This window comes from Scyliorhinus torazame, chromosome 6, assembly GCF_047496885.1.
Source record: "Scyliorhinus torazame isolate Kashiwa2021f chromosome 6, sScyTor2.1, whole genome shotgun sequence".
Lineage (NCBI taxonomy): Eukaryota > Metazoa > Chordata > Chondrichthyes > Carcharhiniformes > Scyliorhinidae > Scyliorhinus > Scyliorhinus torazame.
In genome coordinates, this window is record NC_092712.1 from 69,408,802 (window position 1) to 69,480,890 (window position 72,089).

Below are 72,089 nucleotides of genomic sequence, written 5' to 3' on the forward strand. Positions count from 1 at the left end.
CTTTCTCAGCCTGCCCTGGCACTTTCAATAATTTGTGCACATGAACCCCCAAATCTTTATTTTCTTGCACCCCTTTTAATATTATGCCCTTTATTTTATATTGTCTTTCCCCAACCTTCCAACGACCATGTATCACTTCACATAAAATTACCTCCTTCCATATTTAAATGTCAGTGATTTTGCAATAATTAATTACATATATTTATTAACTTCCTCAGTCGTCATGTTTTCATTGTTTGTTGAAGTGTTTCCTTGCTGTTTAAATAAAGACATTTACATTTACACCACGCAGTTTAATTTAAAAAAAAATTATTTTATGGGATGTGGGTGTCATTGGCTCAGCCAGCTTTAATTGTCCATCCCTAATTGTCTTGAGTATGAGCTGTAATCCATGTGGGATTGGTATACCCGCAGTGCTGGTGAAGATTTTCTGCAAAGCACATTATTCAGTTTCTACCAGTATACAATTTCTCTGACGGTTTCCATTTTGGAGGGGGAGGACGTGAAGAGTGAGGGAAACAACCTGTCCTTTAACCTGTCACTGACGGCATGCCAGCGTAACACCTCCCTGCGGGTACCACCTGCTGCCAGGCAATCACTTTCATTTGTGATGATAGGTTGGTCGGATCTGCAGACTTCCACATGATTGCCATCGATGGAGCTCTGAAACTTTCTGACAGGAAAATGCTTGTGGGGAGCAGTAATGATTGTCATTTCCCCGTGTGTCTGAGGTGAAGTGTCATTTAGAAGAACAGCACCTTCTGAGCAAATGATGAGAGCTACCTTTCCAGGTTATTAAGGAAGGTGGAGAGACAGACAACCCCCCGATTTAGAGTTTCTTCTACCATGCTGTTCAGGAAAAAGGAGCAGTTTGCAGGTATGACAACTGATATTTATTATTTACCTTGGTGCTTCCCAAACCTCTTCCCGTTGCGATCTTATTACAATGCCACAGACGTTGGGGCGGGGGAGAGTGTGTGTGTGGATGTGTGCGGGGGGGTTTAGCTCCTGGGTGGGAACAGGGAAGAACTTCAGCGTAATGGGAATTGTTGAAACTACAGAGTTTTGAAAAATGAATTTGCCAACCTTTCCACAAGCTTTTTGTGTCAGTAGCAAACGAGCCTCAAGGACCTGTCTGTAAGGCCATGGCCACCAGTAGAAGAAAAGGATTTAAAGGGGTCTCACAGGGTCTTAGCGTCAGCCATTGCTGCCGTGCCCATGACCTCAGAATCTTGTCTCACAACCCCGCTGAATGTCACCACACACAATTTTGGAACCCATTGTGTACATATTGAGGCACAACCCACATTTGTGGGTACCTCTTCGGAGGTTCCCAGATTTGGGTTTGCACGGCTAATGCCCAGAACTGCAAATTGCCCGGCACTGAGAACCACCTGAAAATGCAGTTTAAATCAATTCCGACTGGGTCACATAAATAATTACCCAGAAAATATTTAATGAATTAAGAACTTTTCTAACTTCTGGGTACCTATTGTAAAGATTCAAATTTCTCCAACACCCCCGAACCCCCAGGTGAAACGCCACCTGACAGGATTCTCCCAACAACCAACAAATCTGCGCTATTTGCCCCCCCCCCCCCCAAACGCCCCATGGGATTCAACTCAACCCGACTGGATCACCCTACCCACTACCCAATCGGACATCCCCCATAGAGGCCCAACCCAACCAGACACCTGCCCACACACTTCTGTAGGCCCGGCATCCACCCAACCCAACTAGAACCCCATAACCACAGGCCTGACTTCTCTCGAACCCGACGGTGCACCCCCCCCCCCCCCCCACCCAGAGATCCGACCCCAAGGCCCCATCCCTCAGGCTCCGCCACCCGACCCCTTCGAGGTCCGACCACACTCATGCATTCCCAAGATGTGACCCACACCAGCACTCTCCCAAAGTCCAAGGAGGTCTGACCGCCCACTGTAACCCACCCGCACCAAGACCCCACCCTCAAGATCACACTCTCCCCCAGCCCACCCCTTTACCCTGAGCTCCGTCCCCCCCAAACAGCCCCTTCCCCACAATTTGCAAGCTCCCACCTTCCTGATTTCCCACCCCCAATTATCCAGCCCCCAGACCTCCCACCACCACAGGCCTTCGATATCCCCCTGCTCACCGATCCCACTCTCTCTGACCTCTGATCCCTCGCACCCCCCAAATACTGTCCACTTGCCTGAGACATTTTGCCCTGGCCTGTCACTTTCAATAGGACCTTTAAACTTATCCGGTTCACGGTAGCTCCTGTTGTAAAAAGGGGGCATGTCCTCCTTCAATCCGATGGAGCTGGACTTGGACACTGGGCCTCGGGGGACAACTGCGCTGCCTACAACTTTCCCGGTCTGTGTTAGAAGGTTGGGTGATGCAGGCATAATTGACATACGTAATTGGGCATGAACTGGTAACGCAACACTTATTTCCATTCTAAGGAAATTATGGACTGTTGTTACATTTGCTGGCGATATACTTCTTATCCCAGCACTGAAGTTAGATTTCCGAAGATTACCCTAATGACACAATCGCAGGGAACTTCAACCCGGATGGAACCTGATCAAGGAATCTCAGTGGGGGGAAAGAGAAAATAGTGGAAATATTGAAAACCTATTTTCGTCATCCAAAGAACCTGTGAGGAGAAAATATTGCTCCACAAAAGAATATTTATGACTGAGGTGGTCTCAGAAATGCTTTTGCAAGAAGCATAGCCTAAGGATATTAGCCTTATTTGGGCTAAGTGAATTTAGATGACTATTTTTGTTTTTTGAGACACGGTGATCTAGTTGATACACCACTGCACTGATTGACAGATGCTTCTGATGTCACCCGTGATTAGCTTCGAAAAATGTTCACGGTTGTGATGACCTTGATTGCAACTGACAATGTGCTGGAGTCAGCTTTTAGCAGGTGGCAAAGCTCCATCTTTGCCTTTCTGGTGAATTGAGGTCGGGAAAGGCTGATATTCTCAGAAAATAATAATAATAATCTTTATTGTCACAAGTCGGCTTACATTTACACTGCAATGAAGTGACTGTGAAAAGCCCCTAGGCGCCACATTCTGGCGCCTGGTCGGGTACACAGAGGGAGAATTCAGAATGTCCAATTCACCTGATAGCACGTCTTTCGGGGCTTGTGGGAGGAAACCGGAGCACCCGGAGGAAACCCACGCAGACACGGGGCGAACGTGCAGACTCCATACAGACAGTGACCCAAGCCGGGAATTGAACCTGGGACCCTGGCACTGTGAAGCAACAGAGCTACCCACTGTGCTACCGTACTGCCCCCTCAAGTGTCTGAGTAGTTGGGCACAGTTGCATGGATGTGGAGATCCACTTCAGTTGCACGCAAAACTGCTGCGAACTTCTCATCCTCTTGCCAAGTAACACAAAGCAAGAGGAGCTTCACCAAAATTCTCAGAATCAATCTCCAGCACGCATCACCAACAAAAAAACAGAGTGCATCGTCCGCACTCCAAAATACAGTTCTTGGAAATATAGAGTCAGATTCCACATTAGGAAGCAATCATGGTGCAAAATCAGATGTGTCCCCCTTTCATGGAGTTACCTTCTTATCTGTCACCCCCCCCACCCCCCCCCCCCCCACCCCCGATTCCAGTCTGATCTTCGTTGCCCATTTTACTGAGGTAAACTGAGGTTACAGAGCACTGTGTGTTAGAAACTTGAAGAATCACTCGTCAGCTTATTGAACAGGCTTTAATAAACATAGCACCATTTACATGAAAGTCTTTCGTGCACAACACTTAAGGCCAGATGGAAGATGAACCATTGTGAAAACTGGGAAGATACCCAACAGTGGGGATCTTTTTCTGATTCATTTGCCTTCACTTGGTCTTTGCCACTGGCTCCACCAATCAAGAGGAACAGAAATTGTACTGAAGCTGGTCAATCACTTCTGGAAAAGGAAATCTTGCCAAAGTTACATTTCCTGTGTTTCTGACAGCACATAATAAGTTTTGATGATTTATTTATTTTATATACCCAGCTGTTTGACTAAAACTGCTGAGCTCATGGCTAAAAGGTACATGAAACAAAGTTGATGAGCTTTTCTAGGTTTCTTTTAGTTTCGGAACATGGGAGTAGGCGTTGATCCCTCGAGTCTCTGGTTCTGTGATCCTTTGGAATCTTCAAGCCATTAGGGAAAAATGTCATTGGTTCCTCTCAGTTTTTTGTCTTGTTTCCTGTCTATATTCCCTTGACAGGAGAAGGGAAGAGGCCACTTAAAATATGCAATCGGACATAAACATGATATTCTGAGAACCTTAAAGGGTAGCACGGTAGCCTTGTGGATAGCACAATTGCTTCACAGCTCCAGGGTCCCAAGTTCAATTCCGGCTTGGGTCACTGTCTGTGCGGAGTCTGCACATCCTCCCCGTGTGTGCGTGGGTTTCCTCCGGGTGCTCCGGTTTCCTCCCACAGTCCAAAGATGTGCAGGTTAGGTGGATTGGCCATGATAAATTGCCCTTAGTGTCCAAAATTGCCCTTAGTGTTGGGTGGGGTTACTGGGTTATGGGGATAGGGTGGCGGTGATGACCTTGGGTAGGGTGCTCTTTCCAAGAGCCGGTGCAGACTCGATGGGCCGAATGGCCTCCTTCTGCACTGTAAATTCTATGAAAAAAAATTCTATGAAAAATGTAAACAAAGGAAACTGTGAAGATATGAGGGGTGAGTTGTCTCCGATTGACTGGGGAACGTCATTAAAAGGCATGATGGCGGATAGGCAATGGTTGTACATTCCATTCTGGCGCAAAAGCAAAACAGGAAACGTGGCCCAACTATGGCTAATAAAACAAATTAAGAATAGTGTTAGATCCCAAGAGGAATTGTATAAATTTATTCGAAAAAGTAGCAAACCTGAAGATTGGGAGCAGTTTCGAATTTAGCAAATGGCCAGAGATTGAATAAGAGGGGGAGAATAGAGCATGAGAGTAAACTTGCAAGTAACATAAAAGTGGTCTGCAAAAGCTGCTATAAGTAAGTAAAATGAAAAACATTAGTGAAGACAATTGTAAATTACTTACAGTCTGAAACAGGAGAATGTATAATGGAGAACAAGAAAGTGGCAGGGCAATTAAGCTACTACTTTAGTTCTGTCTTCACGGAGGAAGACTAAAATAACTTCCCAGAAATACTAAGGAACCTAGTGAGAAAGAGGAATTGGAGGAAATTAGTATTACTAAAAATTAATGGACTGAAAGCTGCTAAATCTCCAGGGCCTGATAATCTACATCTCAGGGTACTAAAGGAGGTGATTATGGAAACAGCAAATGCATTGGTTGTCATCTTCTAAAATTTTGGAGATTCTGGAATAGTCCCGACAGTTTGGAGAGTGACAAATGAAATCCATGATGTTATAAATGCCTACAGAAGAGGTTAGTGTGCAAAATTAAAGCACATGTCATTGGGGATAATATATTGACATGGATTGAGAATTGGTTATAAAAAGGAAATAAAGAGTAGGAATAATGGGTCTTTTTTGGAGTGGCAGGTGGTGACTAGTGGGTTACCGCAGTGATCAGTGCTTGAGCCCAAGCTATTCACACTATACATCAATGATTTGGATGAGGGCACCAAATGTAATACTATGGTTCAGAAGACACAAAACTAGTGGGAATATGAGAGGTGAGGAGAATGTAAAGAGACTTCAAGGTGATTTAGACAAGTTGAGTGAGTGGGTAAATACATGGCAGATGCGGTAAATGTGAAGTTATCCACTTTGGTAGGAAAAGCAGAACGGAAGAGTATTGTCATATGAGGAGAGATTGAGTTGAAGGGTCTGTATTCACTGGGGATCAGAAGAATGAGAGGGGATCTAATTATAACGTTTAAGATTCTGACAGGGCTGGACAGACTGGATACAGGGATGATGTTCCCACTGGCTTGGGGGACGAGAACTAGGAACCATTCTCTTCCAGGAACCACAAAGATGTTGATGCAGATCCCAGTCTTGATGGCCTATGACTTGTTCCCATGTATCCGCGACACTTGTCCTTCTACATGGTGGAGAACGCAATTGATGTGAATGGTCATGTGATAAAGTGAGCCGGATGCAAGGTTAAATTTTCCAACAACAAACCTTCTGGTGCAGATTGTAAATGTAACCTGGCGGAATGCAATACTTCTTCCAATCTTTATATTTAGGTTTCACCCAGGTCCTGACAAACACTTACACCTTTCTGCAACATAGAAAATAGGCCACAATCTCAGGGTACAGGGCAAGATTATTGAGACTGAGATGAGGAATCTACCACAGAAGGCTGTGGAGGCCAAGTCACTGAATAGTGAGAAGGAAATAGATAGATTTCTAGATACTAAAGGTGTCAAGGGATACAGGGAGTGAGTGGGAGTAGAATCCATAGAATTCCTACAGTGCAGAAGGCAGCCATTTGGCCCATCGAGTCTGTACAGACCCTTTGAAAGAGCACCCTACCTGGCCCATTCCCCTGCCCGACCCCTGCAACCCCATAATCCCACCTAACCTGCACACTCCTGCACATTAAGGAGAAATTTAGCATGGCCAATCCATCTGACTTGCACATCTTTGGACGGTGGAGGAAACCCACACTGACACGGAAGAAAATACAAACTCCATACAGTCACCCTAGGCCAGAATTGAACCCAGCTCCCTGGCACTGTGAGACAACAGTGGTAACCACTGTGCCACCATGCCAGCCCCTGCATGGTGTTTAGAAACAGGATCAGCCATGATCATATTGAGCAGGATTGAGGGATGAAATGACACACTCCTGCTCTTATTTTCTATGTTGAAGCTCTGTTTGTCTCTCCACAGATGTGACCAGACTTGCTGAATATTTCCAGCCCTTTTTTGTTTTTATTTCAGAAAGTCCAAAGACAAGAGTGTCATCACAGGAAAACCAACAGAGGCAGGGATATAAAAGAGAGCGAGAAAGAGTGAGACTGAGAGTGGAGGGCTAGCTTAGAGTTTGGAGCTCCTGAGATGCCATCAGGATTCAATAGTGCCGAGGGGCAATTAGAAGCAGCTGATTGGGTGAGGATGCTCAGGGAAGTATTTACTACTTGATGCACGATCAATTTCACAAAGACTAAAGTTGGATACAACTGTGGCTTTATTACAGTCAGATGCGTGGCCTCCTGCTGCAGCTGGCAAAATGGCAGGGCACTGGTAGTCATGCATATTTATACAGTTCTCCGTGGGAGGAGCTAGCCGGCAGGAGCTGCCGCAAACCTGCAGTGCAGGTCCTACCTTACATCTCCTATTACAGTGGTTCACCACATTCACCCCCTGTTAAAAAAGAGTCCCGCGGGGGTGACGTGAAACTATATACAATTAGTGCAATTATGTACAGTGGTAGGGAAAGAAAAGTCCATGTTGACGGTCCGGAGTCCGTCAAAGGTTCAACCGGTCCGGTGCTTTGGTGCTTCGTTGGGAGCGGCGTAACGGTGGCGGCGAAGTCGGTGCTGGCGGTGGTGGAGGTGGCGCCGATGGTGGTGGTGGCGGTGCTGATGCTGGCCAGTCATTGGAGAACTCCAGGAGCATGCAGAAGTCCTCTTTGTCCTCTTGTGCGGAAAAGGGGAGGGGGGTGCTCTGGTGTGGTCAATATTGGCGGCGTGGTGGGAGGTGGCATTGATGGGGGTGTGTGTTGGGGTGGAACCTGACGGTGCCAGGTCCCTGAGTGAGACAGTATCTTGGCGGCCGTCGGGGAACTCAACGTAGGCGTATTGAGGGTTGGCGTGGAGCAGGTGAACCCTGTCCAGAAAGGGGTCCGCCTTGTGGAATCGGACGTGCCTACAGAGAAGGACCGGTCCTGGAGCAGCGAGCCAAGTCGGGAGCGACACCCCGGATGTGGACTTCCTGGGGAAGGTAAAAACACTTTCATGGGGTGTGTTATTAGTGGTGGTGCACAATAGTGACCGGATGGAGTGTAGAGCATCAGGGAGGACCTCCTGCCAGCGAGAGGCTGGGAGGTTCCTGGACCGTAGGGCCAGCTGGACGGCCCTCCAAACCGTCCCATTCTCCAGTTCTACTTGCCCCTTTCCCCGGGGGTTGTAGCTGGTCGTCCTGCTGGAGGCTATACCCCTGCTGAGCAGGCACTGATGCAGCTCATCGCTCGTGAATGAGGATCCCCTGTCACTGTGGATGTAGGCGGGGTAACCGAACAGAGCGAAGATGGTGCTGAGGGCCTTGATGACGGTGGCAGGCGTCATATCGGGGCATGGGATGGCGAAGGGGAATCTGGAGTACTCATTGACCACACTGAGAATGTACGTGTTACGGTCGGTGGAGGGGAGGGGCCCTTTGAAATCCACGCTGAGGCGATTAAAGGGGCGGGAAGCCTTCACCAGCGGCGCACGGTCTGGCCGGTAGAAGTGGGGCCTGCACTCCGCACAGACCTGGCAGTCCCTGGCGACGTTCCTTACTTCCTCGACGGAGTAGGGCAGATTGCGAGCTTTGACCAGATGGTACAATCGAGTGACCCCCGGGTGACAAAGGCTGTCTTGTAGGGCCCTGAGTTGGTCCACTTGTGCGCTGGCAAATGTACCTCGGGAGAGGGCATCTGGGGGCTCGTTGAGTTTACCAGGGCGATACAAGATCTCGTAATTATAGGTGGAGAGCTCGATTCTCCACCGCAAGATTTTATCATTTTTGATCTTGCCCCGCTGTGTGTTATTGAACATGAAGGCTACTGACCGTTGGTCCGTAAGGAGAGTGAATCTTATACCGGCAGGTAATGCCTCCAATGCTGCACAGCTTTAACGAAAGCTTGGGCCTCCTTTTCGCGGATGAGTGTCGAATTTCAGAGGCATGAAGGGTGCGGGAAAAGAATGCCACGGGTCTGCCTGCCTGGTTTAGAGTGGCGGCAAGGGCGACGTCTGAAGCGTCGCTTTCTACTTGGAAAGGCAGTGACTCGTCCACTGCGCGCATCCCGGCCTTGGCGATGTCTGCTCTGATACAGGCGAAAGCGTGTTGTGCCTTGGCCGCGAGGGGGAATTGGGTGGACTGAATGAATGGGCGGGCCTTGTCCGCATAGTTTGGGACCCACTGAGCGTAGTAGGAAAAGAACCTCAGGCAGCGTTTGAGGGCCTTGGGGCAGTGGGGGAGGGGAAGTCCCATGAGGGGGCACATTCAGTCGGGGTCGGGCCGGAGAAGTCCGTTTTGTACTATATAGCCGAGAATGGCTAACCGGGCCGTGCTGAACACACACTTCTCTTTGTTGTAGGTCAGGTTGTGAAGAGTGGGAGTGTGGAGGAATTTATCGAGGTTGGCATCGTGGTCCTGCTGGTCATGGCCGCAGATGGGGACATTATCTAAGTACGGAAAGGTGGCCCGCAAAGCGTACTGGTCGACCATTCGGTCCATCTCTCTTTGGAAGACCGAGACCCCGGGCGAAATTCTCCGTCCCGCCCCGCCACATTTCTGCCCCGACCGGCCGGCGGGAGTCTCCTTAACACCGGCCGGTCAATGGGGTTTCCCATTGTGGGGCGCCCCACGCCGTCGGCAAACCCCCGGGCACCGGCAAAACGGAGACTCCCGCCGGCGGAGAATGAGGCCCCCCATTTGTGACACCGAAAGGGACCCTAAGGAAGTGGTAGAGGCTATAGTCCGCCTCGAAGGCAGTGTATGGCCGGTCCGACTTCCGGATGGGGAGCTGGTGGTAGGCGGATTTCAGGTCAATTTTTGAGAAGACCCGGTACTGCGCAATCTGATTGACCATATCAGATATGCGTGGGAGGGTGTACGCGTCGAGCTGCGTGTACCGATTGATGGTCTGACTGTAGTCCACGACCATCCTGTGTTTCTCCCAGTTTTAACCACTGCCACTTGGGCTCTCCGGGGCTGTTGCTGGCCTCGATAATACCCTCCTTAAGCAGCCGCTGGACTTCGGACCTGATGAAGGTCTTGTCCTGGGTGCTGTACCGTCTGCTCCTAGTGGCAACGGGCTTGCAATCCACAGTTAGATTGGCAAAAAGGGAGGGGGGATCGACCTTGAGGGTCGTAAGGCCGCAAACGGTAAGGGGGGGGTGGGTATGGGCCTGCCGAATTTGAGCGTGAGGCTCGGGAGGTTGCACTGGAAGTCCAGGCCCAACAGGAGTGCCGCGCAGAGATTAGGAAGGACATAGAGGCGTAAGTTACTAAATCCTATGCCCTGGACCGTGAGGGTGACTGTACAAAAGCCTCGGATTGGGATGGAGTGGGATCCGGATGCTATGGAGATCCTTTGATTGGCAGGGTGGACCGCGAGGGAGCAGCGCCTTACCGTATCTGGGTGAACAAAGCTTTCGGTGCTCCTCATCCAGCAGGCACGAGGTCGCGTGGCCGTTGATTTTAACCGTCGTCGGCGCGGTGGCCTGGTTGTGCGGGCGCGATTGGTCCAGCGTCATCGAAGCGAGCTGTGGGTAGCCATCGGATGCTTCGGGTGGCGAGCGTGTGCGGTTCCGATTTCGGGATGTCCGGAGACCCTGTGGGGGACAAGATGGCAGTGCCCATGGTGCGCACATTGCGGGGTCGGGACAAGGTAGTGGCGCCCATGGTGCGCACATTGCAGGGTCGGGACAAGATGGCGGTGCCCATGGGGCGCACTTGGCCGAAGGGGGACAAGATGGCGGCGCCCATTGGTCGTACATGGACCCGGGAGGAGAAGATGGTGACTCCCATTGTGCGTCTGGCGTGGGGGAGGGGGCGATAGCGGGCATGATTGCACCAACTGCATGGGCCTGGCACACAGCCGCGAAGTGGCCCTTTTTACTGCAGGCTTTACAAGCTGCAGTGCGGGCCGGGCTGTGTTGGTGTCTGTGTCTGTGCTGACCGCAGAAGGTGCAGCGGGGACTCCCGGGATGCGCGGATCGATGTGCGGCGCAGGCGTATTGGGAAGGCAGGGCCCCGGCTGAGGAGGTCATCGGCGGGGTCCAGGAGGGGTAGGAAGGAGTAGAAGAGTGGGCAGCACGGCGGGAGGGGTACGATTGTACGTTATGGGATGCAACCGTCATGGCAAGCGCCAAGTGTTTCGTCTGCGCCAGTTCGAGCGTGGCCCCTTCCAGTAATCGTTCTCGGATGCGGTCCGACGCAATCCCCGTCACGAAGGCATTGCGCACGAGGAGATTTGCGTGTTCGGCGGCTGTAACGCCTTAACAGTCACAATCCCAGACGAGTGGAATTAGGGCCCGCCAGAAGTCTTCGATGGACTCACCAGGTAGTTGCGAGCGGGTGGCGAGTACATGCCTGGCGAAGAGCGTGTTCACCTTCTGCGCGTAGTGTTCCTTAAGGAGTTCCATTGCTTTTGTGTAATTCATGGCGTCTTGGATCAACGGGAACACGCTGGAGCTCATTCTGGAGTACAGGACATTTATCTTCTGCTCGGGGTCCGCTGCCTTGATGTAGGCCTCAAAACATGCTAGCCAATGAGTAAAGTCTTTTCTGGCGTCGGGCGAGTGCGGATCCAGCTGCAGGCAATCGGGCTTAATTCTGATATCCATTCTGTGGAAAATCTGACTGTAATAAATTGATGCACGATCAATTGCACAAAGACTAAAGTTGGGTACAACTGTGGTTTTATTACAGTCCGATGTGTGGCCTCCTGCTGCAGCTGGCGAAATGGCAGGGCACTGGAGGTCATGCATATTTATACAGTTCTCCGTGGGCGGAGCCAGCCGGCAGGAGCTATCGGCGAACCTGGAGTACAGGTCCTACCTTACATCTCCTATTACAGTGGTTCACCACACTACTTTTATCACTTATAGTTTGTCTGGTCTATATTTTGTGGTCTCCAATTTGTAAGGGTTATATTCTGTAGTAACAAGGGCCAGGAAAGAAGGGCCCAAAAGTAATTGATATAGGGCTAAATTCTCCGCCTCGCAATGCCGCGAACCATGATCAGGTAGAGAATCAGGCCCCCAGCAAAAATCAAGGGCTGTGTCCGGCGCCAATTCGGATGCCATGCCCATGTCACTTGCTGGTGACAAGATTTGGCCCCGGCGGGGACATGCAAAACAGGCATTTGTATTCATGTTAATGTGTAACGTGTTTGACACACTATGCTCCGGGCCTCAGCAATACTCTGCCCCTCTCAGGCGGAAGCCACGTGGGTGCGGTTTACTAGAGGCATTCACAAATGGGGACTGGGCGCCATGGCTGTTGAGGGAGAGAGATAAGATAAACAAAGTTTGAATAAATGTTTAAAATTATACCATTTGCTGGGGGGTGACTACCAGGGCTGGAGGGTGTAATGGGGAGCGACATGCTGACAGCTCCGTGGATTTGCGATGTCCCTCCTGCGACTGGGGGGGCCTGGCTCAGACCACCATTGCTGCAGGATTTGTCTTAAACGCACTCATTTGGTACAGGTTACAGGCCTCTGCCTGCTCACTCTGCTGACTGCTCACTGTGTCCTGTAAATGTTCACAGAGCCTCTGGTCATTTGGGAGCCCAGCCAGGCCACCTCTCTGGAAACCCCAGCTGACCCATCAATGGGATGGGCGTGGTCAAGCTCAATCAGTGGCACACCAGGTGTTACCGCTCCTCAGTGCACTCGTCAGAAACGCAGCCTTACTGCAGGGGAGGCTGGGGAATAGCAGAGCTCATCCCAAACAAAGGACACATGTACCAAGGTCTTTGGCACCCTCCCTGAGGGAATACTCATCTTGCAAACATTTCTCCTCTCTTTTCCCACTGCAGAGAATAAATCTCGAAGTACAGCCAGGAATGCTTGCTATCTACCTGGTCACAACTGCCATCATGGATGCACGGAGGCTGGAGGCACAGGGTCTGCTGAGGAAGGACCCTGCACAAGAGGAGCCTGCCCCAGAAGAGCAGGAGCCACCTGGTGAGGCTCCAGTACTGGCCATCAAACAGGCTGAGGAGGAGGTGTGAGGGAGACACCGCATGTAAATACTGTCAGTGCCTGTCCTTCAAAGAGATGCCGTGTGTGCCACCAAAGGCTTTGGCTAACCAGGGAGACCGTGCGCCACCTGTGCCGGGTGATGGAGCACCTGGCACTGCAGGGGTACAACGGCGGACACCTACTCTCGGTGGTGGTCAAGGTGACAGTCACCCAGAACTTTAATGCCTCTGGGTCTTTCCAGGTTCCAAGTGGAGACCTGCCTGGGATCTCTCAGACTTGAAAATGAAATGAAATGAAAATCACTTATTGTCACAAGTAGGCTTCAAATGAACTGTGAAATTACCTTGAAAAGCCCCTCGTCACCACTTGCGCATCGGCGCTGTGACAGCTGCCTATGTGCCCGGGCAGCGGACCATATAAGCTTCAGTCTGGTCCAAACCCACCAGGATACCCGGGCAGCAGGATGTGCCACCATCACTCGCATGCCCCAGGTCCAGGGGGTGATCGATGGCACACATGTCCCGGATCATGATATCTGCGCATGATATCCAGGCAGTGTGCACGACACATAGTCCACTCATCAGTTCCCAGCACCTTCGAGAGGTACCCTAGGGTGAGGATTGGCTCTTGGTGATGAGGGTTACCCCCTGAGGACTTGGCTAGTAATGCCTGTACGGAGGTCCCAGACCGACACAGAGAACAGCTATAACAACGCTCATGCAGGAATTAGGAATGTCATTGAGCATTGCATCGGCGTCTTAAAGATGTGCTTCCAATGCCTAGATCGCTCTGGTGGGGCATTCCAATATAGCCCCAAGAGGGTATCGAACAATGTGCTGACCTGTTGCATCCTGCACAATATCGTGCAGCAGAGTGGGGATATGCTGCACAAGGAGCAAGAACACCAGGCCTCATCTGATGAGGAGGATAGCCAGGAAGAACCAGGATTGGAGCCTGAGCTGGCAGGCGGCTCAACGTGTGCTCCAGGGCCACCACACCGGGACAACCTCATCACCTCCCGATTTACCAACTAAATAGTCTGGCCACTGGCAGTTCCACCACCCTGTCCCCGCTCTATACTCTCCCTTGCTCCCAACTCTTTCCAAGTGGTGTCCACTTCCCCATAGCCGCTCATATCCTGGTCCGGGTCACTGTCCGTGTGGAGTTTGCACATTCTCCCCGTGTCTGTGTGGATTTCACCCCCACAACCCAAAGATGTGCAGGTCAGGTGGATTGGCAACACTAAATTGCCCCTTAATTGGAAAAAAATTATTGGGTACTCTAAATTTAAAAGAAAACCTTAATCGCATTTTAAAAAGACACATGAGTATGCATTGTTTTTATTCATGGCATGTGTGCATTGTTGACAAAGTCGGCATTTGTTTCCCCAAATTGAGAAGGTGATGGTGAGTTGCCTTCTTGAAACGTTGCAGTCCATGTGGTGCAGGTACACCCTCAGTGCTGTTAGAAAGGGAGTTCCAGGACTTTGAGCCAGCAACAGTGAAGGAACAGCCATATAGTTCCAAATCAGCATGGTGTTTGAACAGATTCAGTGTTGGCCAAATGTTGTGTCTCTTCCTGAATATGCACATCTTGATCCAGTGTGATGTCTTACTGCAGCTGCACAATATAACCATGCCAAGCTTACATTAGTAAAAGAGAAAGTACTACATATGAATTGGCTTTCAGAATCTCAGAACATCCCAAAATGTTTCACAGCCAACAAAGTACTTTTGTAGACATTGTTGTAATGTAGGAAAATATAGTGACTAAATTGTACACAGCAAGGTTCACAAATAACAGTGATGATGGCCAGGTACTCTGCTTTTAGTGATATTGGTTGAGGGATAAATATTCGCCAGGACAGTGAGGAAAACCCCACTGCTCTTGTTTGAAATAGCGCCATGGGATTTTGAACATCTGTCAAGGAAGGCAGACATACCACAGAGTTTAATTTGATAATGCAACAATCCCTCTGTAATGCCAGCCGAGATTTTGTGCTCCAATCTCAGGACTTGAACCCACAATCTTTGTCTGTTTGATCGCTTGGAACTGGTGGTCGTGCACGGTGGCACAGTGGTTAGCACTGCTGCCTCACAGCACCAGGGACCTGGGTTCAATTCCAGCCTTGGGTGACCGTCTGTGTGGAGTTTGCACTTTCTCCCCGTGTCTGCTTTGGTTTCCTCCGGATGCTCCGGTTTCCTTCCACAGTCCAAAGACGTTCAGGTTAGGTGCATGGGCCATGCTAAAGTGCCCCTTAGTGTCCAAAGCTGTGCAGGTTAGGTGGGTTTATGGGGTTACGAGGCTGGGGCGGGGGAGTGGGCCTAGGTGCAGGGCTCTTTCAGAGGCTCAGTACAGACTCAATGGGCCAAATAGCCTCCTTCTACATTATTAGGAAGTCTATGGTATCAGACACAGGCTGCAAAACAACTCCACACAATATGCAGCCCTGTTTTAACTTAGGTTTTACAGATTTAAAGTAGTTTCTAGTTGCCTGTGGCACATACAAACATAGGGCTCAGGAGCAGAAGTCGGCCATTTGGCTCCTTCCAGATTGCTCCACCATTTAACAAAATCATGGCTGATATGACTGTGGCATGAACTCCATTTTCCTGCCTACCCCCATACCCTTTCACTCCCTTGTTAGTCAGTAATCTATCTACCTCTGCGTTCAAAATATTGAATGACCCTGCCTCCAGGGTTCTCTGGAGAAGACATTTCTCTTCATTTCTGTCTTACATGGGTGGCCCCTTACTTTTAAAATATGTCCCCTCATGCCACAAGGAAAACTGTAATGTTCTCTGTATGCACGGATGGCGATGTCTTTGTAGTTGAAGTGATCAGAGAACATATAGCTTTGGAAATGAACAAAACTGTTATGAACTAACTAAAACACTCAAGGGTTTCTATGATGCCTACTATGATTACAGTTGGATGCTATGGCTAAAAGCAAATAACTATGATTAACTAGTATGAATTACCATTGACTAAGGAACTACTCAATATGCGACTGGACTCTCCGCCTGCTAGCGACGATCTGCCTCCCATGTGTCTGTGTTCCAGTAACATTCTCCTGTCGCCCCGCCACCTGTGGTCGGATGCTAGAATTGTAATTTATACATACAAGCACAAAAGTTTATATACAGTTTGGTTATTATATTATATACACAGATGCTAGTTCACATATCATCACAGAAACATCCTTTCAGCATCCGTTTAATCCATCTAATCCTAATAGTTGAAGGGATCGAGCAACTTTGTCAACTTTTTTCGAAGACTAGAAATTGTATCTGCGGCCTGAGATTGGTGAGTGGTATTTCCAACATACAGTCATACTCCTGTTAAAAGCAAACTGTTCCCATTGCTGCAGTACAACTTGGATATTATTCTGTTAAAGGTGTACAGTTCTTTATAACACACACACTGTAAATGAACTACTGAAATGTGCCTGGTTGAAAAGGTTTATGATTAAGGCAATGCACATGAATCATTAAAATATTACAACAGAGTTTTTCCCCAGAGACCAGGGGCGGGATTCTCCAACACCCCGCCGGGTCGGAGAATCGCCGGGGGCTGGCGTGAATCCCGCCCCCGCCGGTTGCCAAATTCTCCGGCACCGGATATTCGGTGGGGGTGGGAATTGGCGGGCCCCCCCCCGGCGATTCTCCGGCCCGCAATGGGCCGAAGTCCCGCTGCTGGAATGCCTGTCCCGCCGGCGAGAATCAAACCACCTCTCTTACCGGCAGGACAAGGCGGCGCGGGTGGGCTCCGGGGTCCTGGGGGGGGGCGCGGGGCGATCTGGCCCCGGGGGGTGCCCCCACGGTGGCCTGGCCCGCGATCGGGTCCCACCGATCCGCGGGCAGGCCTGTGCCGTGGGGGCACTCTTTTCCTTCCGCCTTCGCCATGGTCTCCACTATGGCGGAGGCGGAAGAGACCCCCTCCACTGCGCATGCGCGGGGATGCCGTGAGCGGCCGTTGATGCTCCCGTGCATGCGTCGCACGGCAAAGTAATTTCCGCGCCAGCTGGCGGGGCACCAAAGGCCTTTCCCGCCAGCTGGCGGGGCGGAAATCAGTCCGGCGTGGGCCCAGCCCCTCAAGGTGAGGGCTCGGCCCCTCAAGATGCGGAGAATTCCGCACCTTCGGGGCGGCGCGATGCCAGACTGATTCGCGCCGTTTTTGGCGCCGGTCGGCGGACATCGCACCGATTGCAGAAAATCTCGCCCCAGGCCTGAGATTGATTGATTGGAGCTTGACAGTACCCGAACACGCTAGATGCCGATAGCCATTGAATACGGATGCTTCCATGGCAACCAAAATGTTTGGTTATCCAGCTGGCTGTCCTTAAAGTGCATGATAATCAATAGCAAGATTGGGTTTGGGGGGACGGGGGGGGGGGGGCGGGGAAGACATGAACAAATCATACGGAAAATTTAAAAGCCCTGGAATTTTTGAGTGGAAGCCAAACTAAAGATAAATGCGTTTTTCATCTCTACTTTAATTTGGAGTTGTGTCTTTAAACGATTAAAAAGCATAAAAGTTTACTTCTGATCACTCGCGTGCCAATCCTGACAAACAGCAGTTGCCCACTAGGGACATGTTGAGCTATTTTAAATGAATGAAAGACAGTCTCATACTATACCCACTGTGAGATGCCATGCATGGTTGCACAAGGAACAGTGTTTTGTTAGTTTAATGGCACCCGGCTTTATAGCTGTGAGTCTGCTGACAGATCCCAGCTGTCAGCCACATCGGCAGAATAGAAATCTTTGATACGATACCCACAGGAGTGCCACTTATGTGTCATTGTGATCTTCTCATCTCTCTTATTACCTTACTTCGATTTAAAAACCATACACGCAAGGATAGATTGGATGAGGTGTGTGAAGACATAAAAAGTTGATATGGGGATTCTTGATTTTATAAGTAGGGTATGAAATTCGATTTGACTCCTCCTGGGACATCAAATGGGTGGCACTGTAGCACAGTGGTTAGCACTGTCGCTTCACAGCGCCAGAGCCCCGGGTTCAATTTCCGGCTGTGCCACTGTCTGTGCGGAGTCTGCATGTTCTCCCCGTAACTGCGTGGGTACCCTCCGGGTGCTCCGGTATCCTCCCACAAGTCCCAAAAGATGTGCTGTTAGGTGAATTGGACATTCTGAATTCGCCCTCAGTGTACCTGAACAGGCGCCGGAATGTGGCGACCAGGGGCTTTTCACAGTAACTACATTGCAGTGCTAATGTCAGCCTACTTGTGACAATAATAAAGATTATTTATAAAAATGCTGTCTGGTTATGTATCTACCCCACCATCCCACTCTGTCAATGGCCCTGAATATTGGACAGGCTCAAGAGCAATCTAATCTCCACATCTGATGCCCCAGTTCCCAACAACACCATTACTCTCTCTCACCCTGGCCATTTTCTCCACTATGGGCTTCAAATCTACTCCCTTAAATGCAAGGGACAGAAATTTGAAAGGGTATGACAGTCAACTGGTATAGCCTCTCAGCTATGTGTTGGTGGCACAGAAGGCACTGTCATGTCTTGCTCTTGTCTGATAAAACTGCTCACTCTTCCAGAGTCATCCTGGAATGCAAAGGATGATCGGCCTGCTCAAAATGAGGTTCCATTGATAGGACCGGTCTGGGGGTCTCTTCAATGTGCACTGGATCAGATTTCCCTCACAGTTGCTATGTGCTGTGCCCTGCACAAACTGTCTCTCTCTTGGGGAAACCAGCTGGAGGAGGTGGACTGAGAGGAACAGCCAGCAACGTCCGATGATGATTTCAACACAGACTCCAAGGATGAACTTGAACAGCCACAAGGTCATGTTGAGGAGCCAACAGGGAGAATTGGGAGGCGGAGAGAGGAGGGAAGCTCTCATTCACAGGGAATTTGCAATAGGCTACCCATAGTCCTCATGCCATGTCATTAATAATCTGTAATTATGTCATTGCTCTGACCACAGGAAACTCTCAAGGCACCAACTTGATTGTTCCTCTTAAGAAAAATACAATGTTCATGCTCAATTACTTTCTGAGATTGAATTACAGGCGTCCAATCTTTCTGCCACTCATTACACAAGAAACAAGATGTAATGTGAAAGATCAATTTAATAAGGTGGTGTGGAACAGCATACCACAAGTTACACCACAAAATATGTCACCTGCGGTAGCCCTCCTGTGTTCAGTGTGATTTGTTAAAACCGTTTACGCGTACTTTGTCTTGGTTCTCCCCCATTGCCAGCAGCTGACCCAGCTGCCCCATTGGTCTGGATGGCCTCTGGTTGCCAGAGGCTGTGGGGCTCTAGCAGTGCAGGAGACTTCTACACGATGGCGGGACACTCCTCAGTCAACATGGAACCCTGAGACAATCCTGTCACTGGCAGAGGGGCACTGGAGTTAGTGTTACCAACAGGAATGTCCTTGAGAGCTGCCCTCCAGTTGCAGATAGCTGCCACTCTTCCGGCAGGTACCTCGCTGCTCACCATCGGTGGGCAAGGAGCGAACAGAGACACCGCGTGCTGCATCTCCCCCTCACATCGGTAATTCCCTGCTGAGGTCCCTGCTAGTGTGTGGACTTGCAGATCTGGAAGCAACACCAGAAACCCTTGATTAAGTTTCTGGCTCTCCATGAGAGACACTGATCTCTCAATGGATGATGCCATGTGTTCAAAGGAGAGGGCGGATGCAGCATTCATGCCTCAGATGGAACTCTTCCATTGTATAGACCAGGGCAAGCATACCCTCTGGAAGCTCGACCAGATCTCCATGTGCCTTCGCCGAACACCCGCCCTTGGATGGCTCCAAAGGCTCGCCAACTGCCTGGGGTTCAGCACCTTCCTGGTCTCCAACATTCCTCCGACTGCCAGAATGCTGGACAATTGTAGTTTCCAACAGCAGCACAGGAAATTGTGATGTGCTGCATTCAGTCTTTGCTACCAGCTGTATGGCTGTATGCATGCGCTCAACACCACTGTGATGGGAGTATCTGAGGTGGCGAAGATGTGACATGGCAGCACCTGAGGGTCCCGCCTCACCAGATGATAATGGGGGATCATCTGAGTCCGTGATTGGTCTGTATAATGAACTACCTGATGGTGGAAAACAGCAGTATCTGCCTTTTGTATTCATCCTCGCAGAGCGGAGAAGATCATTGAGCCACTTCCAATCATGCACCCAACTCCTACATACAACCCACGGCTGCTCACTACCAGCTCTGGCCAGGCTTTCATGGTTAGATATAGAGACTTCCACTTACCATCACCTGGCAACAGTATCTCCTGTTGATCACTGACTGCCTGTAGGGGGGACTGCAAACAGCTGGTGTTGGGCGAGAGTGGGCATTGCCTCTGCTCCCACCAATCTGACGTATAGACTCGGTGTAAATTACGACCATACATACTGTTCAGCAGAGGCCACTGTTAAGTCAGCAAGGAGCAGAAAGCTTGTTCATAAAAGAAAATGCTTGAAAAACTTAGCCGGTCTGGCAACATCTTTGGAGAGAGAAACAGTATCTCTGTTTCAAATCCATCTGACTTTTTGTATGATTCAGAGGAATCTTGTTCTTGTTCTGTGTGTCCATTGCAGAGATGCACAACATGGCTGAGATGTTGCAGGGTGCAGCTCAGTATCTTACTAAGGCCTCTCTAGCAGCACCTCTCAAACCCTGCTTCTACTCCCCTCCCCTCACTTCCAATACCTAGAAAGACAAGGGCAGAAAATGCACATAGAACATAGAACATAGAACAATACAGCGCAGTACAGGCCCTTCGGCCCACGATGTTGCACCGAAACAAAAGCCATCTAACCTACACTATGCCATTATCATCCATATGTTTATCCAATAAACTTTTAAATGCCCTCAATGTTGGCGAGTTCACTACTGTAGCAGGTAGGGCATTCCACGGCCTCACTACTCTTTGCGTAAAGAACCTACCTCTGACCTCTGTCCTATATCTATTACCCCTCAGTTTAAAGTTATGTCCCCTCGTGCCAGCCATTTCCATCTGCGGGAGAAGGCTCTCACTGTCCACCCTATCCAACCCCCTGATCATTTTGTATGCCTCTATTAAGTCTCCTCTTAACCTTCTTCTCTCCAACGAAAACAACCTCAAGTCCATCAGCCTTTCCTCATAAGATTTTCCCTCCATACCAGGCAACATCCTGGTAAATCTCCTCTGCACCCGCTCCAAAGCCTCCACGTCCTTCCTATAATGCGGTGACCAGAACTGTACGCAATACTCCAAATGCAGCCGTACCAGAGTTCTGTACAGCTGCAACATGACCTCCCGACTCTGGAACTCAATCCCTCTACCAATAAAGGCCAACACTCCATAGGCCTTCTTCACAACCCTATCAACCTGGGTGGCAACTTTCAGGGATCTATGTACATGGACACCTAGATCCCTCTGCTCATCCACACTTTCAAGAACTTTACCATTAGCCAAATATTCCGCATTCCTGTTATTCCTTCCAAAGTGAATCACCTCACACTTCTCTACATTAAACTCCATTTGCCACCTCTCAGCCCAGCTCTGCAGCTTATCTATATCCCTCTGTAACCTGCTACATCCTTCCACACTATCGACAACACCACCGACTTTAGTATCGTCTGCAAATTTACTCACCCACCCTTCTGCGCCTTCCTCTAGGTCATTGATAAAAATGACAAACAGCAACGGCCCCAGAACAGATCCTTGTGGTACTCCACTTGTGACTGTACTCCATTCTGAACATTTCCCATCAACCACCACCCTCTGTCTTCTTTCAGCTAGCCAATTTCTGATCCACATCTCTAAATCACCCTCAATCCCCAGCCTCCGTATTTTCTGCAATAGCCTACCGTGGGGAACCTTATCAAACGCTTTGCTGAAATCCATATACACCACATCAACTGCTCTACCCTCATCTACCTGTTCAGTCACCTTCTCAAAGAACTCAATAAGGTTTGTGAGGAATGACCTACCCTTCACAAAGCCATGCTGACTATCCCTGATCATATTATTCCTATCTGGATGATTATAAATCTTGTCTCTTATAATCCCCTCCAAGACTTTACCCACTACAGACGTGAGGCTCACCGGTCTATAGTTGCCGGGGTTGTCTCTGCTCCCCTTTTTGAACAAAGGGACCACATTTGCTGTCCTCCAGTCCTCTGGCACTATTCCTGTAGCCAATGATGACATAAAAATCAAAGCCAAAGGTCCAGCAATCTCTTCCCTGGCCTCCCAGAGAATCCTAGGATAAATCCCATCAGGTCCCGGGGACTTATCTATTTTCAGCTTGTCCAGAATTGCCAACACCTCTTCCCTACGTACCTCAATGCCATCTATTTTACTAGCCTGGGGCTCAGCATTCTCCTCCACAACATTATCTTTTTCCTGAGTGAATACTGACGAAAAATATTCATTTAGTATCTCGCCTATCTCTTCAGACTCCACACACAATTTCCCATCCCTGTCCTTGACTGGTCCTACTCTTTCCCTAGTCATTCGCTTATTCCTGACATACCTATAGAAAGCTTTTGGGTTTTCCTTGATCCTTCCAGCCAAATACTTCTCATGTCCCCTCCTTGCTCGTCTTAGCTCTCTCTTTAGATCCTTCCTCGCTACCTTGTAACTATCCATCGCCCCAACTGAAACTTCACACCTCATCTTCACATAGGCCCTCTTCTTCCTCTTAACAAGAGATTCCACTTCCTTGGTAAACCACGGTTCCCTCGCTCGACGCCTTCCTCCCTGCCTGACCGGTACATACTTATCAAGAACACGCAGTAGCTGATCCTTGAACAAGCCCCACTTATCCAGTGTGCCCAACACTTGCAGCCTACTTCTCCACCTTATCCCCCCCAAGTCACGTCTAATGGCATCATAATTGCCCTTCCCCCAGCTATAACTCTTGCCCTGCGGTGTATACTTATCCCTTTCCATCATTAACGTAAACGTCACCGAATTGTGGTCACTGTCCCCAAAGTGCGCTCCTACCTCCAAATCCAACACCTGGCCTTGTTCATTACCCAAAACCAAATCCAACGTGGCCTCGCCTCTTGTTGGCCTGTCAACATATTGTTTCAGGAAACCCTCCTGCACACACTGTACAAAAAACGACCCATCTATTGTCCTCGAACTATATCTTTTCCAGTCAATATTTGGAAAGTTAAAGTCTCCCATAATAACTACCCTGTTACTTTCGCTCTTATCCAGAATCATCTTCGCCATCCTTTCCTCTACATCCTTAGAACTATTAGGAGGCCTATAAAAAACTCCCAACAGGGAGTTCTCCTTTTCTGTTTCTAACTTCAGCCCATACTACCTCGGAAGAAGAGTCCCCATCTAGCATCCTCTCCGTCACCGTAATATTGCTCTTGACTAGCAGCGCCACACCTCCCCCTCTTTTGCCTCCTTCTCTGAGCTTACTAAAACACCTAAACCCTGGAACCTGCAACATCCATTCCTGTCCCTGCTCTATCCATGTCTCCGAAATGGCCACAACATCGAAGTCCCAGGTACCAACCCATGCTGGCAGTTCCCCTACCTTGTTTCGTATACTCCTGGCATTGAAGTAGACACACTTCAAACCACCTACCTGAACACTGGCCCCCTCCTGCGACGTCAAATCTGTGCTCCTGACCTCTATACTCTCATTCTCCCTTACCCTAAAACTACAATCCAGGTTCCCATGCCCCTGCTGCATTAGTTTAAACCCCCACAAAGAGCACTAACAAATCTCCCCCCCAGGATATTTGTGCCCCTCAGGTTCAGATGTAGACCATCCTGTCTGTAGAGGTCCCACCTTCCCCAGAAAGAGCCCCAGTTATCCAGAAATCTGAATCCCTCCCGCCTGCACCATCCCTGTAGCCACGTGTTTAAATGCTCTCTCTCCCTATTCCTCATCTCACTATCACGTGGCACGGGCAACAACCCAGAGATAACAACTCTGTTTGTTCTAGTTCTGAGCTTCCATCCTAGCTCCCTGAAAGCCTGCCTGACATCCTTGTCCCCTTTCACTACTATGTCGTTAGTGCCAATGTGGACCACGACTTGGGGCTGCTCCCCCTCCCCCCTAAGGGCCCGGAAAACACGATCCGAGACATCACGTACCCTTGCACCTGGGAGGCAACATACCAAACGTGAGTCTCTCACGCTCCCACAAAATCTCCTATCTGTGCCCCTGACTATAGAGTCCCCAATTACTAATGCTCTGCTCCTCTCCCCCCTTCCCTTCTGAGCAACAGGGACAGACTCCGTGCCAGAGGCCCGTACCCCATGGCTTACCCCTGGTAAGTCGTCCCCCCCACAAGTATCCAAAGCGGTATACTTGTTTCTCAGGGGAACGACCGCAGGGGATCCCTGCACTGCCTGCTTTTTCCCAGTCCCTCTTACAGTTACCCACCTATCTCCAATCTTTGGTGTAACTAATTCCCTGAAGCTGCTATCTATGACCCCGTCTGCCTCCCGAATGATCCGAAGTTCTTCCAACTCCAGCTCCAGTTCCCTAACTCGGTCTTGGAGGAGCTGGAGATGGCAGCACTTCCTGCAGGTAAAATCAGCAGGGACACTAACTGCATCCCTCACCTCAAACATCCTGCAGGAGGAACATTGCACTCCCTTCCCTGCCATTCCTCTAACTTTCTACCAAGATCTGGCTAACAACTAAATTAAATTTTTTATAAAAAATAATAATAATATAATAAAAAATAATAATAATATAATAAAAATATTGATCATCTCTCATTTCCTTAAGTGTTGACACTGGACTCTGCAGCTTGGGTAGGGATGTGGGTGTCTTAGATTCAACTTAAAGGTCATTGACACCCACATGAGTGTACGAATTATAGCACTTCCTATTGCACCCACCCCCCACCCCATATTTCAATGGGATCAGTGCTGAAAGTCTCCAGGAGATGCAATCCCAATGTAATGGTAGCATTAAGAGCTCAGTCAAAATGTCCAATTTTGAGGAAAAGAGAGACATGTTGTTGAAGCATTTTGTCTTACACTTATCAGAGCAGGTGAGTCTAGATGAGTGGTAGATGAAAAATTATGACAGCATATCTCTTCTTTCAGAAGTACTCATGTGCTGTGCTACCAAAGGTCCATTATTGATCCCGCAATGTTAGAAAGCGAACTGAATGGACTGTGGGGATTTCTTTGCTCTAGCAATTGCTACTTTCCTACAAAGTGTGGGGCAGGGGCAGAGGGGGATGGGGTGCAGGGACGTCAGGACACAGGGAGAACTCTACTGCATTTCTTCAAATAATGATTTTTGGCTCTTTTATGTTCACTGAAAGCATTTTGAATGAACATTTTATCGGAAACATGGCACCTCCAACAGTGCAGTGTTGCGAATTCACAATGGCCAACTTTGTGCTGCTGGCCACGATAAATGCCTTTCCCTGTGATAGATTTTACTTTTGATGACCAGTTAAATACCTTTGCTTAACCCACCATACTTATTTTAAATAAATACTTTATTTTAGATAAATAAACTGATACTCTGTATTCCTGTGAAATCAAATCTTTCAGATATTTTTTAATGTATTTGACGTTAAGAGAAAGAACTCTGCCGAAATAATTGCCTGTTCTCAGAACCAGGGAACCATATCTTTAAATAGATGTGGATTAATGAAGTAATAATGGACTTATGCACAAATGTATTATTGATTTCTGTTGTCTATTAAACTTAGAATGTGAATGTCTAATGAGATGTCTTTCGATGCTGGTAAATTATCAGTTTTATTGCATTTGTGTGTGTTTTTCTATATGCTCTCAATGAGTGACTTGTTCAGTAGTAATATAATAGCACTGGCAATTTTTCAATCACTCTGGATAACAGAGTGATTGAAAAATTATGGATGATTCAATTTGGGCACAAAAAGAGGTTATAGTTTACTGTTATCTAAAGTTGGCAGAATTAAAGCACTATGTATTAAAATAGTGCAGAACAGATCGCCAAGTGGTCTAGACATTAGCCACATTGGAGTCAGGCACATTGTTATGGGCCAGGGTTTAGAGAATCTCAAAGTGTATCATGGAGTTCACCTGACCCACAATAGATTGTGGTTTGGGGAGCACATGGCCCACTCTACAGGTGTGGTACAGCAGAAATGAAAAAGTATTTTTTAAAAGCAAAACAATGTTTATTCTATGAACTCAAGTTAATATTTTTAAAACATACAGTGAACATCTTAGCAACCATCAATTCAAATACAACCCCCAAAGAATACAACACTAAGTAATCCTTAATAACTTCCCAAACAACATCCAGACAAAAGAAACAGCTTTTAACAGAAGCACATTAGGTTTACATTCACTACTGAAAATATTTATAATTCTGAATTCACCAAACGATCAAGAGATAGTCTTTTGATGGCAGAGAGACCAGCAGTACACCTGCTTGCTCTGGCTTCAGCTCAAACACTGAAAACAAAACTAAAACACACCATGCAGCCTGCTCAAAAATGAAAGTAAAAAGCTGACAGACAGCCCAGCTCCACCCACTCTCTGACATCACTGCAGTAGTAAACACCCATTTCTTAAAGGTACACTCACTACAGATATTTATATACACACCCATTTAAAAACACCCATTTCTTAAAGGTACTCTCACATGACAACATGCAGATTATATTTTGGCATGGATTTACGTACGGACGTACAAAAAAGGACCAGGAGTAACCATCCGGTCCCTCCAACTTGCTCTTCCATTTATTAAGATCATTGCTGACGTGGTAGTAACCTCAAACCTGTATCTCGCCCACCCCCAGTAACCTTAAGTTGCTGACAGGACGATTCAAAATAATATGAGGGCCAAGAAAATGTCCAGTAAGTCAATAAAGTCTTTGAGAAGTTGGCAGGGTGAAGGAGCCCTAACATGGAGGACTTGCTGCAGTTCATATTCTGTCAGATTTAGGCTGATTTTCATTTCACGACAACAGCCAAAACAATTGTTTTGTGGTACGAAACTTGAGTACTGCTGATAAAGAGACATGCCACCAAAGCTTTTCACCTTGCACTCATTAGGACAATCGTAAGAATTTTCCATCAGTAACAGGGACCAACAATTTATACTACACAAGAGAAAAGTGCTGACTGGTTTATAATGGGCTCTGATTGGTAGAGGCATTGCCCTGTGGAATGGATCAGGGAATGTCTGTTCCCGAAGCTTTGATTTAGTTGAAAAAAGACTCAATGTGTGAACATGTTCCTTTTGCCTGCAAATGACAGGGCCCTGTATGTGAAATTTTGTGTATATTTTCAGCAAATGCAAAAACCTGCATTTATGGAGCAATTCACAGGAGCAATTCAACGTTTGAAAGCTCTGGTCTAGACAACAAAAGGCGTTGCTGCCTAAATGTAGGTGAAGGAATGAGGGACGTACAAGTGACCAGACTGGGAGAGGTGCAAAGTATTTTTGTGCTGGAACAGGTTACAGAAACAAAGAGGGGCATGGAGTGATTTGAAAACATAGAGGAGATCAAATCAATATGTTACTGATTCAGATGCTATAAGATCATAAGACATAGGAGCAGAATTAGGCCACTTGGCCCATCGAGTCTGCTCCGCCATTCAATCATGGCTGATGTTTTCTCATCCCCATTCTCCTGCCTTCTCCCCATAACCCTTGATCCCCTTCTTAATCAAGAACCTATCTGTCTCTTTTAAAGACACTCAGTGATTTGGCCTCCGCAACCTTCTGTGGCAACGAGTTCCACAGATTCACCACCCTCTGGCTGAAGAAATTCCTCTCTCAGTAACAGTTCTTAAACATCTCCTTGTCCAAGCCAAACAACCCACACTCGACCATATACTTCCAATTCTGCAAATTGTAACAGTTAACTTGATTTCTGGAATAACATATTATGCTCTTCCCATCTGGACTAGAGCAATGAACCATGCCTAAAATTGTATTTAAAAAGGTAATTTAGTGTGTTCCCTCACTAAGTGCCACAATAAGATGTAGATTTTTATTGTTAAAACCACTACAGCCTATTGAAAATCCTGCAATAATTTTAGTACTGATGCTCAATGAAGGAGTATCACATGGGAATTATTATCTGGAATTGCTACTGTACAAAACATTAAACCAGTGATGGACAACCTAGACGAGTGAGTGAGTCAGACGAGTGACCCTCTTCCACCTCTGTGGGCTGCGAGATTGAAATAGGACATGTTCACTAACTATGACCCTTGAATAAAATTGAATATATTTAATGCATGCCGAATATTTCATAACAAGTTCTAGAAAATGTTTAATCATTCATATATTAATAGAACTGTCATCAACCTCAGGCAGTAAAACCAAAATAAATATTTATGCTTGATTGGACGCAGAGCGACTCCGCGGCACTCACAGTCAAGGTTGCGCGCAATCAGCACTCACCTCATTTCACTTGCCCTTGCTTTAAGTGTGTATCACTTCAGTCATACCGGTAGGAACAAAGCTACGTGGATGGAAATCAGTGGAATGTGGCAGTTCTGCGCATCAGCAGCAGTCAAAAAAATGTCTTGTGGGCCACACTCAGAACCCTGATGGGCCTCATGCGGCCCATGGGCCAAGGTTACCCACCACTACGTTAAACCAATAACATTTTCCAAGCTTGTGTGTTGGGTTGATATATGTACCTGGTGCAACCTGATTGATAGGCACCTCTCCACTAGCTATCCATTTTCCACCATCAGCACATCATGGCTATAGTATATGCTATCTACAAGATGCACAGTAACAAAGGTTTCTTTAACAGGTTGTGATCGCCAGTATCTGGAAGGACAAGGGTATCAAATACATGTTCCTCTTCAAGGCACATGCCATCCTGACTTGCACATATATTACCATTTCATTATTGTCATTGGGTCATAACCCTCAAACTCCCCTCTCTAACAGCAACATGGCAAAGTCTTCACTACGCAAACGGCGGTAGTTAGAGTAGAAGATCCACCATCAGTTTCTCAAGGGCAACTCGGGATGGGTAATAAATGTCAGGCTTGCCAGTGATGCCCATATGCCGAGAATGAATGTAAAAAAATACATACACTATATACCACTGATGGTGGTGCTTTTACCTCCAGAGGGAGCATTTGATGTATACAGTCGTAATTGAGAAGCTGAATTCTTGGTGGGAAAGAGGTAACACAGGTCATGAGTAAGATTGGTCAGTGTTAGGATTTGGAATTATGCCCGTCAGGAGCCACACTGAGAATGCCCAAAACTGATTTCAATTGCGGCCTTTGAAAGTGAGTGAGAGATTGAGTTTGATTTGACGAATGTTATCCTGCCTGGAATAAGATCAAACCTAGATTCCAGTCCCGACTCTCCCATTATGTCAGCCAGGCCAGTTTCAAGAAGTATTGATATCAGGTTAATTTAAAGGCTCACTTCCTGCAAACATTGTAGTCCTTGGACAAAAGAAGGAAACGGATTTAATTCCAGACCTTAAATTATACTTCTGTGACTGCCAAATTGTATCAAGTTATGAAATTTGATAAGGCAGTACTTTACTGTCTCTGCAGCTGTAGACTGCACAATTCAACACCATTTAAATGATAAAGTTCACTTTTGTAATGGAACGAAGGAAGACTTCAGCTGAAAGTGTAGTAAAAATATTTTGTTTACATTTTAAGTGCGAGCATGTAAAAACCTGAATAATCAAAATATGTGGATTAAAAGAAAAACACCGCTATTAATTGTGTCCCCTGCCAGACTGGCGGGACCACCTGGACACCTTGGCACTGCGAGGGTGCCCATATGGCATTGTTGGGGGCCAAGATGCTGTGCCAAAGTGGCATCAGCAGTGCTAGGTTGCCACCCTGCCCAGAAGACAACCACCCAGGGGCCTCCAATCACAAAGCCCCCCTCTCCCCAATTGCCATTCTGCTTGCCCCCATTTGTGGAGCCCACTGTTCAACGGTGCCTGTCCGGAGTCTCCGCTTCAAGAGGATTCGATCCCAGGTGATAGATAGACCCGGTGAGTGCATATTCAAGTGTGCCTAGCTGCACGCTTTAATATGCAAATTTAGGTCCTGCCATTGCAAGGCGTGGTGAGCCGAGTATTTAACGGCCATGTCACGATGTGAGTCGGGCTCAATGTGGCTGTTAGATTTTGCCCAACATCTAACTGCCCTACTGGCTTCAAGATATAATTATCCGACAGTCGGCATTAAACAATTTAATTTTGATGTTCTACTCAGAATGGACAAAACGTTACTGATTCACCTGCCTTAATTGTACCCATAGCTCATCCCACAAGTGGCCATTCTTCATTTGTAAAGGGTGACGATGTGTAACAGTTCAATCCTGCCTTTGCCAAACACCCAAATTCTTGCACATTGAGCTGACTCAGTCAGTCGGTTTGGTTACCTTGGAAATGATGCCCTGTTGCTGAAGATCCTTGAGCTGTGCCTTCAGGCGCTCCCTCAGCGGAGCCGGGACCCGGCGTGGTGCGTGGACCACTGGCTTGGCATCAGGTCATAGCAGAATCTTGTATCGATATGGCAGCGTGCCCATCCTGTCAAACACATCCGGATACTGAGCGAGGATGTCGTCAATGCCGGCCTGAAGATCCACTTTGGAGGATATCATTGTGTAAACCTGCAGCATGAGGTTCAGCTGTTTGCAGGCCTGCGAGCGAAGTAGGGATGCCCTGTCTGGCTTGACAATTTCAAAACGTAACTGTGCATGGGTGCTCCAGTTGGAGGTGTGGTTGGCAGGATCCCAGTGCCGTGATGGCATTTCCGTTGTAGTCCAGGAGCCTGCAGGCTGCTGGAATGACCTTGGGGGGCTTCTTGATGTGTTTGAAATCTGCCTGTGAGAGGAGGTTGGCAGAAGCACCTGTGTCCAGCTTAAACTGGATGGAGCAGTGGTTGACCTCCATCGCCGCACAACATTCGTCTGCAGAATCCACAGCGAGGTTGGATTGAATTTGTGATGAGTTGGATGTGGCATATTCACATTTGGTAATGATGCCCACACAGTAGGCGGAGTCCAGGCATTCTTCCTCTGGATCTGTTGTGCTGCCAGGATCAGAATCCTGTAATCGTTGTTGCACTCTGAACGCGCCGTCGTCGGAATTGGGAGCGCTGGCCCCTGACTGGTGGTGCAGACCTGCACCAGGCTGCATTGTGTCCAGGCTTCCCGCAGTTTAAACATCGCCTGCCTCTTGCAGGGCAGTGTTTCTGTAAGTGGGTGTTGCCGCAGTTCAAGCACATCATGACGTCGGCGTCCTGACGTTCCGCACGTCGTCGCACATGTGCAGTGCGGGTGTTGGCGCTTTGTTATCCCGTTCGCATCGCACATGCATGGGGCCCCGGGAAAAGTGCGCGAAATGGCCGCTTTCATCAATGCTGAGGCGCTGCATCTGGGAGATGGCCTGCAGACTCTCTGCCTCATGAGAGGCAAGTTTCTCATTTTCAGCCGATTTGTACTGGGCATAGCAATTTTTTGCGTGCTCAAGCACTGTGCATGTTTCAATCGTGGCTGGCAGGGCCATATGCTTGATTTTCAGTAGCTGCTCTCGCAGAGGATCAGACTGAACTCCAAAAACGATTTGGTCTCTGATCGTGGAGTCAGCAATATCACCAAAGTTGCAGGACAGTGCTAGCAGGCGGAGGTTAGTTAAGAAGGAGTTGAAAGATTCATCTTTACCTTGTAGACGCTGTTTGAATATGTAGCACTTGAAGTTTTCATTGGTGTCCACTTCACAGTGACTGTCAAACTTGTCCAGGATGGTCTGAAACTTTTTCTTGTCCTCGCCTTCAGTGAAGTGAAAAGAGTTGAAGAGTTTGATGGCTTGATCATCCGCTGTTGAGAGGAGAAGTGCGATCGTCCTTGCATCAGACGCACCCACGAGGTCTGAAGCTTCGATGTACAGCAGAAACTTTTGCTTGAATGTCCGCCAGTTGGCACTGAGATTGCCGGAGGTCCTGAGCTGGTGAGGAGCCTGTATCTTCCCCATGGTGCCAGGATACATTCGCTGTTCGTCACGGAACGGACTGAGGTAAACCACGAGATTAAGCAGTCCCCTGGTAGCATGTCATGTTATGTACTCTGGGATAACACAGGCTGCAACTGGATGGAGCTTTAACCAAAAGATACTCCAGACCTTGAAGTTAGTTCAATCTGATTTATTGAACCAGTAGCACAGTTAGCACAGTTCTCTATGAGTTCGACTCTCTGCTAACCGAAGTGTGGTTACTCTGTCTGACTGAACCAGACTAGCTCTTAGCCACGTGCTGGAGGTGTGATACTGTACATACACCCTGACTCACTCTGTAGATGTTCATCAGTGGAAAGAGGCGGAGTGTGAGTGCCTCGTGCCTTTTAAAGTGAGATACCACCCCTGAGTGTCCTGCCTGCTCATTGGTCATGTCCTGTTCTCTGTGTTCATTAGCGGCCTGCCTATGCCTGTCTGTATTTCATTATCTGCATGCCTGCATATCATGACATGTATATATAAAAGATCACTAAATGCACAATTGGAGTGAATACATGCTGCTGAATAGCTTCAAGTTATTGTGATTTGCTGTCCAGAGCTATTTTGTGGTTGGCTTACCTCCCTTTTCACATCTCCTAACTCTCATTCAGTGACTTTGAGAGTCAGCCATTGTGGAGAAGTGCCATGAATTTGGTCACTGATCTATTTTTGTTTGAGTGTTTAGTTCATTTCCACTTCTTTTCCTGGATTTCCCACTTATTCCGATCTTCTCTCCGATGGGATTTCCATTCATTAACCTGTTACGTCTGCAACCTGTGTCAGTTCTGACAAGTGTGTCTGTGTGTGTGAGATAGATGGACCATTTTTATTACATTACTTAGCTCAGGTAAGGACCATAAGACACAAGAGCAGAATTAAGCCATTTGGCCATTCGTTTAAGTGCAACAAAAATCTTTTCCTTCCTAAGTACAATAAAAGCTATTTTTCATTGTAAAGAAACCAAAGAGTACCTGTCTGTGTGTGTATTTTACCATCACAGTATATAAATAGATAATCGCTCACTGAATTAGCAAGCATTTCCTTTGAAAAAAAATCAACCTAGTCAACTGAGGTGTGGAAAAAAGGGGAGCCAATCCACCTCTCCACAGCTGATCATAACGATATGTTAAATCCAATCATCCTTTGGTCATTGTCTCCCAGGGATACTATATCTACCATCGCTTTCCTGGATGTTGTCTGGCTCATTTACAAACACTGGTTGAAGCCTGTCGCTCCCTCTGCTGGCTTCCCTTACATTCTGAACCATGAAATAGGCATTTATCAGATCAGGGTTTCCCAAATGTTTCAAGCTGCGGAACTCCTCGTGAACTCCCAAATGCGTCGGGGAACCCTTTTTTGTCAACACACATTTTTTGACCACCAAATAGGCGCAAACGCAAAAATAAAATGTGAACAAGTCTTTTCTGTTTATATACTTGCATATAATAGGAATTAGAAAGAGACACACATGACAGGATTCTCCAATCTCATCCATTGCCGCCCGCCGTAAGTGAGATTGGAGAATTTGGCGTTCCAGCCAAAACTCCATTCACTTTCAACGGGACTGGAGAATCCCAGCCGCAAGTGAGGTCGTAGAGTCCCAGCCACAGGCATAAATACATTTGCCAGCTACATAGCCCCCTTACATTAACCACTGGCCAAGCCACCCTCCCATGGTCCCTTAACATTAACTCCTGGGACTTCCGGTGGCAGCTTCCAGTAGGAGAAGGTGACACACTAGGTAGTTCCCACCAAGGTACTTGGCTTTTAAAAAATCCTTTTTGCCCAGTTCCTGGGAAATTTTGGTTAATTTTCTGCACTGTAAATTCTATGATAATCTATGAACAAGCTCGGCCCATCTATAGGTTTAGTGAGCCGGTCGACGAAATAATGTTGAAAATCTCAAAAAAAGGCTGACGAAAAGAAGGTTGCAAGTGGATATCCTTCCATGGATTTGGGAAGTCCGCATGGCTTACTTGGAGGGAAGGTGGTGGATACAACTCCAGCAGGTGTAGCTGCTCCTATCACGGTGGATTTGCTGGCGGGGATATTGGCCTCAGAGTTTGAGAAGCAGTTTGGGAAGCACTTCGAGAAACAAGGGCAGGTGCTGATGGAAACGCTCAAACGATCAATTGAGGAGGCGTTTGGTCCGATTTGAGAGAAGGTGGAGAAAATCCCGGAGGCTGCGAAGAGCACGGAGAGGTGTTGAAGGGAGTGGAGGCTTTGATTTAATTCAGTTTGAAAACAGAGTTTATGAACATTGGCTGACAGTTACTATCAGATACATGAGCAGCAATGCAAAGTTAATCCACCTTTTCCAAATAACAGGCTTCATTAACAAATATTTTATTTCATTCAAAGAAAAGCAGGATATTCTGGACTGCAATTGTAATACACCAAGGCAACGTTGCTGTGGCTCAGCAAACAAATCACCTCATTGGAGCCTAAAATCTTGTTGGTGGGGGAGAGAAACTGAATTGTGAGAGCAAAGGTGGATGACCTGGAGAACAAGTCGAGGAGACAAAATCTCAGCAACGTGGGCTTGCCGGAGGCGATAGAGGACCAGAAACCCACTGAGTATTTTTCTCAGATGTTCGGGAAGCAGGTGTGGGGTGTGGGGGTTGGTTGGAGTGGTGGACAGATATCCACTCCAGAGTTGGATAGGGCCCACCGAACTCTCTCGCAGAAGTTCCGGGTGAATGCGTCACCACGAGCAGTGGTTGTCAGGTTCCATAGCTCCTGAGAGAATAAGTGGGCCAAAGGGAATCGAGACTCGAGATGGGAAGGGAGTACCACCCGGATATAATAGGACATCAGAGCGCAGCTAGCGAAGAGGCGGGCGACCTTTAAGAAGGCAAAGGCAATGTTATGCCAGAGTGGAAGTGGTGTACCCAGCGAGGCTGCAGATGCCATATGGGGCGAAAGACCACAATTTGGTATGTTGAAGGAGATGGAGGCCTTTGTTAAAGAACACAGTCTTGGATTCAGTTAAAGGCCTTCTGTGCGGACTTCTATGGTTCTTGATGGGATGGGCTTGTGTGAGATTTCTTGAATACTGTATATATTTGGTGTTATTCGGGGTTTGCATATGCTGTACGGAGGGGTGATGAGGGGCCAATGTGCATAGGGGACAGTGGTTACGGTAATAGTAATGGAAATACATGGTCCTTGTGGGCATTTGAGCATTGAAGTTAGACTGCTCTGGGTCAAAGTAATTGGCCTCTTCGGGGGTAGTGAAGGTGCTGTCAGCGTTTATGGCTGAGGTGGGTAGGGAGGCGTGGGAGTGTGCCCGTGGTAGTTCATGCATCCGAGGGATACAGAATTTTGTTCATTTCCCCAGTTCATAAAGTATACTCCAGGATAGACTTATTTTTGATGGGTAGGTTTCTTCTTCCTAGGGTGAGGAAAGCAGAATAGTTGGCTATAGTCATTTCAGACCCAGCTCCGCATTTGGTGGACTTGGTTTTAGAGGTGGGCCCATTTCAACATCTGGAATGGAGGTTGGATGTGGAGCTACTAGCAGATAAGCGGCTTTGTGGGTGTATTTCTAACGCATTAGAGGGGCATCTAAGGATTCAATGGGAAAGGGTCTGTCTCTCCTTCCATGCGGTGGGAGGCTTTGAAAGCAGTTATCAGGGGGGAGATTATATCATACAAGACACACATAGATAGGGAGGTCGGATATGTTGCCATTTTTGAAGGGTTTGGAATTTCCTGTGGTGGAGGAGGAGGAGCATGAAGAGTTGGAGGCACCGCTAGTTCCTGGGGAGGTCTTAGCAGCTATAGGGTTGATGCAAACAGTTAAGGCCAGCCTCAGGGCCGGATGGGTTTCTGGTGGAGTTTTAGCAGACATTTGCCGGAGAGTTGGTCCCAATGCTGGTGGACATGTTTAAGGACTCTCTGACCCGGGGCTCCCTTTTGGCAACGCTGGTGCAGACATCGAATTCCCTTCTATTGATAAAGGATAAGGATCGAGTGGAATGTGGGTCGAACCTTCCTATTTTGTTGTCGAATGTTGATGTCAAGGTATTGTCTAAGATGCCAGTGATGAGGTTAGAGCCTATCTCCCTGGAGTGATAGGTGAAGATGAGACAGGATTTGTTAAGGGCTGACAACTGTCGTCTAATATCTGGCGACAATTAAATGCAGTTCTCTCCCTGTCTGCGAGGCCTGATCCAGAGGCGATTGTGTCTTTCGAAGCTGAGAAGTCATTTGATAGGGTGGAGTGGAAGCACCTGTTTACAGTTTGAGAGGTTTGGTCTTGGACCAAAGTTTGTTTTGTGGATGCGTCTACTGTATAAGGCCCCCTCGGTTAGTGTGCGCACCAACACTTTGAGTTCAGGGTACATTCACCAAGGTAGGGGAATGAGACAGGGGTGTCTGTTGTCTCCCCTCCTATTTGTGTTGGCAATTGAGCCCCTAGCTATGGCTTTGAAGGCTTTGAGAAAGTGGAAGCAAAAAATTAAGGGAGTGGGTGAAGGAGCATAGGGTACCTCAATATGCTGACTATTTACTGTTTTAATCGATGGACCCAAGGTGATATAATGGAGTTATTGAAGAGCTTTTGGCTCTTTTTCGGGAGACAAGTTTAATCTGGGAAAGAGTGAGTATTTTCCGTTGGACCCCATGGATGGGGCAGCCAATCCTGGAGTGCTTCCCTTTTGACTTACCGGATCTAGCTTCAGGTATCTGAGTTTCCGAGTGGTCCAGGACTCGGCCTGGGTCCATAAATTGAACTATGCCAGTCTGATGAGTAAGGTTAAGTCTGATCTGCAAAGGGGGTCACGGGAGGGCAGCACATCTGGCATTTATGGGGGATCCTGACAGATTAAGTGGGCCTGGTGGAGAAGGTGAAAGCGAGGCGGGAAGGGGAACTGGGGCCTACAGTGGATGATGAGGTGTAGAATGAGGCCTTTGCAGGGTGAACTCCACAACCTCGTTTATGAGGCTGGGCTTGATCCAGCTCAAGGTTTAGGCGCACCTGACCAAGGCGTAGATAAGCGTTTTTTTTCCCAAAGGTGGAAATAGGTGTGAGTGGTGCTCTGGGGGCCTAACCAATCACACACATGTTTTGGTCTTGCCCCAAACTGGTAAACTTTGGGGTCTCTTTCTTTAGCACCCTTTCACCACAATTTGGGTGAAGAAGTTCCTCCTAAACTCAGTCCTAAATTTACTTCCCCTTATTTTGAGGCTATGCCCCCTAGTTCTGCTTTCACCCGCCAGTGGAAGCAACCTGCCCACATCTATCCTATCTATTCCTTTCATAATGTTATATGTTTCTATAAGAGCCCCCCTCATCCTTCTAAATTCCAACGAGTACAGTCCCAGTCTACTCAACATCTCCTCGTAATCCAACCCCTTCAGCTCTGGGATTAACCTAGTGAATCTCCTCTGCACACCCTCCAGCGCCAGTACGTCCTTCCTCAGGTAAGGAGACCAAAACTGAACACAATACTCCAGGTGTGGCCTCACTAACACCTTATACAATTGCAGCATAACCTCCCTAGTCTTAAACTCCATCCCTCTAGCAATGAAGGACAAAATTCCATTTGCCTTCTTAATTACCTGTTGCACCTGTAAACCAACTTTTTGCGACTCATGCACCAGGTCTTTTTGCAAAGCAGCATGTTGTAATATTTTATCATTTAAATAATAATCCGTTTTGCTGTTATTCCTACCAAAATGGATAACGTCACATTTGTCAACATTGTATTCCATCTGCCAGACCTGAGCCCATTCACTTAACCTATCCAAATCCCTCTGCAGACTTCCGGTATCCTCTGCACTTTTTGCTTTACCATTCATCTTAGTGTCGTCTGCAAATTTGGACACATTGCCCTTGGTCCCGACTCCAAATCATCTATGTAAATTGTGAACAATTGTGGGCCCAACACTGATCCCTGAGGGACACCACTAGCTACTGATTGCCAACCAGAGAAACACCCATTAATCTCCACTCTTTGCTTTCTATTAATTAACCAATCCTCTATCCATGCTACTACTTTATCCTTAATGCCATGCATCTTTATCTTATGCATCAACCTTTTGTGTGGCACCTTGTCAAAGGCTTTCTGGAAATCCAGATATACCAGATCTACCGCACTGGTAATGTCCTCAAAAATTCCACTAAATTAGTTAGGCATGACCTGCCTTTACGAACCCATGCTGCGTCTGCCCAATGGGACAATTTCCATCCAGATGCCTCACTATTTCTTCCTTGATGATAGATTCCAGCATCTTCCCTACTACCGAAGTTAAGCTAACTGGCCTATAATTACCCTCTTTCTGCCTACCTCCTTTTTTAAACAGTGGTGTCACGTTTGCTAATTTCCAATCCGCCGGGACAACCCCAGAGTCGAGTGAATTTTGGTAAATTATCACTAGTGCATTTGCAATTTCCCTAGCCATCTCTTTTAGCACTCTGGGATGCATTCCATCAGGGCCAGGAGACGTGTCTACCCTTAGCCCCATTAGCTTGCCCATCACTACCTCCTTAGTGATAACAATCATCTCAAGGTCCTCACCTGTCATTGCCTCATTTTCATCAGTCACTGGCATGTTATTTGTGTCTTCCACTGTGAAGACCGACCCAAAAAACCTGTTCAGTTCCTCAGCTATTTCCTCATCTCCCATTATTAAATCTCGCTTCTCATCCTCTAAAGGACCAATATTTACCTTAACCACTCTTTCCTGTTTTATATATTTGTAGAAACTTTTACGATCTGTTTTTATATTCTGAGCAAGTTTACTCTCATCATCTATCTTACTCTTCTTTATAGCTTTTTTAGTAGCTTTCTGTTGCCCCCTAAAGATTTCCCCGTCCTCTCGTCTCCCACTAATCTTTGCAACTTTGTATGGTTTTCCTTCAATTTGATACTCTCCCTTATTTCCTTCGATATCCACGGTCGATTTTCCCTCTTTCTACCGTCCTTTCTTTTTCTTGGTATAAACCTTTGCTGAGCACTGTGAAAAATTGCTTGGAAGGTTCTTCACTGTTCCTCAACTGTTTCACCATGAAGTCTTTTCTCCCAGTCTACCTTAGCTAGTTATTCTCTCATCCCATTGTAATCTCTTTGGTGAAGCACAAAGCACTAGTGTTTGATTTTACCTTCTCACCCTCCATCTGTATTTTAAATTTCACCATATTGTGATCTCTCCTTCCGAGAGGATCCCTAACTATGAGATCATTAATCAATCCTGTCTCATTACACAGGGCCAGATCTAGAACCGCTTGTTCCCTCGTAGGTTCCATTACATACTGTTCTAGGAAACTATTGCGGATACATTCTATAATCTCCTCCTCAAGGCTGCCTTGACCGACCTGGTTAAACCAATCGACATGTAGATTTAAATCCCCCATGATAACTGCTGTACCATTTTTACATGCATCTGTTATTTCTTTGTTTCTTGCCTGCCCCACCATAATGTTACTATTTGGTGGCCTATAGATTACTCCTATCAGTGACTTTTTCGCCTTACTATTCCTGATTTCCACCCAAATGGATTCAACCTTATCCTCCATAGCACCGATGTCATCCCTGACTATTGCCCGGATGTCATCCTTAAATAACAGAGCTACACCACCTCCCTTACCATCCACTCTGTCCTTCCAAATATTTTGATACCCTTGGATATTTAACTCCCAGTCGTGACCATCCTTTAACCATGTTTCAGTAATGGCCACTACATCTTAGTCATTCACAATGATTTGCACCATCAACTCATTTACCTTATTCTGAATACTGCGAGCATTCAGGTAAAGTACACTTATGTTGGCTTTTAATGTTTTTTTTAAATGTTTTTATTAAAGTTTTTCAATTTTACAAAAGTCTTACTTTCTTTCATGTTTAATGGGAGAAGTGATGCTGGAAAACTGAGACTCATTTCAAACACACACACACACACACTCAGGCATCACACACACACATCTTCCTTGCTCTCTCACACACACACACACACAGATTTACTTCTTCTCTCTCGTACCACACATGTCTCCCTCTCTCTCACACACATCTCCCTATCTTTATTTCTCTCACTCACAAAAATCCACATCTTCCTCTCTCTCTCACACACGCACACACACACATCTCCCTCTCTCTCTCTCACACACACCACACATGTCTCACACCCCTCTTCCTCTCGCTCCGAGGCCCCACCCCCCCCACTTCCCAGGCCCGCTCTGGGACCCTGCACTAAGCACCCACTCTTATGCCCTCGACCACCCCTTCGTCACACACTTTGAGTTCCGTTCAGAGGCCCTCTCTTCCCATCACTCTGTTGTCCATGCTCATCCAATCTGATTGGAGAAGCAGCTCTTTACAAATTTTCCAAATGTCTTGCCATAGACTCCCTGAGGCTCCCATGGAGCCCAGATTGGAAACCCCGACATTAGATTTACCAGTCTGATTCCACCCAATCTTATTGGGGGTTCAATAAAAATAACTTGGCCACTCCCATAAATCGTCCTTACGATTTTGTGAAGCAAACTGTCCTGCCTGTGTTGACCTGGTGATCAATGGAAATAGAGATTCCCAGTGAGGGTAGTTATTTCTGTTGCCTACTCCTTCAATGAGGGTTATCTTAATTTATCTCGCAGTTGATCTGCCACCATCTCCTTCACTGTCCTTTATGAGCACTATACCCTGAATAATTAACTGAGTTCTACCCCTTGGGTTTAACGCTGTTTCTGATATTCCCACCTGTACACACTTATGGGAAAAATGTAACATGATTTGTCAGAGTTATTCCGAATTATAATGAAGCGAAATTGGAATTGAAGTTTTTAATTGTGATTGGTCATTTGTGCTCTGCTCTAACTCTTACTTACTTTCTGGCACTCACAGCTTCATCCAGCATTTGTACAAACAAAGAACTTACAGCTCCATAAAGATAGATACAAAAAAACACATATACTGAATCTCATATGTTATTTGCTGAGACGAGCATAGAAAATTCTATGATGTGCAGATGCCGGCGTTGGACTGGGGTGAGCCCAGTAAGAAGTCTTACAACACCAGATTAAAGTCCAGGTTTGTTTCGGACCACCAGCTCCAAAAGCTGTCAATCAAAGCTTGATGTTTGTGAACATTGCGGTTAGATCACTTCAGAGTTACTCAACCGTGAAGGAAGATGAATGGGACAATGCTGAGAGCTGGAGTGTGCGTGTGGAAGCTGTCAATCACAGCCTAGTAAAATCAATATCAAAGAGAAATGAATGAATGGCTTGCGGCTCAAGGATCTGAGGGGTTTAAACATAGCTGACTGGTTTCTCTCTCCAGGAATTTGCGGCACGGTGGCACAGTGGTTAGCAGTGCTGCCTAACAGCGCCAGAGACCCAGGTTCAATTCTGATCTTGGGTGACTTTGTGGAATTTGCACATTCTCCCTGTGTCTGTGTGGGTTTCCTCCGCGTGCTCTGGATTCCTCCCACAGTCCAAAGATGTGCAGGTTAGGTGGATTGGCCATGCTAAATTGCCTTAGGTAGAATTGTGCAGATTGGGCTTGTGTGGAATGCTCTTTCGGAAAATCGGTGCAGACTCAATGGGCCAAATGGCCTCTTTCTGCACTGGAGGGATTCTATGATTCTATGAATTGACAGGTTGTGCTTCCTGTGTCGGAGCCAGCAGGTATATTGCCCAGCAGTTGTTAAAGCAGTTTTTGTTTCCACTCTGTCTGGATTGCTCTCTAACTTCCATACCGGGGTCTCTCTTCGGGGGGACCTGCTGACAGGAGTCCCTCTTCCAGGAGGGTCCTTGTCAGGGATCTCTTTTCTTGGGGGCTTCCTGACAGGGGTAATTTTTCTGGGGCGGTCTGTGGGGGTCACTGGGGGGGGGGGTGGGCTTTTTTCTTCAGGGTGTCTCTGTAGAGGGTCTGTTTCTTTCGGAGGTCTTTGAGGGGAGATCCTTTATTTAGGGGGTGTCCGTGGGTGGTCTCTTTATTTAGGGGGTCTTTGGAAGGGAAGGGTTCTTTATATAGTGGGTCTGGGGGGCCTTTATTTAGGAGGTCCATGTTGGGGGGGGGGGGGCGGGGAGTGGAATCAGGTTACCATCGTCCTGGGCGGAGGGAGGCAGGGGGAAACCAGAAATTCCAGGGATGGGTGGCTGAATTGCAATGTGGAGGGGGGATGGCCAGCGTGGGACTTAGTTATCAGGCCACTCACCTGATAGCGGGATCCCCTCAGAAATCCCTCACAGTCCTCACCCCAATCATAAATTTGGATGGGATTGGGAGCTCAAATCAGGAGCAATTTAGCTCTGGCAGGAGAACATAGGGCGGGAATCCTTGTTCCTCGACGCTGATTTCATAATCGATGATCGGGCAGAGAATCCCTTTTTCCGATGGAATCGGGAACGCGGCCTGTTTTTGCATGTTCCGCCCCCTCCAAAATGCCGTAATCGAGGAGCGTGCCGCACGCCATTGGGACAGCCTCAGGACATCACCTGAAGGCCCTCTCCGGATGCTTGGACCCTGATGGGCGTAGTCCCCAACCGCGTGGTTGCCTCATGGTCTCAGCGGTCGGGAACCCGGCATGGCGGCTGCGGACCCGGCAATTCTCTGGCTGTTTTTGTTATGAAGTTTTATGTGGCGTGGATGCTAGCCCCTCACAGGTCGATGGATCGGTGCTGGGGCGTCGCCGATTTTTTTGACGTAAACCGCCACGGATCCTCCAAACATAGCCTGAAAATCGGAGAATCCAGCCCATAGTCTCCCAAATGGAGAATTTCGCCCCACATCTGTCTCTAGTGCAGCTGTGAAGTGCGGCTCCTGAAACACTTACACATAACCATTCGTTACTAGCTAATTAGTTCCTAGCTCTTTACTTATATTTACATATAATACAACAGCATATAACAAGCTTTCCAGAATCTACAAAATTTCCTTTTGGCTAAACCTAGACATGTTTATTTTTGAATTTACAGAGGGTGAAGAAAACATGAAGCTTAATCAGGGATTAGACCAGTCTGCGTCTTAATCTTGAAATGATACATTAATAAATGTGCAAGTAAATGATCCGAGACTAGTGACGAGAATCAGGGCATGCATACTGTGGAGATTGCCTGGTAGAAATATTGGATAAAGGACAAGTTTATTCATCACATGAGGAGTTCTAATTAAGAGTTCAAGTGCATTTTACAAACATGAATTTTGGTTGCTAGGGAGTAGATTATAAACTTCATTACTAAAATAAGTGACAAAGATCCCACTCATGGTAACAAGCACAAAATATTTACCTGAGCTCAGTTTGTTCAGCTGAGGCAGCTTCTTTTGATTTAATGTCGACCTAGCCTACTTTGGTCTTGATTAGTATAATTGCTTGTTAGCTCATCTTAGTGAGGTCATTATGAGCTATAACTGACAACACACATTATGTACAAAGTGAAACAATGTTGTGTTCTTTTTAAAGCTTAAAATTGATTGTAACAGGTCCAAACATGCATCATTTATACAGCGAAAGGAATGGCATGGTGGCGCAGTGGTTAGCACTGCTGCCTATGGCACTGAGGGCCCGGGTTCGATCTCGGCCCTGGGTCTCAGTCACTGTCTGTGTGGAGTTTGCACAGTCTCCCCATGTCTGCGTGGGCTTCAACCCCACAACCCAAAGATGTGAAAGTTGGGTGGATTGGCCACACTAAATTGCCCTTAATTGGAAAAAGATATTTGGGTACACTAAATTTATTTCCAAAAAAATGTATACAGTGAAAAATTCTGCCATTGATAGACACAAAGCTCACTTGGAAAGTGTACTACCCCTTCGAAAAGTTGACCTGCAGAGGACAGAAAGGATCCTGAATCATCCGTTGCTCTGTGCGGCATCACCAATTTCAGCTGAGGTGGCTGTGGAGAAGCTTAATCAGCCTCGGTGAGCCTTTAACGAGGTCCCACATGGAAGACTGATAAAGAAGGTAAAAGCACATGGAATCCAGGCTAACGTGGCAAGTTGGATCCAAAATTGACTTTCTTACAGGTAACAGAGGATGGTGGTAGATGGCTGTTTATGTGACTGAAGGCTGGTGTCCAGTGGCATACCACGGCAATCAGTGTCGGGTCCCTTATTGTTTGTGATATATATGAACGATAAATAATAAAGTGTGGGGGAATGATAAGTAAGTTTGCAGATGACATGCCGATTGGCTGGTTGGTTGACTGTGAAGAAGAAAGAAGGATATCGAAGGATTGGTCAGATGGGCAGATCAGTGGCAGATGAAATTTGACCTTGAAAAGTGTGAGGCGATACACTTTGGTAGGAGTAAAATGAGAAGGGATTACTCAATGAATGGCAAGAACTAGGAACCTCAGAGGAGCAGAGGGATCTTAGGGTGTTGGTCCACAGATCCCTGAAGGCAGCATGACAGGTTAATAGGGTAGTTAAGAAGGCTTATGGGATACTTGCTTTCATCAGTCATGGCATAGATTTAAAAAAAAATTTAGAATATCCAATTATTCGTTTTTTATTTTCCAATTAAGGGGCAATTTAGCATGGCCAATCCATCTAACCTGCATATCTTTGGGTTGTGGGGGTGAAACCCACGCAGACATGGGGAGAATGTGCAAACTCCACACGGACAGTGACCCAGGGCCAGGATTCAAACCCAGGTCCTCAGCGCCGCAGTCCCAGTGCTATCCACTGCGCCACATGCCGTCCGTCGTGGCATACATTAAATGAACAGGGAGCCTATGTTGGAGCTGTAAACGACTTTGGTAAGGCCACTGCCGGAGTACTGTGTTCAATTCTGGTCACCACACTATCAGAAGTGTTACGACCTGGACTAGACCTGAACAGTGGCTAGGATACTGGACAGAAACCCCAATATTTGATTTTAATTTTGTAAGACTGTGAGGAAAGGATACCTCGCATCAGGGACGGCTTCAAGCAAAATGGGAAATATGGGGCTGGATTCACTGTTTTTGAGCTTAAGTGCGGAGGATCTGTGATGTTTTACGTCAAAACAATCGGCGGTGCCCTCTCACTGATCCTATGACCAGTGAGGGCAGCCACATGGTGTAAAACTCACAGCTCCCACAATAAAAACGGCTGGACAATGGCCGGGTCAGTGACCGCGCAAGCGCACAGTGAAGACCTGCAGCGGTTGCGCTTTAAAATATGGCCCCGCCCGTGCGTGGACCCGACCTGACAGATAGTGTCCCCCTGGTCACTGCCTGGCCACCCCCCCAGCCCTCGCAGAAGCCCCCTCAGCCAGCAGCACGGTTCCCGCCAGATTCCCGTGTTCCTGACCGCTGAGATCACACGTTCCCCGTGCAGTCGGTAACTCACCCCATTGGGGCGGAGCATCAGGGGAGGGCCTTCAGGTGATGTGCTAAGGCTGCCCCAACAGCGTGTGGTGCGCAACACGATGATGCCATCTTGGAGGGGGCGGAACATGCAAAACCTGCGTCAAACAGGCGGCGGCCCCGATTTCGGCATCACAAGGGATTCTCCGCCCGATCGCTGATTAAGTGAATCCCACCCATGGTATATTAAAACAAATTTTATTACTCACACAATATTAAAATATCTTTATCATCACACAAGAAAAATAGGTTATAATTACCCCTTAAACAATGCTAATCAATACAGTGGCATGATAACTCTTAACTCCTATCTTTATTCCAAGTCAAACAACAAAAAGCCATCTCAGCTCTCAATCCACTTTCAAATACAGTTTGCACTCAGGCATACCTGCTGTAGAGAGATGTCTAGATACCCTGCTTTGAGAACAAGAGATCTGTTGACATTGTTTTGAAGAAAAGACCTGAATCCTGTCAGAACTATGCAGAAACTCTGGCCGTATTTCTTCAGAAGCTACTTCTCAGCTTGTTTCAGCTCACATTCCAATCACACAATTCTGAACTGCTTGGAAAGAGAGTGCTAATCTGTCTACAGACATATCTTTAACTGAACTTCAGTGTGAGCAAATGCTTAACTTTCGCTCACATCTCAATCTAAAACTCAAGTATACTGCTTTTCTGAAAAATGCTTGATACCGTAGCTCCTCACATTAACTACATCATCTTACCAAGCTAAACATATGTCTCTAATTATCTATTTCCCAGAGAACCCTCTTAATATAAACAAAAGTCCATTAGCCCAAACTTTTACGATGCTTTACTTGCACCCCGTCTCCAAAAAGCTCGGCTGTCTTTCTAACTAGGATTTGTAAAAACATGACTGCGGCAGTCACATACACACACTAAGTTTTACCTACAACGAAATGTATCTGAAATTACTACATTCATCACAAAAGGATATGATTGTACTAGAGTGGGTGTAGAGGAGATTCACAGGGCAGCACGGTGGCCTAGTGGTTAGCATAGCTGCCTCACAGCGCTGAGGTCCCAGGTTCGATCCCGGCTCTGGGTCACTGTCCATGTGGAGTTTGCACATTCTCCCCGTGTCAGCGTGGGTTTCGCCCCCACAACCCAAAAATGTGCAGAGTAGGTGGATTGGCCACACTAAATTGCCCCTTAATTTGAAAAAATAATTGGGTAATCTGAATTTTTTTTAGAAATAGAGGAGATTCACTAGGATATTGCCTGGTATCGAGCATTTTCGCTCCGAAGAGCTATGAATGGGCAGCACTGTTGACAGTGGTTAGCACTGTTGCTTCATGGCACCAGGGTCCCAGGTTTGATTCCTGCTTGGGTCACTGTCTGTGCGGAGTCTGCATGTTCTCCCCGTATCTGCGTGGGTTTCCTCTGGCTGCTCCGGTTTCCTCCCACAAATCCTGAAGGATGTGCTTGTTGGGTGAATTGGACATTCTGAATTCTCCCTCTGTGTACCCGAACAGGCGCTGGAGTGTGGCGACTAGGGGATTTTCACAGTAACTTAATTGCTGTGTTAATAACAATAATAATCACTTATTGTTATAAGTAGGTTTCAATGAAGTTACTATGAAAAGTCCCTAGTCGCTACATTCCGGCGCCTGTTCGGGGAGGCTGGTACGGGAATTGAACCCGCGCTGCTGCCTTGTTCGGCATTACAAGCCAGCTAATTAGCCCAGTGTGCTAAACCAGCCTACTTTTGACAATAATAAAGATTATTATTATTAAGAGAGGCTGAATAAGCATGGGTTGTTTACTTTGCATCACAGAAGGGGACCTGATTGAGGTGTATAAGATTATGAGGGGCATGGACAGCGAGGAAAGTCCCCCTTTGTTGAAGGATGAATAACAAAGGGGTATAATTTTAAGGTGAGGAAAAATATTTTCACCCAGAAGGTGGTGGGAACCTGAAATGCACTTTGTGGGAGGGTAGTTGAGGCTGGAAACCTTACAATCTTTAAATAAGCACTTGAGTGAGCACTTGAAATGTCATAACATTCAAGGATATGGGCCAAGTGCTGGGAAGTAGTGCAGACTTGATGGGCCGAAAGGCCTCTTCTGCACTATACGATTCTATGATTCTATGATCCAAATAATTGAGTTCACTTTTGTTTTATTAATTTGACAGGATATTCCATTCACACAACAGAGCACCGTGTTTGATTCTGTTCTGGGATGCTGTCACAACCATTTCTGGCATGCAATTAAATATTTTATAGTTTATAATTTTAATGTGCTGTACTTTATGCAAAATTGCAGTTACATAAAACACAGAACACAAATATATAATTACTTTTGGTCGTTAACTATGTCATCGAAGTAAGAAAGCACTGACACAACATGGATCTATACCAAAATATAACTATATTTGGCAACAAGAATCTTTATAGATACATATTGCATTTGTAAAGTGCCACTTAAGACTGCAGCAATCCTTCACTAAGGCCTGGATGAAACTCTATTAGTAAAGATGCAGTTAGAGTAGGCAATAGTTTTTTGAGCTGGCATTACATTTCGGGTTCATGCCAAATACATTTTTCTCAAATCACTGATGCAAGAGTCTGCTCGCATGAGCCAGCCCCCACTCCCCAGGCAGCGAGACGTAACCTTATCTGGTAAGTAATCTGTAGCAAAATGGAGGAAGAATTTTGAAGTCTTTTACCTTTGAGGTATCCATTGGCTGTCGCACAGTGTATCATCACACAGCCCAGGAAGACTGACAAAGCCTATCACAGGGCAGATGGGTCTTAGGCTTATGAAGAGGTAAGATTTAGAGAAAGCAAGATGAAAAGAAACAGCAGGCTTACCTAGATTATTATACTTCATCTATCTCACAGTGGGACTGATTTTAAGTGCCTCTCCTTGGTGTAAATGGTGTTCCAGTAAAGAAAATGGTCAGTTATTACCTGAATACTTATGGTCTGAAGAAGGGTGGCCAGTGCATCTGCTTGCATTCGATAGGCAGATACATGTTAAGTCAAAATCAAGCCACAGTGACACATCTCGGATCATGATTGCAATGTTGAGGAAAAATAGGCTAGGCTTTGAATACTGACATTCTCCCCATTTGTACCATCATTGATCAGCTCGGCCATTGGACCTTAAAAGGGTAGAGGATATTTTTAAATGATTACTATGTCCCTTTTGTTCCCTACTGGCCCATTGAACTCCACCCTACCACTTCCCCTATCCCCCACCCCACCTTGACACCCCCTGAGATCACCTCCTTCCATGTGAATATGCAGGGATATGGGATTAAGAGGATGTCTGACACAAGGTAAATTGCTCATTTGAAGAGTTGGTGCAGGCACAATAGGCTGAATAGTCTCCTTTGGCATTGCAACAATTCTGTGATTCTGCGATATCAAGCTCTAACTGTAAGACAATTCTGCCTCTGGGTTCAGGTATGAAGCTTACTACCTGCCAGTCGTAAAGTTGCATTTCTTTAATGCCATTAATGAAGTAAAATGGTCTCAGCCATACCACGGCAGCAAATTATCGAACAGAACTTGACTTGGGGTCACTGAACGAAGTAAGAGGACAAGTGACCAAACGTTTGGTCAAAGATATTGTTTTTTAAAAGCATTGTTTTAAATGATCGAAGGATGACAGAGAGAAAGTGAATTCCAGAACTTTGTGCCTCGGCAGCTGAAAGTAAGACTGCCAATGACAGAGCTTTGAAAATCGGGAATGCACAAAATGCCAGCATTGAAGGAGCACGGAGATCTCAGTGTTACAGGACTGGAAGAGGTTACAGAGAGAGAGGGAAGCAAAACAAGGTGAGAATTTTGAAAATGGACATGCTCAAACCGGTGATTGTTCTGTGCCTGGAAGTAAATTCAGCTCTGGTGTCTCTCCACAAAGAAGATGAGGAGGATTCCTTGGCACTTTGTACATTAAACAATTCGAACCATACATTCTTTAATGTGAGAAATTGGCCTCAAAGTCCTTTATTGCCCCCAATCAAATAGTAGTACAACAAGAAAGGAACTTAGTATTGGATTGGATTTGATTTAATTTATTGTCACGTGTACCGAGGTACAGTGAAAAGTATTGTTCTGTGTACAGTCCAGACAAATCATTCCGTACATGAAAAAACATAGAATATATCATAAATACACAATGTAAATACATAGATGCAGACATTGGATGAAGCACTCAGAGTGTAACATAAAAGAGAAAGGTTAGAGATTGTGTCAGTGTTAGAATTAAGTTTTAAAAGGTTAGTACGGTTGTAAGAGATGTTGGAAGAGGATCTTTGGGAGTGAGCTCGCTGAGAGTCGCCACGCTCCGGAGCCATCATGAGTAGAGAGAAAATACGTTTTGCTCATGACACTACCAATACTGACATTGTAAAACTTCTCCAGGGATCTTACCTAAAAAGAGTAAGTGTTGCATTACTCTACTGTATTGGACACCTGAGAGAATTTGGCTGGAGAAAGAGAGAGCACTTTGTCATAGGCATCTGGCTGGGTTAGCCCCTTGTTCTGGATGGGAACAAAATAATAGAAGAAAGAGGAGTAGGAGTGGACCATTCAGCCCTTTGACACCGCTCCACCATTCAATGAGGTCATGGCTTATCTTCTACTTCAACACCATTTTCCTGCTGTATCCTTTATTCATAGAATTTCATAGATTTCATAGAAGTTACAGTGCAGAAGGAGGCCACCTGGCCCATCGAGCGTGCGCCGGCCCCTAGAAAAAGCACCCCACCCAAACCCACACTTCCATCCCATCCCCGTAACCCAGTAACCCCACCCAACTTTCCCTGGACACCAAGGGCAATTTATCATGGCCAATCCACCTAACCCGCATGTCTTTGGACTGTGGGAGGAAACCGGAGCACCCAGAGGAAACCCACGCAGCCACGTGCAGACTCCGCACAGACAGTGACCCAAGCTGGGAATGGTACCTGGGACCCTGGAGCTATGAAGCAACTGTGATAACCACTATGCTACCATGCCGCCTTGATGTACATTCCTTGATGTATTTAAGATGTAGCAACATAGTAATATCAGTCTTGAAAATAATTAATGATTGGCTTCCAGTACACTTTGGGGCAGAGAAGTCCAAAGATTCACCACCTTCTGAATGAAGAAGTTCATCCTTATCTCAGTCCTAAATGCCCTGCCCCTTATTCTGAGAATATGTCTCTGGTTCTAGACTCCCTCAGTCATGGCAAACTACTTTCCTGCACTTACCCTGTTGAGCCCTGTAAGAATATTTATATTTGAATGAGATCACCTCTCATTCTTCTAAACACCAGAGAATAAAGGTCCAGTCTTTTTAATCGTTCCTCACAGGACATTCTTGCATCGTTGAACTCCTGCTATGGCAGGTGACCAATTCCGAAGACAGGAAAGAATACAATCTACATCATTCTGGATACTTTATAAAACTATTTTTTAACTGGACAAATGGCTGGCCGGATACAGCTGACCACATAATGGTAGTTCTGGAAGGTTCTGAGCAGTTTTAAAAATGGACTAAGGCTAACTCCTCAAACTCCTGCAATGTGTCACTCTGCATTGTATAAACATTTCAGCCACACCAACACAAAGTATAATAGACAACATATCAGCACCAGCGATATATGGATAAATGCAGAGCTATTTGCGGACACTTTTGTCCTTTAAAAAGCAATTAGACGGTTACATGGGCAGGGTAGGCATATAGGGATATCAGGCAAGTGGGACTAGCTTAGTGATAGAAGCTGGGCGGCATGGACAAGCTGGGCTGAAGGGCCTGGTTTCTATGCTGTAAACATCTATGACTATGAATCTATGACTCTATTTGTGACTTTGCGTCCCCAATGTTGTGTGAATGGTTTGATAGTTACCTGTTCAAAACACAATGGGTTTTAACAAGAGGGCCTCATTAGTGGAACCTGAAATCACCCTGTCACATGACCCAGACTTGAACTGTTTGCTTTATTGTAATTAGACAGTTTGGGGTTCTGCTTTCAGTCACTGTTTAACTTCAGAAGGAAACCAGGACTCCAGGCTAACAACTTGCCTCTGTCAACCATTTACCACCAACACGTATCAACAGAAAGAACTCTAATATAAGCCATCAAAAAAGTAATTACTTGCGACAGCACGGACTGCTGCCTCACAGCACTCGTGTCTTCGGGTCGATTCCGACCTTGGGTAACTGGTTGTGTGGAGTTTGCACCTCAGAATCATAGGATCCCTACAGTGCAAAACAAGGCTATTTGACAATTGAGTCTGCACCAAACGTCTGAAAGACCATTCCACCCAGGCCCAACCGCCCGCCTAATCCCTGCAACTGTATCTAGCCTTTAGACCTCAAGGAGAAATTTATCACAAACAATCCATCTAACCTGTACATCTTTGGACTGTGGGAGGAAACCGGACCACCCGGAGGAAACCCACGCACACACTGGAACAATGTGCAAACTCCACACAGACAGTCACCCAAGGTCGGTAGCCTTCTCCCCCTATCTGCGTGGGTTTCCTCCGGGAACTCCAGTTTCCTACCACATTCCAAAGATGTGCAGGTTAGGTTGACTGGCCATGCTAAATTGCCCCTTCTGTAATATAGGGACTCTATGATTGCCTTCCATTTGATCCAAGATGATCCAGAAAGGTAAACTATTCAGAATTAACAAAAGCAGAGCCATTTCTTGCAGTGATGGACAAGTTAATCAAATTTTCGGAGGTATGAGGACAATCTAGTTGGGTATGAGACCCAGCGAATGCACCATATTTAACACAGGACTACATGTTGGCAAACTGATTCGCCCTTCGAAACAGGCAATGCAATTCATGGCTGTGCCTCTTCCTTGCAGTCCATCCTACAAGCTTATAGAGCAATTACATATTTGCATCACCCTGGTCAGTGAAAGCACACATCGTCAATATGATGACGATTTAAGCTAATTGGAAAATGAGGAGAATGTGTTTTTTCTTGCATAGTGAGTTGTTACAATCTGGAATGCTTCAAGTAAAACTGAGTGTAATCGATGGCTTACATATGAACTGCAAGGAAATAAAAGTAGCCTTTAAATTATGGATCTCATGTGAGTTTGTTCTGAAAAATGGATACAGATTTCTTGTTGTTTCCTAATGGTGAACAGGTCAACAATATTGCCTTCGTCCATGTGAAATAGAATGGACACTGCTTCACTCTGTAGCAGTCTTGCAATCCTGTAATTCTTTTGTGAACAGATTTTAGTCATATGTATCAGAAATGTAAAAGTGACATTTGAAATCTTGTTGATAACAGACTTTTCACGTTTTCCTCATATACAAACATAGGCCCTTAAGGAATAAGACATTTATATCCGGCAGATTTCACCTTAACAAAAGAATGTACTTTAATGTCAAGGTCAAATGGAAGGCAGGCATTGCCTTTTAGAGACTTGGCACAGAGACAAAAGACACTTTACTGAATTTCTGAAAGCTTGCTCATAACTCCCAGATATCCACAATTCAAAACAGGTAATAAAGCTGTTGAGTTTTTTTTAATCAACTTTACAAATATGTCTTTCTCCCACACGGTGCAGTATTTGACATTCTAATCATTGTAGGAACTGAATAGTACACTCACTACTCATTTAAATCATTTAAACTTTTAAATACATTCATAAGATTCAAATCAGATTAATAAACATCGTGAAGTATCAATATTCATGCCCATGTATCTTGTGATATTTTTAGTAAGGAATGTTAAATCCTTTAAATCCTATTTATTCCAAGTTTTAAGAATGAAACATAAGTTTAAAAAAAATTTGATTAAATACATTTAACTGTTGCCACACTGATAATGAATTGATTAACATTATTATTCCAAGATTCATTGCGATCATTAGCAGTCAAATAAAAAGGTTATTTGCAAAAACCTTAAGGTATTGAACACCCTCCCTGCCTATGTGGTTAAGACTGTGTGTGCTAACTGACACTGAGAATGCCTGCATTACCTCATCTACAGGAATGCAAATCTGATTATTGCAAAATTAATTGGAAGTGCAGACAAGTATTTTACCTCCGCTAAACATTCATAGTCACACTTACCCAAAGCGAGGGACATGGAGCATGTTTTAGCTCCAGTCACTATGTGAACAGCCAAGATAGTGAACATTGTGTAGGCACACTGCAGTCTGTTAAACATCCTTCTTGGTATTGAAAGCGTGCAGTTTCTGATTTTTGTTGGCACCTCACATTAGCTTTTTTGCCGTGTATATGGATAAAGAATAATTGTGGTCACGGCTCTTTCATAAGTTGTGGTTCTGGAAAAGAACACAACTCCATTTTCCACATTTGTGAATACAGATATTTTTCCCTCAGTGTTTTCTATAGTAGGAGTTTTATGGACATGGGACTATTAATTTACGAAGAGGAAGGGAGTAATGTTGGCCATATTTGATGATCTAATTCCCAGTCATTTCTTTCAAAAGGAACTGAAACTGAGGTCTGACGTCATTTTTGTCACTACATTACTCACCTTCCTCTCCATTCTTTTCATTTGAGATCTTTTCTCTGCTGTTACTAATCACTCTGGTCAGTGCGCTCAGCACTGGCTTAGCTAGATCTCTGGTTGCCATGACATTTCCTTTTCCCACGGTGAGTTGCATGTACACAGTGGCAATATCCACTTGTATTTCCGTGTAAAACCCACCCTTCATGACAGAATTTGCATTAGTTAAGATAGCAAACAAAAGATTGAAAGAAAGGAGGGGAGACAATAGTGAGTAATGTAATGGAAGGGCTGAATCTCTTAAATTCTCTTGAGCACAACCTGTCAAACTGTGGGTATATTCTGAAAGTATAAAGCAAAAGGCAGAATTACATAGAGTTAGCACCATGATGTGAGGCTCTAAAACTGATTAAAAGTGCCAAACGTTGACATATTTGTTTAATATTCCAACTAAAAATTCCAGGTCCCTAACGCGTTTTCTGAGGAGCTGGAGATGGGTGCACTTCCCACAGATGAAATCAGCAGGGACACTGACGGCGTCCCTCACCTCAAACATTCTGCAGGAGAAACATTGCACTATCTTCTACAATGGGATGGTCTACACCTGGACCAGAGGGGTACCAATATCCTGGGGGGGAAATTTGCTAATGCTCTTCGGGAGGGTTTAAACTAATTCAGCAGGGGTTTGGGAAACTTTAAATGGGTCCGTTTTGTCCAATGTGTGCAGGAGGGTTTCCTGACACAGTATGTTGATAGGTCAACGAGAGGCTAGACCACATTGGATTTGGTACTGGGTAATGAACCAGGACAGGTGTTAGATCTGAAGGTAGGTGAGCACTTTGGTGATAGTGACCACAAATTCGGTTACTTTTACTTTCGCATATGTTGTCGAGGAGAATACTGAGATTCAGGCTACTAGACTAGAAGGGCTTGAGGTTCATAAGGAGGAGATAGGTATCTACCGCAGGGCAAGAGTTATAGCTGGGGGAAAGGCAATTATGATGCGATGAGGCAAGACTTAGGATGCAAAGGTGGGGAGGGAAAATGCAGGAGATGAGCACAATTGAAATGTGGAGCTTGTTCAAGGAACAGCTACTGCGTGTCTTTGATAAGTATGCACCTGTCAGACAGGGAGGAAGTCGTCGAGCGAGGGAACCGTGGTTTACTAAAGTAGTTGAATCACTTGTCAAGAGGAAGAAGGAGGCTTATGTAAAGATGAGATGTGAAGGTTCAGTTAGGGCGCTCGAGAGTTACAAGTTTGCTCGGAAAGACCTAAAGAGAGAGCTAAGAAGAGCCAGGAGGGGACATGAGAATTCTTTGGCAGGTAGGATGAAGGATAACGCTAAAGCTTTCTATAGATATGTCAGGAATAAACGAATGACTAGGGTAAGAGTAGGGCCAGTCAAGGACAGTAGTGGAAAGTTGTGCTTGGAGTCCGAGGAGATAGGAGAGGTGCTAAATGAATATTGTTCATCAGTATTCACACAGGAAAAAGACAATGTTGTCGAGGAGACTACTGAGATTCAGGCTACTAGACTAGAAGGGCTTGAGGTTCATAAGGAGGAGGTGTTCGCAATTCTGGAAAGTGTGAAAATAGATAAGTCCCCTGGGCCGGATGGGATTTATCCTAGCATTCTCTGGGAAGCTAGGGAGGAGATTGCTGAGCCTTTGGCTTCGATCTTTATGTCATCATTGTCTCCAGGAATAGTGCCAGAAGACTGGAGGATAGCAAATGTTGTCCCCTTGTTCAAGAAGGGGAGTAGAGACAACCCCGGTAACTATAGACCAGTGAGCCTTACTTCTGTTGTGGGCAAAGTCTTAGAAAGGTTTATAATTGATAGGATTTATAATCACCTGGAAAGGAATAATTTGATTAGCGATAGTCAACACGGTTTTGAGAAGGGTAGGCCGTGCCTCACAAACCTTATTGAGTCCTTTGAGAAGGAGACCAAACAAGTGGATGAGGGTAAAGCAGTTGATGTGGTGTATATAGATTTCAGTAAAGCGTTTGATAAGGTTCCCCATGGTAGGCTATTGCAGAAAATACAGAGGCATGGGATTGAGGGTGATTTAGCAGTTTGGATCAGAAATTGCCTAGCTGGAAGAAGACAAAGGGTGGTGGTTGGTGGGAAATGTTCAGCCTGGAGTTCAGTTTCTAGTGGTGTACCACAAGGATCTGTTTTGGGGCCACTGCTGTTTGTCATTTTTATAAATAACCTGGAGGAGGGCATAGAAGGATGGGTGAGTAAATTTGCAGATGACACTAAAGTCGGTGGAGTTGTGGAAAGTGCAGAAGGATGTTGCAAGTTACAGAGGGACATAGATAAGCTGCAGAGCTGGGCTGAGAGGTGGCAAATGGAGTTTAATGCAGAAAAGTGTGAGGTGATTCATTTTGGAAGGAATAACAGGAAGACAGAGTACTGAGCTAATGGTAAGATTCTTGGCAGTGTGGATGAGCAGAGAGATCTCGATGTCCATGTACATAGATCCCTGAAAGTTGCCACTCAGGTTGAGAGGGTTGTTAAGAAGGCGTACGGTGTGTTAGCTTTTATTGGTAGAGGGAATGAGTTTCGGAGCCATGAGGTCATGTTGCCGCTGTACAAAACTCTGGTGCGGCCGCATTTGGAGTATTGCGTGCAGTTCTGGTCGCCGCATTATAGGAAGGATGTGGAAGCATTGGAAAGGGTGCAGAGGAGATTTACCAGGATGTTGCCTGGTATGGAGGAAAGATCTTATGATGGAAGGCTGAGGGACTTGAGGCTGTTTTCGTTAGAGAGAAGAAGGTGAAGAGGTGACTTAATTGAGGCATACAAGGTGATCAGAGGATTAGATGGGGTGGACAGTGAGGGCTTTTTTCTTCGGATGGTGATGTCTAGCATGAGGAGACATAGCTTTAAATTGAGGGGAGATAGATATAGGACAGATGTCAGAGGTAGGTTCTTTACTCAGAGAGTAGTAAGCGCGTGGAATGCCCTGCTTGCAACTGTAGTGGACTCGCCAACATTAAGGGCATTTCAATGGTCATTGGATAAACATATGGATGATAAGGGAATAGTGTAGATGGGCTTTAGAGTGGTTTCACAGGTCGGCGCAACATCGAGGGCCGAAGGGCCTGTACTGCGCTGTAATGTTCTATGTTCTATGTTTAATTGTACAACATCAGGTGTTCCCTCATTAACTGAAGACATTTGCTATCAATGCAATTGTACTGGGAATTGACATTACACTCCAAGGCCAGCGTTTCCTCCGGGTGCTCCGATTTTCCTCCCACCGTCCAAAGGTGTTCGGGTTAGGCAGATTGACCATGCTAATATTGTGCCTTAGTGTCCAACGTTATCCCGGTTAGGTATGATTAAGGGTGTATGGGTATAGGGTGGGGAATAGGCCGAGGTGGGGTTCTCTTTTGGAGGGTCGGTGCAGACTTGATGGGCTGAATGGCCTCTTCAGAACTGTAGGGGTTCTATGGATTTACCTTCTCTTATCTTCCGAATTATAAACACTTCAACCATTGTAATTACTCTACAACGTGCAGGTACATTGTTCTAAGAAAAAAAAGGGGTGAACTAAACACCTGGGAATAAAAGTGTCCAGGTATTTTACCCACAGCGAGACTGCAGTATAAATGAATGTTATATTCAATTTCAGGAGGCAAAATGAAACGCATAGATCCATGATGCTAGCCAGGTTGAAAGAGCACAGGAGAAAATAAGGTTGTTCAGAAGGTACCGATCAGGTTAAAATGTTTTTAAAAAGACGTCCAACAGTTTGGGGACCACTGAAAAAGATTAAGAATAGTTTTGCAATTTCCATTGTGGATGTGAAATAGAATTAAACATTGCAAGGTGAAAAGGCAGAGAGAAGTGGATTACTGACTGGTAAAATTGATAAGATAGCATTTGTTGCCAGTGAGGACACAAGCTCCTTGGAGATGGTGTGATAGGATTTCCCGATCTTTTGCTGTAACGTTAGCAGAATCTTGTCAAGAATCCGAACTAGGCAGCACAAATGGACATTGATAGGGCAGCAGGGTGGCGCAGTAGTTAATGCTGCTGCCTCACAGCGCCGAGGTCCCAGGTTCGATCCCGGCTCTGGGTCACTGTCCGTGTGGAGTTTGCACATTCTCCCCGTGTTTGCGTGGGTTTCGCCCCCACAACCCAAAAGATGTGCAGGGTAGGTGGATTGGCCACGCTAAATTGCCCCTTAATTGGAAAAATGAATTGGGTACACTAAATTTTAAAAAAACAAAAAAAAACAAATGCACATTGATGTTTCCCTGGTCCTTGCTGATTTCCCGCAAAATTAGAGTGAAAAATTAGGGTACTCCCGTGAAAATCCCTGCCGATCGTTAATAATGGAAGACACAATAAAAGCAACGGCACACCAAAGCATAGCACCTTTACAAGGTAGTGGACAGAGAAAGAGGAGGAATGGTAAGGACACAAGTTTTGAATTTCTTGTGTTTTCCATGAACTCAGAGCATACCAAAGTGCTTTACAGCCAGCTGAGTACCTTTGAAGTGTGGTGCCCATTTAAGATTGAGATGAGGAGGAATTTCATCTCAGAGGGCTGTGAGTCTTTGGAACTCTTTGTCACAGAGAGCTGTGGGAGTAGAGCCCTTAAGGCTGAGATAGATAAATTCTTCATCCGTAAGGGGATCAAGGGTTACGGGGAAAGGGCAAGATCGCGGATGTGAGGAATGTCAGATCAGCCATGATCCTATCGAATGGCGGAGCAGGCTCGAGGGGCCGAACGGCCTATTCCTGTTCCTATATTTTATGGTCTAATGGTAATCACTATTTTAACATAGGAAACTTATCAGCCAATTTGTGCACAGCAAGGTTCCACGAACAGCAATGTCATAACACTTCAATAATCTGTTTTATTGCAATAGATGTTGATTGAGGGATAAATATTTGATTCTTTTGATTTATTGTCACATGTACCGAAGTACAGTGAAAAGTATTTTTCTGCGGCCGCGGAACATACACAGTATGTACATAGTAGACACAAGAATTATCAACAGGGAACATTGACAAATGGTACATCGACAAAACAGTGATTGGTTACAGTGCGGAACAAGGGGCCAAACAAGCCATACATGAGCAAGAGCAGCATAGGGCATCGTGAATAATGTTCTTACAGGGAACAGATCAGTCTGAGGGAGAGTCGTTGAGAAGTCTTGTAGCTGTGGGTAAAAAGCTGTTCCTATGTCTGGATGCGCGAGTCTTCAGATGTCTCTACTCTCTGCCTGATGGCAGGGTCTGGAAGAAGGCAATGCCTGGATGGGAGGGGTCTCTGATAATGCTGTCTGCCTTCTTGAGGCAGCGAGAGGTGTATACAGAATCAATGTGGGGGTGGTAAGTTTGTGTGATGCGTTGGGCTGAGTTCACCACATTCTGCAGTTTCTTGCGATCTTGGACTGAGCAGTTGCCATACCAGGCTGTGATGCAGCCGGATAGGATGCTCTCTATCGCATATTCGTCAATTGCAAATATTCGTAAGGGCACTCTGCTGTTCTTCGAACAGTGCCATGGAATCTTTTACATCCACCTGAAAGGGTAGTTGAACATCTCATCTAAAAAATGGCAGCTCCGACAGTGCAACACTGCCTTGACTTTCACCCTCAAGACTCTGGACTTCAAGTCTTGAACTCACAATCTTCTGCCTCAGAGGCAACATTTCTTCTAGATGAACCGTAGCGGACAGAAGAGAAATAACTGCTATCTGGAAGTCTGTTTGAAACCAGAAAAGATGTGTGTAACATGCAATTCAACTTTGACCTTTAGCAAGACTATTTTCTAAGTGGGCAATTTTATTAAAATCTATGATGTGGCACCAATGAATAAACTAACCTTATTCTTCAATGATATTAGAGGCCAGCACAATGCTAGCAATGTCTGCACATGGTTATGCTACCAAACCATTAAGTTAGTCAGGCTTGCTTGGCTGGGCTAATGTGGGCTGAAGATAGGATAAATTGTTTGTCAGATTTTATGCTGTGCCAATGAGCCAATCCCTTTGATGCAGTGTTTAATGCAGGAGACAGTGAAATGCTCATTATACTAATTAACGATGGATGCACCATATAATTTTGAATTGACTACATATGCTGTAAGAGGCTCAATTAAACATTAGATATAATGTATCTTGCTTTAGTAAAGGCCTAATAAAGCAGGAGCTTTCTGGGATAGACACAGAGTACATTAGATAAGATTGAAGTGTACCACAATCCACACTGAGTTAATCTTACAAAAGAACGGCTGGTGGAGTTACAATTGACTCAGGAATCCTGACTTAGAAAAGGAAAATTCATGGCAGGCTTTTTCCTCTGGTATGCTATCTCACAGCCTCAGCTGGAAGCTCATTTTATCCGACCATGGACAGAAAAAAGATTGAAAGCAAAATACTGTGCTCCTATTAGGCACATCACAACGTCTGGACTCGATACTGAGTTCAACAACTCCAGAACATGGACTCCAACCTTCATTTTGAATGATTTTTCCCTGACGTGCCAGTCTGTACTTCGTTCTCATGTTTTACTTCCAGACAGTGCTGATCTTCTTCTACTCTTTATGCATTCGGCCATTTTGCTTTCAGACAGTGCTGATTTTTATTCTGCTATTAACAGCTGTTCTGGACCAAAGTTTTTAATCCTCAATACTACCGATGCCATTCCCTTTGTCTTGTGTTCCACTACAACCATGTCAATGAATTTCCTCTGCCCCCAGAATCTATCCCTGACTGTTACAACCCCCACAGAGGTCACCTCCACGGAATACGAACCTCCACGGAATACGAACCTCCCCGGAAACGGGGGTTGGGCTTCCACTTTAACGAGGGGATCCCTCATAGGTAAAAGCCCCGACCTGGGCGGATCGAGGAGGGAGACCCTTCCGGGAGTGGAGGGTTATTGTGTACCAAGAATAAATCAGTACTGTTGTATCCAGCCTACTGTTCCATGTGTATTCACTCTACGCGGATTCTGCGCTGGCCGCGAGGGTTAAGTGAAGCTGCTGACTGCTGCGTATCTAGACCACTTCATTTATGCCCCTGGAGGCCTCCCACCCACCGGTAGAGATGCCCCACATTGGGAAATTGACGCCGTACGAACTTTAGGGGTGATACATTGAACGCCTGCAGTATTGTTTTCAGACTAATGCAATTGTTGTGGACGAACGGCAAACAATAATACCACTCACAGCTTTTAGTGAAACTCATCTGGATCTTAGCGGGCGGTCGAGGTAGCCATCTAACATGAGAGTGATTTGCAGGCCATCCAGGGACTCCAGAGCATGGTCCTAAATCGAGGCTGCCTGTCCGATTGCCGTTCGGTTTTGCCACAAACTGAAGAAACGGGCCCCCGGTGGTGACGCCATTATCTAAGGGACACAGACCGCCATCACAGAGGCCCGGGAAGCCGCCACTCAGCCTTCCCCGACCTAGAGGAACCAGGGGCAAAATTCTCCTACCCGCCCCGCCACATTTCTGCCCCGACCGGCCGGCGGGAGTCTCCGTAACACCGGCCGGTCAATGGGGTTTCCCATTGTGGGGCAGCCCCACGCCGTCGGGAAACCCCCGGGCGCTGGCAAAACGGAGACTCCCGCCGGCGGAGAATGACGCCCCAGATGTCAGGTACGGGTGAGCAACAGTTTTCCGCCGAGACCAAAGCAACAGACGGCTCCATGGCGGCCCATCCCTCCGCCGTTCAGCTGGGCGCGACCGCCGACCACATGACCGGGCTTACTCTGTCGATGCTGAAGACGCATCCTCCCAGCAGCTAAAGCCACAGGTTACCCCAATCCACGTTGTCCTGCAGGTGAATGGGCACTCCATCGACTGGAGCTCGATAACGGAGCGACGGTCTCCATGGTTGGTCACCGCATGTTTGATAAGATCCGGTCGGGCCTCTAGACATTAATCCTGTGGGTCCACAGACACCTGGGAGCCATTAGCGATTGCAGGCACATCGGTGCTTCCAATTAAGTATGGGCAGCAGTTAGCAATTCTACCACTGGTGGTGGTACATGGAAGCAGGCCTAATTTGATAGGCCGCTACTGGCTGCAGCACCTCCATCTGGATTGGCAACAGGTTTGCCGCACGAAGAGTGCTGAACGAGACTTCCCACCATTCTCCAGGAGGGCCTGGGCACTATACAGGGGGCAGTGACCTGGATCAGTGTCGACCCATTGACACAGCGCGCTGTTTTCGAGTCCCTTATGCTCTAAGGCCTAAGGTGGATGCCAAATTGGAAGGATTGGGCATTATACACGCCATTCAGTTCTCTGACTGGGCAGCCCAGCCATGCCCGTGCTGAAGCCTGATGGCTCCATACGCATGTGCGCCGATTCGAAGATGATGGTGAACCGTGCCTCTCGTCTAGACCGTTACCCGGTCCTTCACAGCATGGATGTTTATGCAAAATTCAATCGAGGATGAAGCTTTCTGAAGCTGGATAAGAGCCACGCATACCTCCCGTTGCTTTTGGACCCTGGCTCTCAAAACTTTGTGACGATAAATATGCACCGAGGGCTATATGAATATACCTGGTTGCCTTTCAGTGTCTCAGAGGTGTCATGTGAGAGTACCTTTAAGAAATGGGTGTTTATAAATGGGAGTGTATATAAATATCTGTAGTGAGAGTACCTTTAAAAAATGGGTGTTTACTACTGCAGTGATGTCAGAGAGTGGGTGGAGCTGGCCTGACTGTCAGCTTTTTACTTTTGTTTTTGAGCAGGCTCCAGGGTGTGTTTTAGTTTCATTTTCAGTGTGGGAGCTGAAGCCAGACAGAGCAGCTGTACTGTTGTTCTCTCTGCCATCAAAAGACTATCTCTTGATCATTTGGTGAATTCAGAATTATAAATGTTTTCAGGAGTGACTTTTTAAAGTCATATGGATGGTAAAAAGGAAAGCTTAAAAGTTTACTTAGTGTTATAGTCTTTGGGGGTTGTATTTGAATTAATGGTTGTTAAGATGTTCACTGTATGTTTTAAAAAGATTAACTTGAGTTCATAGAATAAACATCGTTTTGCTTTAAAAAATACTTTTCCATTTCTGCTCTACCACACCTGTAGAGTGGGCCGTGTGCTCCCCATATCACAGTCTATTAAAAGTTGTGGGTCAGGTGAACTCCATGATACACTTTGGGGTTCTCTAAACCCTGGCCCATAACATAGGCATGTGCTATTTTCCAAAGGGTGATGGAAAACATCCTCTGGAATTTGCCCCGAGTGGTGATACACTTGGATGATGTCCTGATTACAGGTTCCTCTGACCAGGAAAATTTACAGAACCTGGCTGAAGTCTTGCGGCATTTTGAGGGAGCCGGCGTCTGCCTCTGGCGGGAGAAATGCATCTTCAACGCGGCCGAGATCACATGTCTGGGTAACCGTGTGGGCCGCCATGACCCATTGAGGACCAAGTTCGGGCCATCCGACACGCCTCCGTCCCTAAAGATTTGGTATACATCCAAAATGTGGTGACAGTGCCTCGGGGGTCCCAGGCGTGATACTGTCGTAGTCCGGGCGGGCCTCTGTCAAAGTGAGGGCAGAAGGCCGAGAGTCCAACGACATGTGCACCACCTCCCTCCGTCGCTGCGTTTCCAAAGTGCTAATCCCGATTCCGGATGACCCTGTCCCACGTGTTCAACCACCCCGCTGTCACCTCTGCTGCAGCTACCGCCGTCGCCGCTGGCTCCTGCTGCCATTGAGATACAGGACGTGGAGATGCCAGACGTGAACCCGACCAACTCCAAATCTGACATGGATATTCAGCCACTGGCGGAGATCGCCGTGTGAATGCCCAACACCGCGCTAATTGCAACGATCCCGCCTGACGCTCTGCATGCAAATTCCGGTCTCCTGTCTGGTATACAGCTGAAGAACAACAAGGCCTCTGACGCAGATGGAATTCCCACAAAAGTACTAAAATGTGGCGGAGATACGCTCTTGACAAGAATCCATAACCTTATCACCCTTGACTGGAAGGAAGGGAGCATGCCGGATGATCTTAGAGATGCCTTAATTGTGACCATCTTCAAGAAGGAAGACGAGTCCGACGGCAGAAATTACAGAGGGATTTCCCTACTCTCCGCCATGGGTAAGGTCGTCGCGTGAATACTCCTCAACTGCGTTTTCCCAGTGCCTGAAGAGCTCCTCCCTGAATCTCCAGTGCGGCTTCTGCCTATCAAGAGGTTCAATGGACATGATCTTCAGCCCGTGACAAATCCAGGAAAAGTGCAGGGAGCAGAATCATCCTCTGTACATGGCTTTCTTCGATCCCACAAAGGCCTTTGACTCTGTCAGCCATGAGGGATTGTGGAGAATCCTCCTCAAATTCAGCTGCCCGAAGAAACTCGGCACCATCCTCCGCTTGCTCCATGACGACATGTAAGCCGTGGTCCTCTCCAACGGAGCCATCACAGACTCAATACGTGTGCAAACTGGGGTCAAACAGGCTGCATCATCGCACCAATGCTCTTCTCCATCTCCCTTGTAGCAATACTCCACCCCATTGCCCTGAAGCTCCCCGCTGGAGTGGAGCTAACCTACCGGACAAGCGGGAAACTGTTCAACCACTGCCACTCCAGGCCAGAACCAAGATCACCCCATCCTCTGTCATTGAGCTGCAGTATGTAGACGATGACTGTGTATGTGCATATGCAGAGGCCGAACTATAAACCATTGTTGACACATTCACCGAGGCACATGAGACATGAGACTAAAGATCCGGAAAACAAAGGTTCCTGCCACACAAAATTGACCCCAAACATCAAAATCCATGGTGAGCCCTTGGACAATGTAGATCATATCTCAGGAGACTCCTCTCGCTGCGAGCAGACATTGGTGACGAAATTCAACATGGACTCCAATGCACCAGTGCAGTGTTCAGACACCTGAGGAACAGAGTATTTGACGACAGAAACCTCAAACCCAGCACCAGGCTCATGATCTACAGAGCAGCCGTGGTTCCCACCCTCCTGTCTGCATCAGAAACATGGATAGTGTACAGCAGACATCTCAAATCCTTGGAGAGACATCACCAACGCTGCCTCTGCAAAATCCTGCAAATCCACGGGCAGGATTGGCATACCAACACGAGCGTCCTCTCCCAGACCAATATCCCCAGTATTGAGGCACTGGTCACGCTCGATGGGCGGGCCACATTGTCACATGCCCAACACAAGACTTCCAAAACAGGTTCTCTACTCTAAGTTCCACAACGGCAAGTAATCACTAGAAGGGAAGAGGGAATGCTACAAGGACACTCTGAAAGCCTCCCCAAATAAATGCAACATCCCCACCGACACGGGGGAATCGCTTGCCTCAGAACGCACAAGCTGGAGACAAAGCATCGGCAGTGGTGCCAATCACCTCTATCATCATAAGGTGGAGCACGCGGAGGCCAAGTGTAAACAACGGAAAGAGTGCAGAATCCAGGGCATCCCACCCACCTCATCAAACACCACCTGCCAAACCTGTGACACAGTCTGCGGATCCAGAATCGGACCTTTTTGCCACCACAGAACCCACCTCCCTGGAGTGGAAGCAAGTCATCCTCGATGGTGAGGGCCTGCCCAAGATACAATTCTGGACCCTGCACAGACGATGCCCGAGCGCCGTTCCAGGGCGAAGAGAGCGAGGGGTCCCTCACGCCAGTCCACCGACGCGGACACCACTATGGACTTGAGGGGGGGGGGTAGGAGTGTTACAACCCCCATGGAGGTCATGGAGTGTGAACCATCTGGTTCCCTGTGACCGCCCTGGAGGGAGGCCCTTCTGGCGGTGGAGAGTTATTGTGTACCAAAAATAAATCAGTATTGTTGTAGCCTGCCTACTGCTCCATGTGTATTCACTCTGCGCAAATTCAACACTGACCCAAAGAGGTTTTCACTCATGTAGTAGTTTCTTCTTTTGTCCTTTGGTTCTTGGTCCTTTTGTCATCAGGAATAATTGCTTCTTATCTACACCGTTGGATCCCTTGTGATTTTGATTACTTCTATCAAATCTCCTCTTAATCTTCTCTTCATAGAACATAGAACATAGAAAATACAGCACAGAACAGGCCCTTCGGCCCACGATGTTGTGCCGAACCTTTGTCCTAGATTATCATTGAATTTACAGTGCATCTAGGAGAAAGGTCCCAGCTTCTCCAATCTACCCATAAAGCTGAAGTCCCTGGAACCATTCACTCCACCCTCTCCAAACCTCCGCATTATTCCTAAAGTGTGGTGCCCAGAAATGGACACGATACACCAGTTGAGACCAGATCAGCGTTGTATACAACTGTATCATATCCTCTTTGCTTTTGTACTTCATGTCCCTATACTTATAAAACCAAGGATCCCACATTCTGTATTAACTGCTCTCACTCCTTTTCTCTGATCCCTATTGCCCCACTTGCCAGTGACCACGTCCCTGTGACCCCCCCATCCTACCATCCCTTACCTTCCTCCGGGAATCCCGAGATGGAACTCAGGCAAAGGCCCAAGCATACAGGCAGCTGCCACCTTTCCCAATGCGTTGCTAGTTATCAAAAGTTGCAAGCCTCTGATTGACCGGCAACTCTCATCATGGGTGGGATCGCCAACCTACTTGAGGAAGTTTTGCAATTAAATGTAGCTGCTGGGGTCTTGTGCCCTGGCCGTAGTTTTCCTCTGCTGCCAGTTGTCATAATAGCCACTCATATAATGAGATGCAGACAGGCAGTGATTGACACACAGGATGAGCAGTAAGCACACAACACAGTGCAGCCAATCACCAGACAAGACACTACCACTATAAAGCCAGAGGGCACTAGGTTTCCCGCTCTCTCGGGACCCAGCCACTGAGACAGTCAGAGTCCACGAGCCAGCACAGTGCAAACACCATGCGGTGGCTAGTAAGTCCAGTCAGGCTACTACAACGTCTCCAGTCAGTTCAGTATGGTGTCAACCCACGGCTGAATATGTATATCATTTCTATCGTTGAATAAAACAGTGTTGGATCCAGTGTTAGACGTCTGTTTCTAGCTTCCCTGCATCGAGTGCAGTCCACATTGAACTTATTTCCTTTGGGCCATTGGAAATTGTGTTGGGCGTACCACCAGTGCTGGTGGCAAATGCCGGGCCTCTGTCACACTCATTAAATTGCACCCATTGTTCCTAACAGCTCTGTGACACCCCTTGCAGTCAAATAGTCTGCAGTCGGTCATGGTTAACATTAACACATGAACGTTGATCACTTGAACAAGATACTGAAGGGTATCTGGTGCACAGGACAAGTTAAGGAGTCAATACCATCAGGAGTGTTGGGGAAGCAAGAAAATGGGCAAAAAGAAAAGGTTTGAGTTGCAGTATCTGCAGCAGACCTAATTAGATGACCAGATTCTGTAGTCAACTGATATCAAAATAAAAAGATCTCTGGAATGTTTTTGGGTAATTTGGACAAACAAATAGTTGTAAAAAATTAACTTAACCAAATCAAAGAAAACTATTTTGTCATCGTGGCATGGCAGCACAGTGGTTAGCACTGTTGCTTCACAGCGCCCGAGGCCCGGGCTTGATTCCCGGCTTGGGTTACTGTCTGTGCGGAGTCTGCACGTTCTCCCGTGTCTGAGTGGGTTTCCTCCGGGTGCTCCGGTTTCCTCCCACAGTTCAAGATGTGTGGGTTAGGTGGATTGGTCATGATAAATTGCCCTTCGTGTCCAAACGTGAGGTGGGATTGCTCCGTTATGGTTCTCGGGTGGAGCTGTAGGCTTAGGTAAGGTGGTTTTTCAGGGGCTGGTGAAGACTAGATGGGCCGAATGGCCTCTTTCTGCACTGTAAATTCAATGAAGCTCTATGAAGCAAGGTGGTGGTAAGCTGCCTCCTTGAACAGCAGTAGTTTTGCAGGGGAAGTACTCCCACACTGCTGTTAGAAAGGGAGTCCCAGGATTTTGACTCAGTTATATTGAAGGGACGGTGTCGTATTTCTGAGTGCGGGTGACTTGGAGAGGAACTGGCAAGCAGTGATATTTTCAAACGTCTGATGCCTTGATCTTAAAGGTGGGAAAGGTCACAGGTCAAAGGCCCATAATACTGGAGACCAATCAGGAACGGAAGGTGCAATAAATTGAGACTGAGTACTTTACCTAGTGCTAAGCACAAATTTAAAAAGCACATACAGTGGAAAAGAAAATAATACTGCACTCAGATCGGGAATACCATAGGGAATCAGTTCCAGGAAAATAAATGAGTTTCGGACAGAGTTTAACTGCAATGCTTAGTACATTAATCAAAGGATGTTCAACATGAGAAAAAATTGTATGGAGTATCGAAAAATTAATAAGCATGGATCAGCTAACCCAATGCTATCTGAAGTGATTTCGTGCATGTTTGGAAAAGTGTTCATGGGACACAAAGCTGCTTTTTCACAGTTGTCTAGTTTTAGCCTTTGCAGGTGACGATTTCTTGAGTATAACAAAAATCCTGAATCTCTCTCAACTAGATCACAGCGGTGTAACAGGATAATGCGTAACAATAAACATTTACAATTGACTCTATTTCAGGGACAGACAGTTGAACCGATGGAAACAGAGCTTAGAACTTGAAATGATATTTGAACAGAAGGAGTCAAAGGCACAAATGGTATGCCCCCGTCCCAGGGCAGATATTTAAATCAACCATCTGATGTTTATTGATCTGTTACATTTAGAGTTAAAGCTTAAAGAGCGTTTGTGCCCTATGGGATTACATTATGCCCCACCGCAGAGAAATTTATACGCTGGCAGTTAATGGAACATTTTATGCTTATCTTCTTTATAGGCCGAGGACCTTTAATGGTACAATATTGAAGATTTTTCACTGCTTATTGTCACCTATATAAATGCCTGAAAGGAATGCAATGTAATATGGATAGCCACTGCACTGATCGGTCCATGCTTGTTTACCCCACCCATGTGCTGTCGAGGTAGCCAAGGTAAAATGAAAAACTCCTGCTGTATCATGCTCACGAACTGGAGAGCAATCACATAATGGGTCTCATGCTATAAACAGATTTGAAATAATTGCTGCACACAGCCTTTCTGGTTAATTCTATTGCCAATTAATTTCTTATAAAAACTACATTGAGACAGGTTTTGGCAACATTGAACAAAGTTACTGTTTACTTGACAGTCTGAATTTCGGATACGGTTGGAACTTGTTAAATTCCCCAAAGTATGACAGTAACCTGGAAGAATGGGACACGAGTTGCGAGTTCAGGCACCCATACTGAACGTTTATTTGCTCGCAATTACTAACTCAGTAGAGGTAGATTGCCAGTATATTATAACTAATATTTTTGCTGGCAGCCATTTGAAGGAAAGTGTATCTTATGCACATAGTTATCGATTATTCGGTTGCTTTATTTCCTTCTGCTGGACGAATGGCATTGTTTGGGCCATAAAACGTCTTTATGGCCAGTCCTGTCTAATTTGCATGATCAGTCCTCATGAGGTGAGCTTCTGCAAGATAAAACTAATGCAGTTGCGTTTCGGTGATACACTAGATAGTGATATCTGAGCTGTAGCAATCGTACCTAGAATTAGCTGGCTGGACCATGCTTATCCACTTAGCTGTGATTGGAAGATCAGCAGATCCAGGGCAGAGCTCTGCAGATTTCTCTCGAGGTTCACGTGTAGATCTCCCCTCCTGGCCATCACGGAGAGCATGGTTCAGAGCACCTATATATATAGTGCTTCGAAACAAGCTCAGGAAACATTTGGAAGGTGTCTGAAAGAGCAATTGTAAACCCCAGCTTGGTATCAGCATTATACTCCAGTCATATGGAAACTCCATGAAGAGTTCACGCCAGTCCCCCCCCTCCCCCACCTCCCAGAGTCTGAAAAAAGACGATGTTATCCCATGAAAAGGATAAAATGCTGCAGACGCTGGAAATCTGGAATAAAAACAGGAAATGCCGAAAATACTCAGCAGGTCTGGCAGCATCTGTGGAGAGAGAAAGAGAGTTAACCAGCTGGATTTTCATTCTCGAGGCAGGAAGCTAGTGTTCAGAAACTTCCCAGCACGGCATGCCTGCCTTGAGAGAAATTGCCTGTAAAATTGGGATTTTGTTTTTAGTGAGGGGTGGGGAGGAGTGTAGGGAGCAGGCGGGGGGGGGGGGGGGGGGTGCAGGGAGGGCAGGTGTTGACTGGAGTCAGGCCCACATCACCCAGAAATAGTTTGGAGGCGGTCACAGGGTGTTGGGTGCGGGGGCATGCTGCATTACAACCCCACCTCGGTGACATTAAGACCATAAGATGTAGGAGCAGAAATAGACCACTCGGCCCATTGAGTATGCCTCAACATTCAATGAGATCATGGCTGATCTGATATAATCCTCAACTCCACTTTCCCGCCTTATCCCCATAACCTTTGATTCCTTTGATGCTCTGGAACTTTGCCGCAGTTCCTTTATTTAAAATAAGACCCTTTAACCTTCGCCCATCACACCCTCACCCCTACCACAACTCCCCATGCCAAAGCAATGACAACTCATGCCGCTTTACCCACTCTCATTGTCCAACATACCTGTCAATGACAAGTATGTTAAAGCTGAATGAACAGTCACACAATCTCAGCTTTCTTAAAGAAAAACTTTACTCCAGACCTACGGAATTGTTAAAGATTCAGACACTTATGCAGAGAAGGTGAATTGGCCGTGTTAAATTGTCCCTTAATTGGAAAAAAAGGAATTAGGTATTCTAAATTTATTTTAGAAAAGATTCAGACACTTAGCTGATACTTAGTTGGTTTTTGGTGGGGGAGGGGACCCGCCAGTGGGATCTACCAGTCCAGCCATTACGTGTTGACAGCACCCCTCGTCACCGGGAAACCCATGAGCCGGCGTGGGACTGGAATTTCCTGCCGGTGTGAACGGTCGGTATATCCCACCTTTAAAGTATGAATAGCAGAAACTGCAACTTCTTTATCTGGGGTAAATAAATGTTGCACAATTGATAAAGTAGATCGAGGAGAAATAGCAATCAAACAATCAACCAGTGTTTTTTCTTTTTCAACAGAATAATTGACCTCTGGGCTCCTTTAAGCCTCATTATGTATTCCATTTGGGGTTGTTGGAGGGCATAGACTTTTGAACTTACCTTTCAGAAGATTGCTTTATCCAGATGACAGTTCACGGAACCTTAGTGGGGCCTGGTCCATGAGTCCTTGAAAAGTTGGGTCGACTCCATGAAAATAAGGGGACTCGGAAACTCCTATCTCCAGAATGAAGCTGGCCAGGTTAGGAGCATAGAGTACAGGCTCACGACCCACACCAACCAGCAGCCTTTCCCCATGCTGACAACAATTGAGGTTGCTGGGAATAGGGTCAGAAATCCTGGAATTGGATCCTGCCTACCTTTTCTAAAAGTTCATAGTGTCTTCCAGCCTAATGTCAAGTATGACATCTCTTTGAAGAAGGGTCAGATTTGACTTGAAACGTTAACCCCATTGCTCACTCCACAGCTGCTGCCAGTCTTGCTGAGCATTTCCAACATTTTCTGTTTTTAGTTGAGTTTTACCGTACTTTTAGCATTGGTTTCTGTACTAAAGTCTGGTAGTTATGCTGTCAGAACCTATCCAAACAACAGCTAAAATTGAGATATAAAACTGATAGGAATATAAAAAGAAAATTTGCATTTATATAGCATCTTTCATCACCTCAGAATATTCCAAAGCTAATGAAGTATTTTGGAAGTTTATTGTTGCAATGTAGGAAATAGGTACAGAGCAAGCTCCCAAAAGCAACAATGTGATGATAAGATAATATGCCAGGGTATTTCATGGTCAATATTTACCCCTTAACCAACACAAGAGAAAAAAAAAATTACCTGGTCATTGCGACATTACTATCTTTGGCATGTTGCTGTATACAAATTAGCTGCTACATTTCTGACATTACAAAAGTGTCGATTTCAGAAGTATTTAATTGATGGTAAAGTACTTTCCAGTGGTTACAAAAGGCTCTTTGTGAGCACAAATCTTTCTTTTATTCCTTATAATTCCTCTGTTCTTCTTCCAAATAGTATCATGGGATCTTTAATATTCACCCAAGAGAACAGACGATTCCTCAGTTTAGCAGCTCATCTGAAAGACAGTGCAAAGGTCACAGGAACAAAAGCAAAAAACTGCAGGTGCTGAAAATCTGAAATGAAATCAGAAAATGTTCGAAATACTCAACAGGACCAGCTGCATCTGTACAGTGAGAAACAGAGATAATGGCCAAAATCTTCCATCCTCGCTCGTTGGTGGGATTTTCTGGTGCCTCTGAGAGTGAATGGAGTTTTGGCTGGAATGTCAAATCTTTCATTCTCACTCGCAACAGGTCCTGCAATGGAGGTGACTGGAGAGTCCCTTCCAATGGGGAAGATTTTCCCACCTTGCCACAACAGATGAGGTGAGTGAACCAAATGTCTATTGACTGTGGCGGTGTTGATAAACCTCATCTGTGGGCAGGGCCAGGAGAGCCCTGTGTTTTGGATCTGCACCTTTCATCAGAACTGAGAGAAGTTAGAAATGTAAT

General features: G+C 46.4%; 1 long non-coding RNA gene across 2 annotated transcripts; it reads right to left on the bottom strand.

The window, feature by feature from the left end:
• Positions 1-14,168: 14,168 nt before the first annotated feature.
• On the bottom strand, positions 14,169-53,650 carry LOC140425712 (uncharacterized). Of its 2 annotated transcripts, XR_011947943.1 has the most exons (4): positions 53,598-53,650; positions 53,168-53,382; positions 15,826-15,945; positions 14,169-14,464 (listed from the first exon to the last, which is right to left on the bottom strand). It is a non-coding gene; the product is annotated as an uncharacterized lncRNA (long non-coding RNA). The 2 variants fall into 2 exon arrangements; XR_011947942.1 differs by lacking the exon at positions 53,598-53,650 and having other exon boundaries at positions 53,168-53,508.
• Between the last annotated feature and the right edge of the window lie 18,439 nt (positions 53,651-72,089).